We start from the raw sequence: 72,089 nt of genomic DNA, 5'->3' as shown, positions 1-72,089 counted from the left end.
GTGGACTTGTTGTATTGGACCACACTGCTTTCGGATGTCTGCTTGATGAACACTTAACCTTGATATATGAGTCTCACTTAGACATGTGTTTCTGTGCCCCTGTTTCAATACGAGACCCAGAGTCACAAAGAGGATACCTAGCAGTGGGTCAATGGAAAAACTCATCTTAAGATGGAGAGTAGCTATTTGTTTGAATTTGTCCTCATGGTAATTCTTCTTCCTTGTCTATCCAGAGGTCAGACCAAGCCACCCTTTACTCGGTTGTTTTCTGGGGAAATTATGGGAAGTGGTGAAAATGAACGTTTGTAAGCCCACTTGCTTTGAGCCACCAAAATGGGGTGATCTTTAGCTGGGTTTAGACCACCTCTGGGAAGACAGCTATGCAGTGAAATTGATGCCCACCAGTGCTTTCCTGTACTCTGGAACCTTAAGTCTTTGCCAGAAGTTAAAAAAAAAATCTGGGAGTAGGGAGAAAACATCTCCCTGGGACTGTGTGTTAAAGAGAGCCTGTGAGCAGGCTGAATTGCTTCCTGGGTGTCCACGTGGAACTACATGTGGTGTGGAGGTCAGAGAACTGCAGCAATAAAAGGACTGCTTGCATATGGGCACGGATACCTGTGGATTTGGTTTACCTGAAAAGGAGAACACGAGGGTGACTCGAGTAAAGTTCACCACGTTGCATCAGGAGCCCAACTTGTTGAATAGTGGCGAGAACCCATGGTCTACAAGCAAGGTGACCGTTGGATACCCCGTGAAGGCTGAGCGAGGTAGTTGGCACGGGGCGACACGAAGCCCACCAGAGGTCGATATTGGAGACTGTGAACTGGTGCCTAAGAGTGCTGAGTTTATGCACGGCCTGTCCGGCTTTGATTTTGCCGATGGACACAGACTTTGAATGGTTCCTATTGGAATGAAGATTTCTTCATGGCGAGCAATGATTGTTTCCTCTGAGCACTGTTTTTATATTAGTGGGACATAGATAAAGTGAATAGCTAAAATTTGGCGTATAATGGCACAGAGTAATTGGCTTACAAACTTTCTGAGTGGGGGAACATTCCATAAGTTTTAGAATTAAGGTCCTGATGTTACTTAATTCCATGTTGGATTTAAAGAATTTTCAGGGGGGCCAAGTTCTCAAATGTGGATTTAGTATGTGGATTGTGCCAACCTGGGCGATACACATGTGCGGTTAAATGAAGGGCGGAGTGATCAATGGCTCCTTGAGCATTGCCATTCTAGTTGGGTCTCTTCATTTCTGAACTTGGGAGCAGGGTGCAGCTGCCTCACCTTGTTCCCTGCTTTAGCTGTCAAGGCTCCTTTCCTGCAATACGTCCCTGAGTCGAAGACACATGGACATACCCAGAGGAAGCTCGGGCTGTTGGAGTAGCCGTGCAGAGTTATGCTGACATATCCACTCCCCACGCTGCTCTGCTTACACATTCATTGCCTCTGCACTCCTCCTTCATCCAGCAACATGTCGTCTGTTTTGAAAGATGGAGGAGGACACTGCAATTGGTGTTACACATGTGGGTAAATGGGTTAATGTTGGACTTGTGGTTTTGGACCATACTGCTTTCGGATGTCTGCTTGATGAACACTTAACATTGATATATGAGTCTCACTTAGACATGAGTTTCTGTGCCCCTGTTTGTCTACGAGAGTCAGAGACACAAAGAGGATACCTAGCAGTGGGGCAATGGAAAAACTCATCTTAAGATGGAGAGTAGCTATTTGTTTGACCTTGTCCTCATGGTAATTCTTCTTCCTTGTCTATCCAGAGGTCAGACCAAGCCACCCTTTACTCGGTTGTTTTCTGGGGAAACTATGGGAAGTGGTGAAAATGAAAGTTTGTAAGCCCACTTGCTTTGAGCCACCAAATTGGGGTGATCTTTAGCTGGGTTTAGACCACCTCTGGGAAGAGAGCTATGCAGTGAAATTGATGCCCACCAGTGCTTTCATGTACTCAGGAACCATAAGTCTTTGCCAGAAGTTAAAAAAAAATCTGGGAGTAGGGAGAAAACATCTCCCTGGGACTGTGTGTTAAAGAGAGCCTGTGAGCAGGCTGAATTGCTTCCTGGGTGTCCACGTGGAACTACATGTGGTGTGGAGGTCGGAGAAATGCAGCAATAAAAGGACTGCTTGCATATGGGCACGGATACCTGTGGATTTGGTTTACCTGAAAAGGAGAACACGAGGGTGACTCGAGTAAAGTTCACCACGTCGCATCAGGAGCCCAACTTGTTGAATAGTGGCGAGGGCCCATGGTCTACAAGCAAGGTGACCGGTGGATACCCCGCGAAGGCTGAGCGAGGTAGCTGGCACGGGTCGACCCGAAGCCCACCAGAAGACGATATTGGGGACTGTGAACTGGTGCCTAAAAGTGCTGAGTTTATGCACGGCCTGTCCGGCTTTGATTTTGCCGATGGACACAGACTTTGAATGGTTCCTATTGGAATGAAGATTTCTTCATGGCGAGCAATGATTGTTTCCTCTGAGCACTGTTTTTATATTAGTGGGCCATAGATAAAGTGAATAGCTAAAATTTGGCGTATAATGGCACAGAGTAGTTGGCTTACAAACTTTCTGAGTGGGGGCACATTCCATAAGTTTTAGAATTAAGGTCCTGATGTTACTTAATTCCATGTTGGGTTTAAAGAATTTTGAAGGGGGGCCAGGTTCGCAAATATGGATTTAGTATGTGGATTGTGCCAACCTGGGCGATACGCATGTGCGGTTAAATAAAGGGCAGAGTGATCAATGGCTCCTTGAGCATTGCCATTCTAGTTGGGTCTCTTCATTTCTGAACTTGGGAGCAGGGTGCACCTGCCTCACCTTGTTCCCTGCGTTAGCTGTCAAGGCACCTTTCCTGCAATACGTCCCTAAGCCGAAGACACATGGACATACCGAGAGGAAGCCCGGGCTGTTTGAGAAGCCGTGCAGAGATATACTGACATATCCACTGCCCACGCTGCTCTGCTTACACATTCACTGCCTCGGCTCTCCTCCTTCAGCCAGCAACATGTCGTCTGTTGTGAAAGATGGAGAAGGACATTGCAATTGGTGTTAGACATGTGGGTTAATAGGTTAATGTTGGACTTGTTGTATTGGACCACACTGCTTTCGGATATCTGCTTGATGAACACTTAACCTTGATATATGAGTCTCACTTAGACATGTGTTTCTGTGCCCCTGTTTCTCTATGAGAGCCAGAGTCACAAAGAGGATACCTAGCAGTGGGGCAATGGAAAAACTCATCTTAAGATGGAGAGTAGCTATTTGTTTGAATTTGTCCTCATGGTAATTCTTCTTCCTTGTCTATCCAGAGGTCAGACCAAGCCACCCTTTACTCGGTTGTTTTCTGGGGAAATTATGGGAAGTGGTGAAAATGAACGTTTGTAAGCCCACTTGCTTTGAGCCACCAAAATGGGGTGATCTTTAGCTGGGTTTAGACCACCTCTGGGAAGACAGCTATGCAGTGAAATTGATGCCCACCAGTGCTTTCGTGTACTCAGGAACCATAAGTCTTTGCCAGAAGTTAAAAAAAAATCTGGGAGTAGGGAGAAAACATCTCCCTGTGACTCTGTGTTAAAGAGAGCCTGTGAGCAGGCTGAATTGCTTCCTGGGTGTCCACGTGGAACTACATGTGGTGTGGAGGTCGGAGAAATGCAGCAATAAAAGGACTGCTTCCATATGGGCACGGATACCTGTGGATTTGGTTTACCTGAAAAGGAGAACACGAGTGTGACTCGAGTAAAGTTCACCACGTCGCATCAGGAGCTCAACTTGTTGAATAGTGGCGAGAGCCCATGGTCTACAAGCAAGGTGACCGGTGGACACCCCGTGAAGGCTGAGTGTGGTAGCCTGCACGGGTCGACACGAAGCCCACCAGAGGGCAATATTGGGGACTGTGAACTGGTGCCTAAGAGTGCTGACTGTATGCACGTCCTGTCCGGCTTTGATTTTGCCCATAGGCACAGACTTTGAAATGTTCCTATTGCAATGATGATTTCTTCATAGCGAGCAATGATTGATTCCTCTGAGCACTGGTTTTATATTAGTGGGTTACAGATAAATTGGATTGGTAAAATTTGGGGTATAAATGCACAGAGTAGTTGGCTTACAAACATACTGACTCGGGGAATATTCCATAAGTTTTAGAATTAAGGTCCTAATGTTACTTAATTCCATGTTTTGGTTAAAGATTTTTGAACGGTTTCCTGTTTCGCAAATGTGGATTCAGTTCGTGGATTGTGGCAACCTGGGCGATAAGCACGTGCGGTTAAATGAAGGGCGGAGTGATCAATGGCTCCTTGAGCATTGCCATTCTAGTTGAGTCTTTTCATTTCTGAACTTGGGAGCAGGGTGCAGCTGCCTCAGCTTGATCCCTGCGTTAGCTGTCAAGGCTCCTTTCCTGCAATACGTCCCTAAGCCGAAGACACATGGACATACCCAGAGGAAGCCCGGGCTGTTGGAGTAGCCGTGCAGAGTTATGCTGACATATCCACTGCCCACGCTGCTCTGCTTACACATTCACTGCCTCGGCTCTCCTCCTTCAGCCAGCAACATGACGTGTGTTTTGAATGATGGAGGAGGACATTTCAATTGGTGTTAGACATGTGGGTTAATGTGTTAGTGTCGGACATGTGGGTTTGAACCACACTGCTTTCGGATGTCTGCTTGATGGCGAGAGCCCATGGTCTACAAGCAAGGTGACCGGTTGACACCCCATGAAGGCTGAGCGAGTTAGCCAGCACGGGTCAACCCAAAGCCCACCAGAGGACGATATTGGAGACTGTGAACTGGTGCCTAAGAGTGCTGAATTTATGCATGGCCTGTCCGGCTTTGATTTTGCCGATGGACACAGACTTTGAATGGTTCCTATTGGAATGAAGATTTCTTCATGGCGAGCAATGATTGTTTCCTCTGAGCACTGTTTTTATATTAGTGGGCCATAGATAAAGTGAATAGCTAAAATTTGGCGTATAAAGGCACAGAGTAGTTGGCTTACAAACTTTCTGAGTGGGGGAACAATCCATAAGTTTTAGAATTAAGGTCCTGATGTTACTTAATTCCATGTTGTGGTTAAAGAATTTTGAACGGGTGCCAGGTTCGCAAATGTGGTTTTAGTTCGTGGATTGTGCCAACTAGGGCGATACACACGTACGGTTAAATGAAGGTTGGAGTGATCAATGGCTCCTTGAGCATTACCATTCTAGTTGGGTCTCTTCATTTCTGAACTGGGAGCATGGTGCAGCTGCCTCAGCTTGTTCCCTGCGTTAGCTGTAATGGCTCCTTTCCTGCAATACGTCCCTAAGCCGAAGACACATGGACCTACCCAGAGGAAGCTCGGGCTGTTGGAGTAGCCGTGCAGAGATATGCTGACATATTCACTGCCCACACTGCTCTGCTTACACATTCACTGCCTCGGCTCTCCTCCTTCAGCCGGCAACATGTCGTCTGTTTTGAAAGATGGAGGAGGACATTGCAATTGGTGTTAGACATGTGGGTTAATGCGTTAATGTCGGACTTGTGGGTTTGGACCACACTGCTTTCGGATGTCTGCTTGATGAACACTTAACCTTTATATATGAGTCTCACTTAGACATGAGTTTCTGTGCCCCTGTGTCTCTACGAGAGCCACAGTCACTAATAGGATACCTAGCAGTGGGGCAATGGAAAAACTCATCTTAAGATGGACAGTAGCTATTTGTTTGACCTTGCCCTCATGGTAATTCTTCTTCCTTGTCTATTAGGGGTCAGACCAAGCCACCCTTTGCTCGGTTGTTTACTGGGGTAACTATGGGAAGGGGGAAAATGAAAGTTTGTAAGCCCAAATGCTTAGAGCCACCAAAATTGGGTGATCTTTAGCTGGGTTTAGACCACCTCTGGGAAGACAGCTGTTCAGTGAATTAGATGCCCACCAGTGCTTTCGTGTACTAAGGAACCATAAGCCTTTGCCAGAAGTTAAAATAAAATCTGAGAGTAGGGAGAAAACATCTCCCTGGACTGTGTGTTAAAGAGAGCCTGTGAGCAGGCTGAATTGCTTGCTGGGTGACCACGTGGATCTTCATATGGAGTGGAGGTCGGAGAAATGCAGCAATAAAAGGACTGCTTGTGTATGGGCCCAGATACCTGTGGATTTGGTTTACCTGAAAAGAGAAAAAGAGGGTGATTCGACTAAAGTTCACCACGTCGCATCAGGAGCCCAGGCTTGTTGAACATTGGCGTGAGCACATGGTCTACAAGCAAGAAGACGAGTGGACACCCCGTGGAGGCTGAGTGAGGTAACTGGCACGGGTCGACCCGAAGCCCATATAGGGCGATATTGGAGACTGTGAACTGGTGCCTAAGAGTGCTGATTTTATGCACGGCCTGTCCGGCTTTGATTTTGCCGATGGACACAGACTTTGAATGGTTCCTATTGGAATGAAGATTTCTTCATAGCGAACAATGATTGTTTCCTCTGAACACTGGTTTTATATTAGTGGGCCATAGATAAAGTGGATAGCTAAAATTTGGCATATAAAGGCACAGAGTAGTTGGCTTACAAACTTTCTGAGTGGGGAAACATTCAATAAGTTTTAGAATTAAGGTCTGATGTAACTTAATTCCATGTTGGGGTTAAAGAATTTTGAACGGGTGCCTGGTTCGCAAATGTGGATTTAGTTCGTGGATTGTGCCAACCTGCGTGATACACAAGTGCAGTTAAATGAAGGGTGGAGGGATCAAAGGCTCCTTGAGCATTGCAATTCTAGTTGGGTCTCTTCATTTCTGAACGTGGGAGCAGGGTGCAGCTGCCTCAGCTTGTTCCCTGCTTTAGCTGTCAAGGCTACTTTCCGGCAAGACCTTCCTGAGCCGAAGACACGTGGACCTACCCAGAGGAATCCCGGGTTGTTGGAGTAGCCGTGCAGAGTTATGCTGACATATGCACTGCCCATGTTGCTCTGCTTACACATTCTCTGTCTTGGCTCTCCTCCTTCAGCCAGAAACATGTCGTGTGTTTTGAAAGATGGAGGAGGATAATGCAATTGGTTTTGGACATGTGGGTTAATGGGTTATTGTCGGACTTGTGGGTTTGAACCACACTGCTCTCGGATGTCTGCTTGATGAACACTTAACCTTTATATATGAGTCTCACTTAGACATGAGTTTCTGTGCCCCAGTTTCTCTATGAGAGCCAGAGTTACAAATAGGATACTTTGCAGTGGGGCAATGGAAAAACTCATCTTAAGATGGAGAGTAGCTATTTGTTTGACCTTGCCCTTGTGGTAATTCTTCTTCCTTGTCTATCCAGAGGTCAGACAAAGCCACCCTTTACTCGGTTGTTTTCTGGGGAAACTATGGGTAGTAGGAAAAATGAAATATTTTGAGCCCACTTGCTTTGAGCCACCAAAATGGGGTTATCTTTAGCTGGGTTTAGACCACCACTTGGAAGACAGCTGTGCTGTGAAATAGATGCACATCAGTGCTTTCGTGAACTCAGGAACCATAAGTCTTTGCCAAAAGTTAAAAAAAAATCTGGGAGTAGGGAGAAAACATCTCCCAGGGACTGTGTGTTAAAGAGAGACTGTGAGCCGGCTGAATTGCTTTCTGGGTGACCAGGGAGATCTACATATGGAGTGGAAGTCAGAGAAATGCAGCAATAAAAGGACTGCTTCCGTATGGGCACGGATACCTGTGGATTTGGTTTACCTGAAAAGAACACGAGTGTGACTCGAGTAAAGTTCACCATGTGCATCAGGAGCCCATTTGTTGAATAGTGGCGAGAGCCCATTGTCTACAAGCAAGGTGACCAGTGGATAACCCATGAAGGCTGAGCGAGGTAGCTGGCACGGGTCGACCCAAAGCCCAACAGAGGGCTATATTGGGGACTTTGAACTGGTGCCTAGAGTGCTGACTTTATGCACAACCTGTCTGGCTTTGATTTTGCCGATGGACACAGACTTTGAAAGGTTCCTATTGAAATGAAATTTTCTTCATGGCGAGCAATAATTGTTTCCTCTGAGCACTTGTTTTATATTTTGGGCCATAGATAAAGTGAATAGCTAAAATTTGGCGTAAAAAGACAAAGAATAGTTGGCTTACAAACTTTCCGAGTGGGGGAACATTCCATAAGGTTTAGAATTAAGGTCCTGATGTTGCTTAATTCCATGTTGGGGTTAAAGAATTTTGAACGGCTGCCAGATTCACAAATGTGGATTGTGCCAACCTGGGCGATACACACGTGCGGTAAAATGAAGGGCGGAGTGATCAATGGCTTCTTGAACATTGCCATTCTAGTTGGGTCTCTTCTTTTCTGAACTTGGGAGCAGGGTGCAGCTGCCTCAGCTTGTTCTCTACTTTAGCTGTCAAGGTTCCTCTTTGGCAAGATGTCCCTGAGCCAAAGACACATGTGCTTACCCAAAGGAAGCCCGGGTTGTTGGAGTAGCCGTGCAGAGATATGCTGACATATCCACTGCCTACGCTGCTCTGCTTAAACATTCACTGCCTCTGCTCACCTCCTTCAGCCAGCAACATGTCGTCTGTTTTGAAAGAAGGAGGAAGACATTGCAATTGGAGATGGACTTGTGGGTTTGGACCACACTGCTTTCGGATGTCTGCTTGAGGAACACTTAACCTTGATATATGAGTCTCACTTAGACATGAGTTTCTGTGTCCCTGTTTCTCTATGAGAGCCAGAGTCACAAATAGGATACCTAGCGGTGGGGCAATGGAAAAACTCATCTTAAGATGGAGAGTAGCTATTTGTTTGACCTTGCCCTCATGGTAATTCTTTTTCCCTGTCTATCCAGGCGTCAGACAAAGATACCCTTTACTCAGTTGTTTTCTGGGGAAACTATGGGAAGTGGGAAAAATGAAAGTTTGTAAGCCCACTTGCCTTGAGCCACCAAAATGGGGTGATCTTTAGCTGGGTTTTGACCACCTTTGGGAAGACAGGTATGCAGTGAAATAGATGCCCACCAGTGCTTTGGTGTACTCAGGAACCATAAGCCTTGGCCAGAAGTTAAAAAAAATCTGGGATTAGGGAGAAAACATCTCCCTGAGACTGTGTGTTAAAGAGAGCCTGTGAGCAGGCTGAATTGCTTCCTGGGTGTCCACGTGGATCTACATATGGTGTGGACGTTGGAGAAATGCAGCAATAAAAGGACTGCTTGCATATGGGTACGGATACCTGTGGATTTGGTTTACCTGAAAAGGAGAACACAAGGGTGATTCGAGTAAAGTTCACAACGTCGCATCAGGAGCCCAACATGTTAAATAGTGGCGAGAGCCCATGGACTAAAAGTAAGGTGACCAGTGGACACCCTGTGAAGGCTGAGCGAGGTAGCCAGAACGGGTCGACCAGAAGCCCACCATAGGGCTATATTGCGAACTGTGAACTAGTGCCCAAGAATGCTGATTTTATGCACAGCCTGTCTGGCTTTGATTTTGCCAATGGACACAGACATTGAATGGTTCCTATTGGAATGAAGATTTCTTCATAGCGAGCAATGATTGTTTCCTCTGAGCACCGGCTTTATATTAGTGGGCCATAGATAAAGTGAATAGCTAAAATATGGCTTATAAAGGCACAGTGTAGTTGGCTTACAAACTTTCCGAGTGGGGGAACATTACATAAGGTTTAGAATTAAGGTCCTGATGTTACTTAATTCCATGTTGGGTTTAAAGAATTTTGAAGGGGGGCCAGGTTCGCAAATGTGGATTTAGTATGTGGATTGTGCCAACCTGGGCGTTACACATGTGCGGTTAAATGAAAGGCGGAGTGATCAATGGCTCCTTGAGCATTGCCATTCTAGTTGGGTCTCTTCATTTCTGACCTTGGGAGCAGGGTGCAGCTGCCTCACCTTGTTCCCTGCTTTAGCTGTCAAAGCTCCTTTCCTGCAATACGTCCCTAAGCCGAAGACACATGGACATACCCAGAGGAAGCCCGGGCTGTTGGAGTAGCTGTGCAGAGATATACTGACATATCCACTGCCAACGCTGCTCTGCTTACACATTCACTGCCTCTGCTCTCCTCCTTCAGCCAGCAACATGTCATCTGTTTTGAAAGATGGAGGAGGAAACTGCAATTGGTGTTAGACATGTGGGTTAATGGGTTAATGTTGGACTTGTGGTTTTGGACCACACTGCTTTCAGATGTCTGCTTGATGAACACTTAACCTTGATATATGAGTCTCACTTAGACATGAGTTTCTGTGCCCCTGTTTGTCTATGAGAGCCAGAGTCACAAATAGGATACCTAGCAGTGGGGCAATGGAAAAACTCATCTTAAGATGGAGAGTAGCTATTTGTTTGACCTTGCCCTCATGGTAATTCTTCTTCCTTGTCTATCCAGATGTCAGACAAAGCCACCCTTTACTCGGTTGTTTTCTGGAGAAACTATGGGAAGTGGGAAAGTTGAAAGTTTGCAAGCCCACTTGCTTTGAGCCACCAAAATGGCGTGATCTTTAGCTGGGTTTAGACCACCTCTGGGAAGACAGCTATGCAGTGAAATTGATGCCCACCAGTGTTTTCCTGTACTCTGGAACCATAAGTCTTTGCCAGAAGTTAAAAAAAATCTGGGAGTAGGGAGAAAACATCTCCCAGGGACTGTGTGTTAAAGAGAGCCTGTGAGCAGGCTGAATTGCTTCCTGGGTGTCCACGTGGATCTACATATGGTGTGGAGGTCGGAGAAATGCAGCAATAAAAGGACTGCTTGCATATGGGCACGGATACCTGTGGATTTAGTTTACCTGAAAAGGAGAACACAAGGGTGACTCGAGTACAGTTATCCACGTCGCATCTGGAGCCCAACTTGTTGAATAGTGGCGAGAGCCCATGGTCTACAAGCAAGGTGACCGGTGGACACCCCATGAAGGCTGAGTGAGGTAGGCTGCACGGGTCGAACCGAAGCCCACCAGAGGGCAATATTGGGGACTGTGAACTGGTGCCTAAGAGTGCTGACTGTATGCACGGCCTGTCCGGCTTTGATTTTGCCCATGGGCACAGACTTTGAAATGTTCCTATTGCAATGAAGATTTCTTCATAGCGAGCTATGATTGTTTCCTCTGAGCACTGGTTTTATATTAGTGGGTCACAGATAAATTGGATAGGTAAAATTTGGGGTATAAATGCACGGAGTAGTTGGCTTACAAACTTTCTGAGTGGGGGAACATTCCATAAGTTTTAGAATTAAGGTCCTGGTGTTACTTAATTCCATGTTTGGGTTAAAGAATTTTGAACGGGTGCCAGGTTTGCAAATGTGGATTCAGTTCGTGTATTGTGGCAACCTGGGCGATACACACGTGCGTTTAAATGAAGGGCGGAGTGATCAATGGATCCTTGAGCATTGCCATTCTAGTTGAGTCTCTTCATTTCTGAACTTGGGAGCAGGGTGCAGCTGCCTCAGCTTGATCCCTGCTTTAGCTATCAAGGATCCTTTCCTGCAATACGTCCCTAAGCCGAAGACACATGGACCTACCCAGAGGAAGCTCCGGCTGTTGGAGTAGCCGTGCAGAGTTATGCTGACATACCCACTGCCCACGCTGCTATGTTACACATTCACTCCCACGGCTCTCCTCCTTCAGCCAGCAACATGTCGTCTGTTTTGAAAGATGGAGGAGGACATTGCAATTGGTGTTAGACATGTGGGTTAATGGGTTAATGTCGGAATTGTGGGTTTGAACCACACTGCTTTCGGATGTCTGCTTGATGAATAATTAACCTTTATATATGAGTCTCACTTAGACATGAATTTCTGTGCCCCTGTTTCTCTATGAGGGCCAGAGTCACAAATAGGATACCTAGCAGTGGGGCAATGGAAAAACTCATCTTAAGATGGAGAATAGCTATTTGTTTAACTTTGCACTCATGGTAATTCTTCTTTCTTGTCTATCCAGAGGTCAGACAAAGCCACCCTTTACTCGGTTGTTTTCTGGGGAAACTACGGGCAGGGGGAATAATGAAAGTTTGTAAGCCCATTTGCTTTGACCACCAAAATGGGGTGATCTTTAGCTGGGTTTGACCACCTCTGGGAAGACAGCTATGCAGTGAAATTGTTGCCCACCATTGCTTTCCTGTACTCCGGAACCATAAGTCTTTGCCAGAAGTTAAAAAAAAAATCTGGGAGTAGGGAGAAAACATCTCCCTGGGACTGTGTGTTAAAGAGAGCCTGTGAGCAGGCTGAATTGCTTCCTGGGTGTCCACGTGGAACTACATGTGGTGTGGAGGTCGGAGAAATGCAGCAATAAAAGGACTGCTTGCATATGGGCACGGATACCTGTGGATTTGGTTTACCTGAAAAGGAGAACATGAGGGTGACCGGAGTAAAGTTCACCATGTCGCATCAGGAGCCCAACTTGTTGAATAGTGGCGAGAACCCATGGTCTACAAGCAAGGTGACCGGTGGATACCCCGTGAAGGCTGAGCGAGGTAGCTGGCACGGGTCGACACGAAGCCCACCAGAGGACGATATTGGAGACTGTGAATTGGTGCCTAAGAGTGCTGAGTTTATGCACGGCCTGTCCGGTTTTGATTTTGCCGATGGACACAGATTTTGAATGGTTCCTATTGGAATGAAGATTTCTTCATGGCGAGCAATGATTTTTACCTCTGAGCACTGTTTTTATATTAGTGGGCCATAGATAAAGTGAATAGCTAAAATTTGTCTTATAATGGCACAGAGTAGTTGGCTTACAAACTTTCTGAGTGGTGGAACATTCCATAAGTTTTAGAATTAAGGTCCTGATGTTACTTAATTCCTTGTTGGGTTTAAAGAATTTTGAAGGGGGGCCAGGTTCGCAAATGTGGATTTAGTATGTGGATTGTGCCAACCTGGGCGATACACATGTGCGGTTAAATGAAGGGCGGAGTGATTAATGGGTCCTTGAGCATTGCCATTCTAGTTGGGTCTCTTCATTTCTGAACTTGGGAGCAGGGTGCAGCTGCCTCACCTTGTTCCCTGCTTTAGCTGTCAAGGCTCCGTTCCTGCAATACGTTCCTAAGCCGAAGACACATGGACATACCCAGAGGAAGCTCGGGCTGTTGGAGTAGCCGTGCAGAGTTATGCTGACAAATCCACTGCCCACGCTGCTCTGCTTACACATTCATTGCCTCTGCACTCCTCCTTCAGCCAGCAACATGTCGTCTGTTTTGAAAGATGGAGGAGGACACTGCAATTGGTGTTACACATGTGGGTAAATGGGTTAATGTTGGACTTGTGGTTTTGGACCACACTGCTTTCGGATGTCTGCTTGATAAACACTTAACCTTGATATATGAGTCTCACTTAGACATGAGTTTCTGTGCCCCTGTTTGTCTAAGAGAGCCAGAGTCACAAATAGGTTACCTAGCAGTGGGGCAATGGAAAAACTCATCTCAAGATGGAGAGTAGCTATTTGTTTGACCTAGCCCTCATGGTAATTCTTCTTCCTTGTCTATCCCGAGGTCAGACAAAGCCACCCTTTACTCGGTTGCTTTCTGGGGAAACTATGGGAAGTGGTGAAAATGAAAGTTTGTAAGCCCACTTGCTTTGAGCCACCAAAATGGGGTGATCTTTAGCTGGGTTTAGACCACCTCTGGGAAGACAGCTATGCAGTGAAATTGATGCCCACCAGTGCTTTCCTGTACTCTGGAACCTTAAGTCTTTGCCAGAAGTTAAAAAAAAAAAATCTGGGAGTAGGGAGAAAACATCTCCCTGGGACTGTGTGTTAAAGAGAGCCTGTGAGCAGGCTGAATTGCTTCCTGGGTGTCCACGTGGAACTACATGTGGTGTGGAGGTCAGAGAACTGCAGCAATAAAAGGACTGCTTGCATATGGGCACGGATACCTGTGGATTTGGTTTACCTGAAAAGGAGAACACGAGGGGGACTCGAGTAAAGTTCACCATGTCGCATCAGGAGCCCAACTTGTTGAATAGTGGCGAGAACCCATGGTCTACAAGCAAGGTGACCGGTGGATACCCCGTGAAGGCTGAGCGTGGTAGATGGCACGGGTCGACACGAAGCCCACCAGAGGGCAATATTGGGGACTGTGAACTGGTGCCTAAGAGTGCTGAGTTTATGCACGGCCTGTCCGGCTTTGATTTTGCCGATGGACACAGACTTTGAATGGTTCCTATTGGAAAGAAGATTTCTTCATGGCGAGCAATGATTGTTTCCTCTGAGCACTGTTTTTATATTAGTGGGCCATATAAAGTGAATAGCTAAAATTTGGCGTATAATGGCACAGAGTAGTTGGCTTACAAACTTTCTGAGTGGGGGAACATTCCATAAGTTTTAGAATTAAGGTCCTGATGTTACTTAATTCCATGTTGGGTTTAAAGAATTTTGAAGGGGGGCCAGGTTCGCAAATGTGGATTTAGTATGTGGATTGTGCCAACCTGGGCGTTACACATGTGCGGTTAAATGAAAGGCGGAGTGATCAATGGCTCCTTGAGCATTGCCATTCTAGTTGGGTCTCTTCATTCCTGACCTTGGGAGCAGGGTGCAGCTGCCTCACCTTGTTCCCTGCTTTAGCTGTCAAGGCTCCTTTCCTGCAATACGTCCCTAAGCCGAAGACACATGGACATACCCAGAGGAAGCCCGGGCTGTTGGAGTAGCTGTGCAGAGATATACTGACATATCCACTGCCCACGCTGCTCTGCTTACACATTCACTGCCTCTGCTCTCCTCCTTCAGCCAGCAACATGTCATCTGTTTTGAAAGATGGAGGAGGAAACTGCAATTGGTGTTAGACATGTGGGTTAATGGGTTAATGTTGGACTTGTGGTTTTGGACCACACTGCTTTCAGATGTCTGCTTGATGAACACTTAACCTTGATATATGAGTCTCACTTAGACATGAGTTTCTGTGCCCCTGTTTGTCTATGAGAGCCAGAGTCACAAATAGGATACCTAGCAGTGGGGCAATGGAAAAACTCATCTTAAGATGGAGAGTAGCTATTTGTTTGACCTTGCCCTCATGGTAATTCTTCTTCCTTGTCTATCCAGATGTCAGACAAAGCCACCCTTTACTCGGTTGTTTTCTGGAGAAACTATGGGAAGTGGGAAAGTTGAAAGTTTGCAAGCCCACTTGCTTTGAGCCACCAAAATGGCGTGATCTTTAGCTGGGTTTAGACCACCTCTGGGAAGACAGCTATGCAGTGAAATTGATGCCCACCAGTGTTTTCCTGTACTCTGGAACCATAAGTCTTTGCCAGAAGTTAAAAAAAATCTGGGAGTAGGGAGAAAACATCTCCCAGGGACTGTGTGTTAAAGAGAGCCTGTGAGCAGGCTGAATTGCTTCCTGGGTGTCCACGTGGATCTACATATGGTGTGGAGGTCGGAGAAATGCAGCAATAAAAGGACTGCTTGCATATGGGCACGGATACCTGTGGATTTAGTTTACCTGAAAAGGAGAACACAAGGATGACTCGAGTAAATTTATCCACGTCGCATCTGGAGCCCAACTTGTTGAATAGTGGCGAGAGCCCATGGTCTACAAGCAAGGTGACCGGTGGACACCCCATGAAGGCTGAGTGAGGTAGGCTGCACGGGTCGAACCGAAGCCCACCAGAGGGCAATATTGGGGACTGTGAACTGGTGCCTAAGAGTGCTGACTGTATGCACGGCCTGTCCGGCTTTGATTTTGCCCATGGGCACAGACTTTGAAATGTTCCTATTGCAATGAAGATTTCTTCATAGCGAGCAATGATTGTTTCCTCTGAGCACTGGTTTTATATTAGTGGGTCACAGATAAATTGGATAGGTAAAATTTGGGGTATAAATGCACGGAGTAGTTGGCTTACAAACTTTCTGAGTGGGGGAACATTCCATAAGTTTTAGAATTAAGGTCCTGGTGTTACTTAATTCCATGTTGTGGTTAAAGAATTTTGAACGGGTGCCAGGTTCGCAAATGTGGATTCAGTTCGTGTAATATGGCAACCTGGGCGATACACACGTGCGTTTAAATGAAGGGCGGAGTGATCAATGGATCCTTGAGCATTGCCATTCTAGTTGAGTCTCTTCATTTCTGAACTTGGGAGCAGGGTGAGCTGCCTCAGCTTGATCCCTGCTTTAGCTATCAAGGATCCTTTCCTGCAATACGTCCCTAAGCCGAAGACACATGGACCTACCCAGAGGAAGCTCCGGCTGTTGGAGTAGCCGTGCAGAGTTATGCTGACATACCCACTGCCCACGCTGCTCTGTTACACATTCACTGTCACGGCTCTCCTCCTTCAGCCAGCAACATGTCGTCTGTTTTGAAAGATGGAGGAGGACATTGCAATTGGTGTTAGACATGTGGGTTAATGGGTTAATGTCGGACTTGTGGGTTTGAACCACACTGCTTTCGGATGTCTGCTTGATGAACACTTAACCTTTATATATGAGTCTCACTTAGACACGAATTTCTGTGCCCCTGTTTCTCTATGAGGGCCAGAGTCACAAATAGGATACCTAGCAGTGGGGCAATGGAAAAACTCATCTTAAGATGGAGAATAGCTATTTGTTTGACTTTGCACTCATGGTAATTCTTCTTTCTTGTCTATCCAGAGGTCAGACAAAGCCACCCTTTACTCGGTTGTTTTCTGGGGAAACTACGGGCAGGGGGAATAATGAAAGTTTGTAAGCCCATTTGCTTTGACCACCAAAATGGGGTGATCTTTAGCTGGGTTTGACCACCTCTGGGAAGACAGGTATGCAGTGAAATTGTTGCCCACCATTGCTTTCCTGTACTCCGGAACCATAAGTCTTTGCCAGAAGTTAAAAAAAAATCTGGGAGTAGGGAGAAAACATCTCCCTGGGACTGTGTGTTAAAGAGAGCCTGTGAGCAGGCTGAATTGCTTCCTGGGTGTCCACGTGGAACTACATGTGGTGTGGAGGTCGGAGAAATGCAGCAATAAAAGGACTGCTTACATATGGGCACGGATACCTGTGGATTTGGTTTACCTGAAAAGGAGAACACGAGGGTGACTCGAGTAAAGTTCACCACGTCGCATCAGGAGCCCAACTTGTTGAATAGTGGTGAGAGCCCATGGTCTACAAGCATGGTGACCGGTGGACACCCCGTGAAGGCTGAGCGAGGTAGCTGGCACGGGTCGACACGAAGCCCAACAGAGGGCGATATTGGAGACTGTGAACTGGTGCCTAAGAGTGCTGAGTTTATGCACGGCCTGTCCGGCTTTGATTTTGCCGATGGACACAGACTTTGAATGGTTCCTATTGGAATGAAGATTTCTTCATGGCGAGCAATGATTGTTTCCTCTGAGCACTGTTTTTATATTAGTGGGCCATAGATAAAGTGAATAGCTAAAATTTGGCGTATAAAGGCACAGAGTAGTTGGCTTACAAACTTTCTGATTAGGGGAACATTCCATAAGTTTTAGAATTAAGGTCCTCAGTTACTTAATTCCATGTTGGGTTTAAAGAATTTTGAAGGGGGGCCAGGTTCGCAAATGTGGATTTAGTATGTGGATTGTGCCAACCTGGGCGATACACATGTGCGGGTAAATGAAGGGCGGAGTGATCAATGGCTCCTTGAGCATTGCCATTCTAGTTGGGTCTCTTCATTTCTGAACTTGGGAGCAGGGTGCAGCTGCCTCACCTTGTTCCCTGCTTTAGCTGTCAAGGCTCCTTTCCTGCAATACGTCCCTAAGCCGAAGACACATGGACATACCCAGAGGAAGCCCGGGCTATTGGAGTAGCCGTGCAGAGATATACTGACATATCCACTGCCCACGCTGCTCTGCTTACACATTCACTGCCTCTGCTCTCCTCCTTCAGCCAGCAACATGTCTTCTGTTTTGAAACATGGAGGAGGACACTGCAATTGGTGTTAGACATGTGGGTTAATGGGTTAATGTTGGACTTGTGGTTTTGGACCACACTGCTTTCAGATGTCTGCTTGATGAACACTTAACCTTGATATATGAGTCTCACTTAGACATGAGTTTTTGTGCCCCTGTTTGTCTATGAGAGCCAGAGTCACAATTTAGGATAACTAGCAGTGGGGCAATGGAAAAACTCATCTTAAGATGGAGAGTAGCTATTTGTTTGACCTTGCCCTCATGGTAATTCTTCTTCCTTGTCTATCCAGATGTCAGACAAAGCCACCCTTTACTCGGTTGTTTTCTGGAGAAACTATGGGAAGTCGGAAAGTTGAAAGTTTGTAAGCCCACTTGCTTTGAGCCACCAAAATGGCGTGATCTTTAGCTGGGTTTAGACCACCTCTGGGAAGACAGCTATGCAGTGAAATTGATGCCCACCAGTGTTTTCCTGTACTCTGGAACCATAAGTCTTTGCCAGAAGTTAAAAAAAACCTGGGAGTAGGGAGAAAACATCTCCCAGGGACTGTGTGTTAAAGAGAGCCTGTGAGCAGGCTGAATTGCTTGCTGGGTGTCCACGTGGATCTACATATGGTGTGGAGGCCCGAGAAATGCAGCAATAAAAGGACTGCTGGCATATGGGCACGGATACCTGTGGATTTGGTTTACCTGAAAAGGAGAACACAAGGGTGACTCGAGTAAAGTTAACCACGTCGCATCAGGAGCCCAACTTGTTGAATAGTGGCGAGAGCCCATGGTCTACAAGCAAGGTGACCGGTGGACACCCCATGAAGGCTGAGTGAGGTAGCCTGCACGGGTCGAACCGAAGCCCACCAGAGGGCAATATTGGGTACTGTGAACTGGTGCCTAAGAGTGCTGACTGTATGCACGGCTTGTCCGGCTTTGATTTTGTCCATGGGCACAGACTTTGAAATGTTCCTATTGCAATGAAGTTTCGTCATAGCGAGCAATGATTGTTTCCTCTGAGCACTGGTTTTATATTAGTGGGTCACAGATAAATTGGATAGGTAAAATTTGGGGTATAAATGCACAGAGTAGTTGGCTTACAAACATACCGAGTCGGGGAATATTCCATAAGTTTTATTATTAAGGTCCTGATGTTACTTAATTCCATGTTTGGGTTAAAGAATTTTGAACGGGTTCCAGGTTCGTAAATGTGGATTCAGTTCGTGGATTGTGGCAACCTGGGCGATACACACGTGCGTTTAAATGAAGGGCGGAGTGATCAATGGATCCTTGAGCATTGCCATTCTAGTTGAGTCTCTTCATTTCTGAACTTGGGAGCAGGGTGCAGCTGCCTCAGCTTGATCCCTGCTTTAGCTATCAAGGATCCTTTCCTGCAATACGTCCCTAAGCCGAAGACACATGGACCTACCCAGAGGAAGCTCCGGCTGTTGGAGTAGCCGTGCAGAGTTATACTGACATACCCACTGCCCACGCTGCTCTGTTACACATTCACTGCCCCGGCTCTCCTCCTTCAGCCAGCAACATGTCGTCTGTTTTGAAGGATGGAGGAGGACATTGCAATTGGTGTTAGACATGTGGGTTAATGGGTTAATGTCGGACTTGTGGTTTTGAACCACACTGCTTTCGGATGTCTGCTTGATGAACACTTAACCTTATATATGAGTCTCACTTAGACATGAGTTTCTGTGGCCCTATTTCTCTACGAGAGCCAGAGTCACAAATAGGATACCTAGCAGTGGGGCAATGGAAAAACTCATCTTAAGATGGAGAGTAGCTATTTGTTTGACTTTGCACTCATGGTAATTCTTCTTTCTTGTCTATCCAGAGGTCAGACAAAGCCACCCTTTATTCGGTTGTTTTCTGGGGAAACTATGGGAAGTGGTGAAAATGAAAGTTTGTAAGCCCACTTGCTTAGAGCCACCAAAATGGGGTGATCTTTAGCTGGGTTTAGACCACCTCTGGGAAGACAGCTATGCAGTGAAATTGATGCCCACCAGTGCTTTCGTGTACTCAGGAACCATAAGTCTTTGCCAGAAGTTAAAAAAAAATCTGGGAGTAGGGAGAAAACATCTCCCTGGGACTGTGTGTTAAAGAGAGCCCGTGAGCAGGCTGAATTGCTTGCTGGGTGTCCACGTGGATCTACATATGGTGTGGAGGCCAGAGAAATGCAGCAATAAAATGACTGCTTGCGTATGGGAACGGATACCTGTGGATTTGGTTTACCTGAAAAGGTGAAACGAGGGTGATTCGAGTAAAGTTCACCACGTCGCATCAGTATCCCAGGCTTGTTGAATAGTGGCGAGAGCCCATGGTCTACAGCAAAGTGAACGGTGGATACCCCGTGAAGGCTGAGCGAGGTCCCCGGCACGGGTCGACCCGAAGAACACCAGGGGATGATATTGGAGACTACGAACTGGCGCCTAACAGTGCTGACTTTATGCACGGCATGTCCGGCTTTGATTTTGCCGATTGACACAGACATTGAAAGGTTCCTATTGGAATGAAGGTTTCTTCATGGCGAGCAATGATTGTTTCCTCTGAGCACTGTTTTTATATTAGTGGGCCATAGATAAAGTGAATAGCTAAAATTTGGCGTATAATGGCACAGAGTAGTTGGCTTACAAACTTTCTGAGTGGGGGAACATTCCATAAGTTTTAGAATTAAGGTCCTGATGTTACTTAATTCCATGTTGGGGTTAAAGAATTTTGAACGGGTGCCAGGTTCGCAAATGTAGTTTTAATTTGTGGATTGTGCCAACCTGGGCGATACACAAGTGCGGTTAAATGAAGGGCGGAGTGATCAATGGCTCCTTGAGCATTGCCATTCTAGTTGGGTCTCTTCATTTCTGAACTTGGGAGCAGGGTGCAGCTGCCTCAGCTTGATCCCTGCGTTAGCTGTCAAGGCTCCTTTCCTGCAATACGTCCCTAAGCCGAAGACACATGGACCTACGCAGAGGAAGCTCCGGCTGTTGGAGTAGCCGTGCAGAGTTATGCTGACATATCCACTGCCCACGCTGCTCTGCTTACACATTCACTGCCTCGGCTCTCCTCCTTCAGCCAACAAAATGTCGTCTGTTTAGAAAGATGGAGGAGGACATTGCAATTGGTGTTAGACATGTGGGTTAATGGGTTAATGTCGGCCTTGTGGTTTTGAACCACACTGCTTTCGGATGTCTGCTTGATGAACACTTAACCTTTATATATGAGTCTCACTTAGACATGAGTTTCTGTGCCGCTGTTTCTCTATGAGAGTCAGAGTCACAAATAGGATACCTAGCAGTGGGGCAATGGAAAAACTCATCTTAAGATGGAGAGTAGCTATTTGTTTGACCTTGCCCTCATGGTAATTCTTCTTCCTTGTCTATCCAGAGGTCAGACAAAGCCACCCTTTACTCGTTTGTTTTCTGGGGAAATTATGGGAAGTGGGAAAGTTGAAAGTTTGTAAGCCCACTTGCTCTGACCACCAAAATGCGGTGATCTTTAGCTGGGTTTAGACCACCTCTTGGAAGACAGCTATGCAGTGAAATTGATGCCCACCAGTGCTTTCCTGTACTCTGGAACCATAAGTCTTTGCCAGAAGTTAAAAAAAAACCTGGGAGTAGGGAGAAAACATCTCCCTGGGACTGTGTGTTAAAGAGAGCCTGTGAGCAGTCTGAATTGCTTCCTGGGTGTCCACGTGGAACTACATGTGGTGTGGAGGTCGGAGAAATGCAGCAATAAAAGGACTGCTTGCATATGGGCACGGATACCTGTGGATTTGGTTTACCTGAAAAGGAGAACACGAGGGTGACTCGAGTAAAGTTAACCACGTCGCATCAGGATCCCAACTTGTTGAATAGTCGCGAGAGCCCATGGTCTACAAGCAAGGTGACCGGTGGACACCCCGTGAAGGCTGAGTGAGGTAGCCTGCACGGGTCGACCCGAAGCCCACCAGAGGGCAATATTGGGGACTGTGAACTGGTGCAAAAAGAGTGCTGAATGTATGCACGGCCTGTCCGGCTTTGATTTTGCCCATGGGCACAGATTTTGAAATGTTCCTATTGCAATGAAGATTTCTTCATAGCGAGCAATGATTGTTTCCTCTGAGCACTGGTTTTATATTAGTGGGTCACAGATAAATTGGATAGGTAAAATTTGGGGTATAAATGCACAGAGTAGTTGGCTTACAAACATACTGACTTGGGGAATATTCCGTAAGTTTTAGAATTAAGGTCCTGATGTTACTTAATTCCATGTTTGGGTTAAAGAATTTTGAACGGGTTCCAGTTTCGTAAATGTGGATTCAGTTCGTGGATTGTGGCAACCTGGGCGATACGCACGTGCGGTAAAATGAAGGGCGGAGTGATCAATGGCTCCTTGAGCATTGCCATTCCAGTTGAGTCTTTTCATTTCTGAACTTGGGAGCAGGGTGCAGCTGCCTCAGCTTGATCCCTGCGTTAGCTGTCAAGGCTCCTTTCCTGCAATACGTCCCTAAGCCAAAGACACATGGACCTACCCAGAGGAAGCTCGGGCTGTTGGAGTAGCCGTGCAGAGTTATGCTGACATATCCACTGCCCACGCTGCTCTGCTTACACATTCACTGCCTTGGCTCTCCTCCTTCAGCCAGCAAAATGTCGTCTGTTTTGAAAGATGGAGGAGGACATTGCAATTGGTGTTAGACATGTGGGTTAATGGGTTAATGTCGGACTTGTGGTTTTGAACCACACTGCTTTCGGATGTCTGCTTGATGAACACTTAACCTTTATATATGAGTCTCACTTAGACATGAATTTCTGTGCCCCTGTTTCTCTATGAGGGCCAGAGTCACAAATAGGATACCTAGCAGTGGGGCAATGGAAAAACTCATCTTAAGATGGAGAGTAGCTATATGTTTGACCTTGCCCTCATGGTAATTCTTCTTTCTTGTCTATCCAGAGGTCAGACAAAGCCACCCTTTATTCGGTTGTTTTCTGGGGAAACTATGGGAAGGTTAAAAAATGAACGTTGTAAGCCCATTGCTTTGAGCCATCAAAATGGGGTGATCTTTAGATGGGTTTAGATCACCTCTGGGAAGAAAGCTATGCAGTGAAATAGATGCCCACCAGTGCTTTCCTGTACTCTAGAACCATAAGTCTTTGCCAGAAGTTAAAAAAAATCTGGGAGTAGGGAGAAAACATCTCCCTGGGACTGTGTGTTAAAGAGAGCCTGTGAGCAGGCTGAATTGCTTGCTGGGTGTCCACGTGGATCTACATATGGTGTGGAGGTCGGCGAAATGCAGCAATAAAAGGACTGCTTGCGTATGTGCACGGATACCTATGGATTTGGTTTACCAGAAAAGGAGAAACGAGGGTGATTCGAGTAAAGTTCACCACGTCGCATCAGTACCCCAGGCTTTTTGAATAGTGGCGAGAGCCCATGGCCTTCAGCAAGGTGACCGGTGGATACCACGTGAAGGCTGAGCGAGGTCCCCGGCACGGGTCGACCCGAAGAACACCAGGGGACGATATTGGAGACTACGTACTGGCGCTTAAGAGTGCTGACTTCATGCATGGCATGTCCGGCTTTGATATTGCGGATTGACACAGACATTGAAAGGTTCCTATTGGAATGAAGATTTCTTCATGGCGAGCAATGATTGTTTCCTCTTAGCACTGTTTTTATATTAGTGGGCCATAGATAAAGTGAATAGCTAAAATTTGGCGTATAATGGCACAGAGTAGTTGGCTTACAAACTTTCTGAGTGGGGGAACAATCCATAAGTTTTAGAATTAAGGTCCTGATGTTACTTAATTCCATGTTGTGGTTAAAGAATTTTGAACGGGTGCCAGTTTCGCTAATGTAGTTTTAGTTCGTGGATTGTGCCAACCTGGGCGATACACAAGTGCGGTTAAATTAAGGGCGGAGTGATCAATGGCTCCTTGAGCTTGCCATTCTAGTTGGGTCTCTTTATTTCTGAACTTGGGAGCTGGGTGCAGCTGCCTCAGCTTGTTCCCTGCGCTAGCTGTCAAGGCTCCTTTCCTGCAATACGTCCCTAAGCCGAAGACACATGGACCTACCCAGAGGAAGCCTGGGCTGTTGGAGTAGCCGTGCAGAGATATGCTGACATATTCACTGCCCACACTGCTCTGCTTACACATTCACTGCCTCGGCTCTCCTCCTTCAGCCGGCAACATGTCGTCTGTTTTGAAAGGAGGAGGAGGACATTGCAATTGGTGTTAGACATGTGGGTTAATGGGTTAATGTCGGACTTGTGGGTTTGAACCACACTTCTTTCAGATGTCTGCTTGATGAACACTTAACCTTTATATATGAGTCTCACTTAGACATGAGTTTCTGTGCCCCTGTTTCTCTACGAGAGCCAGAGTGACAAATAGGATACCTAGCAGTGGGGCTATGGAAAAACTCATCGTAAGATGGAGAGTAACTATTTGTTTGACCTTGCCCTCATGGTAATTCTTCTTCCTTGTCTATCCAGAGGTCAGACCAAGCCACCCTTTACTCGGTTGTTTTCTGGGGAAACTATGGGCAGTGGGAATAATGAAAGTTTGTAAGCCCACTTGCTCTGACCACCAAAATGGGGTGATCTTTAGCTGGGTTTAGACCACCTCTGGGAAGACAGCTATGCAGTAAAATGGATGCCCACCAGTGCTTTCGTGTACTCAGGAACCATAAGTTATGCCAGAAGTTAAAAAAAAATCTGGGAGTAGGGAGAAAACATCTCCCTGGGACTCTGTGTTAAAGAGAGCCTGTGAGCAGGCTGAATTGCTTCCTGGGTGTCCACGTGGAACTACATGTGGTGTGGAGGTCGGAGAAATGCAGCAATAAAAGGACTACTTGCTTATGGGCACGGATACCTGTGGATTTGGTTTACCTGAAAAGGAGAACACGAGGGTGACTCGAGTAAATTCACCTGGTCGCTTCAGGAGCCCAACTTGTTGAATAATGGCGAGAGCCCATGGTATACAAGCAAGGTGACCAGTTGACACCCCATGAAAGCTGAGCGAGGTACCCAGCACGGGTCGACCCGAAGCCCACCAGAGGAAGATATTGGAGACTGTGAACTGGTGCCTAAGAGTGCTGACGTTATGCACGGACTGTCCGGCTTTGATTTTGCCGAAGGTCACAGACTTTGAATGGTTCCTATTGGAATGAAGATTTCTTCATGGCGAGCAATGATTGTTTCCTCTGAGCACTGTTTTTATATTAGTGGGCCATAGATAAAGTGAATATCTAAAATTTGGCGTATAATGGCACAGAGTAGTTGGCTTACAAACTTTCTGAGTGGTGGAACAATCCATAAGTTTTAGAATTAAGGTCCTGATGTTACTTAATTCCATGTTGTGGTTAAAGAATTTTGAACGGGTGCCAGGTTCGCTAATGTAGTTTTAGTTCGTGGATTGTGCCAACCTGGGCGATACACAAGTGCGGTTAAATGAAGGGCGGAGTGATCAATGGCTCCTTGAGCATTGCCATTCTAGTTGGGTCTCTTCATTTCTGAACTGGGAGCATGGTGCAGCTGCCTCAGCTTGTTCCCTGCGTTAGCTGTCAAGGCTCCTTTCCTGCAATACGTCCCTAATCCGAAGACACATGGACCTACCCAGAGGAAGCCCGGGCTGTTGGAGTAGCCGTGCAGAGATATGCTGTCATATCCACTGCCCACGCTGCTCTGCTTACACATTCACTGCCTCGGCTCTCCTTCTTCAGCCAGCAACATGTCGTCTGTTTTGAAAGGAGGAGGAGGACATTGCAATTGGTGTTAGACATGTGGGTTAATGCGTTAATGTCGGACTTGTGGGTTTGGACCACACTGCTTTCGGATGTCTGCTTGATGAACACTTAACCTTTATATATGAGTTTCACTTAGACATGAGTTTCTGTGCCCCTGTGTCTCTACGAGAGCCACAGTCACTAATAGGATACCTAGCAGTGGGGCAATGGAAAAACTCATCTTAAGATGGAGAGTAGCTATTTGTTTGACCTTGCCCTCATGGTAATTCTTCTTCCTTGTCTATCCAGGGGTCAGACCAAGCCACCCTTTGCTCGGTTGTTTACTGGGGTAACTATGGGAAGGGGGAAAAATGAAAGTTTGTAAGCCCACTTGCTTTGAGCCACCAAAATGGGGTGATCTTTAGCTGGGTTTAGACCACCTCTGGGAAGAAAGCTTTGCAGTGAAATAGATGCCCACCAGTGCTTTCGTGTACTCTGGAACCATAAGCTTTTGCCAGAAGTTAAAAAAAATCTTGGAGTAGGGAGAAAACATCTCCCTGGGACTGTGTGTTAAAGAGAGCCTGTGAGCAGGCTGAATTGCTTGCTGGTTGTCCACGTGGATCTACATATGGTGTGGAGGTCGGAGAAATGCAGCAATAAAAGGACTGCTTGCGTATGGGCATGGATACCTGTGGATTTGGTTTACCTGAAAAGGAGAACACGAGGGTGACTCAAGTAAAGTTCATCACGTCGTACCAGGAGCCCAACTTGTTGAATAGTGGCGAGAGCCCATGGTCTACAAGCAAGGTGACCGGTGGATATCCCGTGAATGCTGAGCGAGGTAGCCGGCACTGGTCGACTCCAAGCCCACAAGAGGATGATATTGAAGACTGTGAACTGGTGCCTAAGAGTGCTGAGTTTATGCACGGCCTGTCCGGCTTTGATTTTGCCAATGGACACAGACTTTGAATGGTTCATATTGGAATGAAGATTTATTTCTTCATGGCGAGCAATGATTGTTTCCTCTGAGCACTGTTTTTATATTAGTTGGCCATAAAGTGAATATCTAAAATTTGGCGTATAATGGCACAGAGTAGTTGCCTTACAAACTTTCTGAGTGGGGGAACATTCCATAAGTTTTAGAAATAAGGTCCTGATGTTACTTAATTCCATGTTGTGGTTAAAGAATTTTGAACGGGTGCCAGGTTCGCAAATGTGATTTTAATTCGTGGATTGTGCCAACCTGGGCGATACACACGTGCGGTTAAATGAAGGGCGGAGTGATCAATGGCTCCTTGAGCATTGCCATTCTAGTTGGGTCTCTTCATTTCTGAACATGGGTGCATGATGCAGCTTCCTCAGCTTGTTCCCTGCTTTAGCTGTCAAGGCTCCTTTCCGGCAAGACGTCCTGAGCCGAAGACACATGGACCTACCCAGAGGAAACCCGGGCTGTTGGAGTAGCCGTGTAGAGATATGATGACATATCCACTGCCCACGCTGTTCGCTTACACATTCACTGCCTCTGCTCTCCTCCTTCAGCCAGCATCTTGTCGTCTGTTTTGAAAGATGGAGGAGGACATTGGAATGTGTGTTACACTTGTGGGTTAATGGGTTAATGTCGGACTTGTGGGTTTGGACCACAGTGCTTTCGGATGTCTGCTTAATGAACACTTAACCTTTTTATATGAGTCTCACTTAGACATGAGTTTCTGTGCCCCTGTTTCTCTACGAGAGCCAGAGTCACAAATAGGATACCTAGCAGTGGGGTAATTGAAAAACTCATCTTAAGATGGAGAGTAGCTATTTGTTTGACCTTGCCCTCATGGTAATTCTTCTTCCTTGTCTATCCAGAGGTCAGACAAAGCCACCCTTTTCTCGGTTGTTTTCTGGGGAAACTATGGAAAGTGGGAAAAATGAAAGTTTGTAAGCCCACTTGCTTTGAGCCACCAAAATGGGGTGATCTTACTAGGGTCCAGATCACCTCTGGGAAGACAGCTGTGCTGTGAAATAGATGCGCATCAGTGCTTTCGTGTATTCAGGAACCATAAGTCTTTGCCAGAAGTTAAAAAAAATTGGGATCTTGATAGTGAGGGGAGAGGAAGCATTGAGGAGCTAGAGGAAAGTTGTGTTTCACCGTAGCTGTCTAGTACCCTGTGTAGGTTTGCCTCTTCCCCAAGACCTTACTTAAGGGAATATCCAGTGTACTGCAAATGGGCCTTGGCTCTACCCAGCATTCCCTGCTCATTCACAATGAGATTTTTTTTGTGCTGGTGATGCCTGATCCCTTTGATACCTCGTGATCGCACAGGCTGGTATGCTTATTCCATGTGGGCTCTGTTGTTTCTGAGCTACATGGCCGCTTGCTTACCCTTCAGGCCTTTAAGACCTCAGACGCCATATGTTTTGATTACAGGGCACCATCAGCTTTCTTGACCACATTTGCTTATGCAACCGCTTAGACTTCAGGGAACGTGTCGGGAAGGTGAGCATCATAGAATGCCAATGTAATAGAACAATGTATTCTTGCAATGAGAGAGTCCTTGAGTGGAGGCCCAAAGGCCATCTGCTACCTTAATAGGACACCTATAAAGATATGGACATAGGTGTATTTCCCCATGCTCACAGATAAATATATTTACATCTGTGCGTGCCTTTCTTTAGACTTCTATAACTGGCCCGTGCTTCCTAGGTTGCTCTGCTATTCCCTTTCATTTCCCTCTTGTGCCCACTGCCATGCTCAGTCTTCATTTGGGTTTCAGTAAATCCTCTTGGTTCCTTCACCCTTGATCACGCCCTACCAGGATTCCTACATCGCCCTCACCACGGATTTGCATCCACTTGTTGTTCCGTTGTCTCTGGGTTTCTTGACATCACTCCCTTTCCCCCCAACTCCCTCTTTCCTGTGGCCCTCCCGCAAAGTGTTGTTCCCCTTTTTCTCTCCTGCAGATTGTGCATCCAGCATCTCTTTTTAGACATACAGTAGAGGTAATAACATGCACAAACACAAGACAGAGTGAAAGCAAGCACCAAAAGAAAGAAAACAGCCAAAATCCAATGACCATCAAAGAAAACACAACTCCTCAAGAAAGGAAACCTCGTAGTTAGTTCACGGACTGTTTGTTGGCCCTTAGCAGTGTTTTCCAGTCCAGTCTGTGCGGGCACCAAGTCCTGTCCCCAAAGTCCTTTGGCATTCCCTGGGGACCTTGTTGCTCCACTTCCTTGCTCTTCTGCTGCACCCCCTTAGTGCTATGCCTCGGTGTGATGGGATCCGTTCCCGCACTGTGTCTCCAGTGTTGTCCCTTCTAGGGCTATGGGTCTTTGAAGGACGTCGTGTCTCATCTTGGGCTGGCCATGTGGTCTTCTGTGTGGACTGTCTTCTCTGAGTGGGAACATCATCCTCAAGGCAGGATCCCGGAGCCCACTGAGTGACTTTCTCTCCAGCAGCTTCTAGGTAGGCTGTGCCCCATGAGGGGCCCTGAGGTGCCTGTTTAAACCTGAGTCTGCTGGATGTTAGAATAGCAGTCCACAGATGTGTTTGTGCTTGGGGGAAACAGTGGGTGTTGTCAGCAATACTCGGAGAAAAACAATTAAGTTCTGTAGAGCCTTAATTTTGAGGGATATTCCGTCTTTCTGTGTGTACATCTTTTCAGGATATGCTCGGGGAGGGCTTTTTTTTTTCTCTTATGACTGATGAATCCACGGCCCCCTCCCCACTATTTTAACAGCAGTTGGTGTTGTAAGTATCACTTGGTATGGGCCAGTCCACCTAGGTTCTAAGGTGTCAGATTGGTGCTTCTTTACCCATGTCCAGTTTCCTGGTTGCACGTTGTTGGCTGCCTGTTCCCTTTCCCTTGGTTAGGCCCAAAAATGAAGGTGTCAGGGCAGATGATTTGTCTCTCACCTGTTGCACAGCCTGCAGGCACTCGATGAGGGAATGATTAGTGACTTCCATTATTTCTACTTCCTTCAATCTTGGGAGGATTTGGGGAAGGTCTGCCAAACATAAATTCAAAAGGGGTCATGCTTTTCACATAGGGAGTGCATCGGACTTGAAGTAGGGCAAAAGGTAAAGTAAGGATCAACCCAGTTCTCGCCAGGTCCTAAATGCAACTTAACGAACAAGTCCTTTAGGGTTCTGTTTATTTTTTCTACTTGCCCTGAAGAGCTTCCAGTTAATATTTAGAAGCATTGCTAAGACTTTAGTAATTTGAGCAATAAATGTTGGGCCATTGTTGGACCCCAAGGTGGTGGGAAGGCCAAATCTAGGGACAATTTTAGTTACTAAAAATTTACACACAGTGGCAGCAGTTTCCTTCTTTGTTGGGAAGGCTTCCACCCATCCAGAATAGGTGTCTACGAACACCAGCAAATATCGGTAGTCATACTTTCTAAGTTTGATATCCATAAAGTCCACCTCCCAGAATTCTTCAGGACTACTACCTCGAGCTCGTGGTTGGGGTTGCTCCTTTTCTATCTGGGGTTGTTTACCCGAGCACAGTGCAATCAACGGTGGGTGACATCTGCCACCCAGTGTCCAAGCCTGGGTATGTAAAAGTGCCTGAGAATCAACTGAGACAGTTTAGAGAGGATCCCAAATGCATACCTTCATGTAGTCCTTGAATCAGATCTCTCCCAGAGCTTCTGGCATGAATCTTCTTCCATCAGAGTGGAGCAGCCACCCTGGATGCTCCCAGTCTTTTTGGCAGGCCAGCTCTTGGCTTATCTTTAGATCATTTTCTGAGTATGTAGGTTGTGGCTGTAACACTGGGGATGGCATGGTCACAGCCACTACCTTGGGGATTTGTGGTATAGTCCTGGCATTCGAGATCCACTGGTCCGGGGGACTGGTTAGGAGTTGTTCAACCATAGGTCCCCCTACCACAGCAATATCCTGTCCCAGTGTAAGCTTCCTAGCTTCTATAACATCTCTTAGCCCTTTTGGCAACACCGTGTATCAGGGCTGAGAAGGGGCACTGAGTAAGCCCTGACACATGATGGTGGAGGGACTCAGCCAAAATAAAGCATACAAGGGTAATGACCATGGCATTCTCTCCAGTGTGGGCCTCAGAGCAGCTCTGGTTCTAGAAAATCCCACAGAAATAATTTTACCAACCTGGGCCTTCAGCCCTCATGCCAAACTTAACACGTTTCTAATCCACAATGTTTACAGCTTTGGGTTCTCATCCCTCTCCTTCTTCCAAGAGACCAAGGAGAATGGAGTGTTTGAGCAATATCCAGGCCACATGACCATCTTTCTCAGTTCTTAACTCACCTTTTCCTCTCTCAAGCACAACTTTAATGTTTCCATGAGTGTCCGTGGCTATGATAAAGAATACGTGTTATGGGAGGTAATCAGGGCCTGCGTCTTCCATAAACCAGTTGCCAAAGACTCTTCACAGATAGGTAATGGTAGACCCATAAGTTTTACTTACCTATTGCTGCTTAGTGACTTTCAATCCCACTCGGTGTATTATTTGCTCATAATTTTGTAATTTGAGGAAAGTTTGGCTGGGGCAGCACATCTCCACTCCACGTGGCATTGGCCAAACCAGCTCAAGCAGCGAGACCCGGCAAGATGGGTTTGCTTTGGTTCATAGGTCTAGGGCCTGGGTTCTTGCTGTTGCATTGGCTCCCCAATTTCCCTCCATGTGATCGTATCATGTGCTTGCCTTTAGCTTCCTCACAGCAGGGTGATTTTCAAGATAGATTTTTTGTCAGGATAGTTGGGCTGTAGGCCCAGTGACAAAATTCCTTAAAGGGATTAAATTGAATGCACAATTTAATACGTGACTGCCAAATATCCCCCAGAGCACACAAGTTGAAACCACAAGACTTCTCCCTAAGAGAGGTTCCTTGTAGCTTTTGATTGTCTTCTAAGTCCCTTTTCTTTTTCCACAATAATGTCTGGGTTGCTTTATCAATCATCTTCTTTCTTTTTATGTAGCACTATCTCTGGCTGTTTAGTCCAAGCCAATGCAGTTCCTTCCCAAAGTTACTGGGTTTCCCTTGCACTGGATTACATGATGCATTCAATTTTATGAAAGCCATGTCCCCACATCTCTCTGAAATGGGTCCCTCTCTGTTTTAGGCTGCAATTCAGCCTATTTAGGCTGTAGCACAGCCTTCTGGAGACTCTTAGAAAACCTTTTGTGTACACGAGACTGTCTACAAGGCACTGGATTACATTCTTTTGTGATCTTAGTACAGGGCATGAAAGCTATCTTCTTGATCTGATCCAACACAGAAGCCCTGCTCATGCCATTCCTATTATGGGACATTATTTTTTTGGCAAGAAAGACTTGGGGTTGAAAAATAGGTTTTGTTAGGCAGATAGGCAGGAATGAGATGTCCATTGACGCATGCCCAGGAGAACCAAGCATAGAACAAAAGCCTAGGTTTTCCCGCTGGTGGGTACGGATGGGCGTTAAACCTGGATCAGCCCACCTGGGCCAGGTGATTGCAATTCAGCCAATGGGATCGACCTGGGGTCATTCACCATGCCTCCCCCCAGGAATCCTTGAAAAGGCAGGAGCGAGGGGGAGAAAGGAAAAACTGGGGACAGGAACTGGGGAGAGATCTTGAGAAAGAACATGAGACAGGTCTTTTTTTGGAGGAAAACTTAGAGAGAGATCTTTGCGTGACCTCGAGCAGTCTCTGCCAGGCTGCATGGTGGGGAGGAATCCTAGAGGTGGTGCGTAAAACCTGAAACTTCTTTTAACTTTCATTAAACTCACTTGGATCACGAGCCAGGCTTTGGCGTGAATTCTTTCTCATGCAGAGCCAAGAACTGAGATGTAACTCTAGCCCCGAGAGAGATCTTACAGTTCATATTTAAGTCCAGCAAGTCCCTGCTCCTTTATAGTTCATATTTTCTGCTAAAAAAAGCACACAACTAAACCCCAAACAGAAGTAACTTCTTTAGCTTTTCTTTACCCTTCTGTAGTTTATAATTATTTCTCTGTTGCCTCCATTGTTAATGACGCTGAGAGTTCAGATTCTAGATAAAGCTGAAGAATGTCACTGCCACCCAAAATAGTTGTTCTTAGTGTTAGTTGGTGCCCAATCAATCACTGCCCATCCACTCACTTGCTGCCATTGAGTCAATTCTGACTCATGGCAGCAGAGTATACTTGCCCTGGTAGGTTTCTGAGACTATACATATGTACAGTAGAAAGCTTCAGCTTTCTCTCTCAGAGCAGCTGGTAGTATTGAACTGCTGACCTTATGGCTAGCAGGACAATATGTTACCAGGGATCCTTTTCAAGACTGTGCCCTTTCAGAAACAGATCACCAGTCCTGCTTTCCTAGGAACCTGTGGGTGGGTTTGAAGCATCAACCTTTTGGTTAATAAGCAAGTGCTTAACAAATGGGCTTTATCCTGGTTTGGAAAACCTAAGTCACTGGTCTTTTGCCTAAAGAGTCACTTTCAATGACCCTGGCTTGTTTCATGGGAAGGGCCAGTTCAGGGGCTCCCGGACAGATGGTGGGGTAGGATCCTTATTTAGTAGGGCCATATTGGGTGGGGTGGCAGGGAAGTGTGTGTGTGCTGTATGCGTGTGTAATCTGCATCTTTAACAAATGCCCCCCCCCCCACTCAAATGAGAAACACTGGCCCCAATTGTCCTCTGCCTCTCTTGTTGCTGCCTTTTTTGGGATTTTTCTGGCTTTTAGCAGCCCTGGAGGCCCCTCCTATCTAGGCAGGAAAAGGAGCCAATAAATAAGTTCACACTAAGGTGCTAGAGAGTGATAACAGCTAATCCCTTCCAAGGGCAATTGCTCTCAGAAAGAAAGTAAAAAAAAGAGAGAGAGAGCACTCAGGGGGTTGGGGGGAGCAATTTAACTCCAATGAAGAGTGTCTCCTGGAAGAGTCCTACACTTTGTCGCTGCAATGGGAGTCATATATGAACATGTGTGTGTGTGAAACCCCTCGCATCAGTCTCTTCTTCTGCTTTTGTGTAAATTGGACTTTAAACACATTCTCTAGGAAGTGTTTGAATGCCTCTGTTTATGGAAGCTTCTTGACAGAAGGGGGATTTTTGTCTCTTTTGTTCAGTGAGAGAGCCCCAAGGTCTGGCATTTAATAAGTAAGTAGCAAGCTGGTTGAATGAATGAGTGAATGAGTGAGTGAGGTAAAGAAGCATTCAGCAGCCTTCCAGGTCGAGACTGGCCCCCTCAGAAGCCTGGCTCTTGTCTAAAGTGAGGTACACCTCTCCCCCTTCCCATTTCATGCTTCCCCGTGGTCTGCCTGGGATTGAGCTGAAAAATGATTTTTCATGCATGTCATCCTCATTATATCATTATCCCTCACAGCAAAGCTCTCTGACCACCCTGAAGACCTGCACTTAATGTGTGGAAAGGTGATTTAATGGAGTGGAGAGCGCAGCATAAAACAGACAACCCTTTCAGAATAGCAGAGCAGGCTGTCCCTCCAAGGGGAAAGGGACAAAAAGGGAAAAGAAAAGAAAAATGGCGAGGGAGGGGGGGGCAACTCTCACTCTCCTAATAGGCTGAAATAAGAAGTCATTTTGGTCAACTGCATCAGAAGACAAACCTGAAAGGGGCCCCTTGCCCTCCCCGCCAGCGCATAACTGACTTACCATGCATTTTACCGTGGAGCTGATTATGCGCTGAGTTGTGGCAGACGGGGAGAGTTTATTGACATATGGTCTCCCTTCACACCTTTTGTTACAGCCAGACATCAGGGACTGAGCTGCAGGATATTAAAGGATTTGGAAGCGTTTTCAAGGAATGGTACATATTTATCAAAACCAGGGTGATATTACAAAGCTGGGTTGCTGCTACACCTGGGTGTGTTATGTGATTAAAAATAATGACAATGCATCCTCTTGATGGATTTTGCACCTGGGCGAATACTGAGCAGGTCTGCTGGACCACCCTTGGTCTAGAATTCACACCTAACAACCCCTTTGGTCTCAGAAGAAAATTGTGGCTGCTAGCTCACACTTGGAATCCAGGTAGGGCAATGTTTAAGCACTTCACTGTTAACCGAAAGAGCAACACTTGGAATTCATGAGCAATTCCGAGTGAGAAAGATGTGACCATGTGCTACCACAAAGATTACAGCCTTGGAAACCTTCCGGGAAGTTCTTTCCTGGCCTACAGGGTTGCTCGCCATATCCTGTGGGGTCGAGGCTATTGTGCCTGCTGTGTATTTTGTCCTAAGGACTTGCAGTGTTGTTCTTTATACAGTGTTGTTGTTATTAGCTGCTTTTCGGTCCATTTTGACTCATAGCGACCCCCATGCATTTCAGAGTAGAACTGTCCCATAGGGTTTTTAAGACTGTGACCTTTTGGAAGCAGATTTTCAGGCCTACCTTCCTTAGGCACCTCTTGGATTCTGGGTGGGATTTAACTGCCGACCTCCTGGGTGCTAGTCAAACACTACCACTGAATAGTGTGAGTGTATTCCCACTGAATAGTGTGAGTCCTCCCACTGAATAGTGTGAGTGTATTCCCACCTAGGGTGCTCCTCTTCCAGTACTTGTTTGGACGGTATTCTCTTTTGATCCATAGGGTTCCATGGACTCATTTTCAGTAGTACATCATCAGGTCTTTCTTCCCAGTGTGTCCTAGCTTGGATGCTCTGGTGAAGCGTGTCCAGAGTGGCTTGCTCTGGTTATAATCGTAGCTGGTGACACCGCTTACAGCAATCACAGCTATAGACAAATGACAACATGATGACAAACTGACAGATGGGTGGAAGCCTAGGGAAGGAATGATCAACACAACACAACCTGAGTGGAAATCGAGCTATGGCGTCTCTGAGAGTCCAGGCTCTTCGTCCTGGCACAGCCTGGGGCAGGGCCTGGAGCCAGGAACTGTGGCTGCTGGGGTGAGGACCCCCAGCTTCCCCACTTGGCATTCCCTCTCCAAACACAGCTGGCAGCCTGTGGGAATTGTCTTTCCCCTTGCACATGACGGCACTGACGAGCATAACGCAACCCTGCTGGAGGTTAATGACTGGTGACATTATGAGGCCGCTGCCCACCTTTGCTTGAGGGAATTTGCCAATGCTCGGAAGTTGTTGGGCTCTAACGAAATGCAACCCCTGCAAACAAGCACTGAGTCAAGTGCACGAGGTGTGGGGCACTCTGACATCCCCGCGTGACCGTGAAAAGCAGGCTGCGGAGCAGTGGTGGCTGCTGAGGCTCCTTTCTCCTGGCAATACTGGCTTGCTGAAATGGCGGGCTGAATTGCCATGGGAAGCAGGGTTTCATGGGAACTTGAGGATTAAGAATCCACATGCCTGCAATCAATATTGTATGTTCATCGTATAATTTACTTTGAAAGGGAGGCGACACAGTTATCTGAATTTTTGGGTGAAGTAAACCACTTTTCCAAAGGAGTAAGTGGATTTCTGTGTGTATAAATCATGCCCACCACTTGGGAGTGCAGAGGAGGATATGGGAGGATGGTAAAGAAGAGCAGCAGGAGAGGACCTGAAGACCTCATGTTTCCTCAGGGTCAGGGGCCAGGCAAAACCATTGTCCCTGGAACACCACTGTCTCTCTGGAATGGTATTAGCACAGCTTGTTACTTGCATATTGTACTGAGTTCATTCTGACTCTCAGCGCCCTTATAGGGAAGAATAAACATGCCCCAATGGGTCTCTGAGACTATAATTCTTTACTCAAATAGAAAGCCTCATCTTTTTTCCATGGAGGAACTGGTGGATTCAGAACTGCTGACCTGGTGGTTAGCAGGCCAACACCGAACCTACTATACCACCAGGACATTTCTGTTTAGCCTAGAGACTTTCAAATGGATAGAACAAGACCCATCCCAACCCTGTTCACAGCTATCAACCCCCCTTTCTGTGAAGTCCCCACTACGTTCTGTGAAGTTCACCACTTTCTCCGTGTGTGTGTGTGTGTGTGTGTGTGTGTGTGTGTGTGTGTGTGAGAGAGAGAGAGAGAGTTATAAAAACAGGAACTTTGACCTCTTTTTAGAACTCTTGCAATTCCAGGGCTTGCTCAACAAAGCACGAATCCCCAGTGTCTTCAACCTGACTTGTCCCATGTGGAAATACACATTGGGGTTCCAGACACACTGAGCTAATGAGTGAGTGGACACTACTGTGCTATCTAAACAAACCCTGTGTGACAGGGCTGCACCTGCATTACTTAATTGAATAACCAGAACCGTTTCTTAAATAGGTAATATAAACTAAATCTCCCTGCCATCGAGTCACTGCTGATGCATAGCGACCTTGTAGGACAGGGGAGAATTGCCCCCATGAGTTTCTGAGCCTGTAACTCTTGACAGGAGTAGAAAGCCTCATCTTTCCCTCACTGAGTGCTGCTGTTTTCGAAATGCTGAGTTTAAGGTTAGGGACACAATGTGTAACCCACTACACCACCAGGAGATGCTTGTGTCAACTTTCTATATACGAAAATGAAATGTCGCCAGGTCCGATGCCATCTTCATGGTCACTGCTATATGTGAGTCCAAAGTTGTGGGCCAATACATCTCAAGGAGGATCGCCTGCATATCCAATGACACATCCCCGCACCAAACCCGATTTCCTTTTCTACTAATCAGCCTTGCTTAATGACTTGGCCAAAGTGAGCAAGCATAAATCCTCCCAGCCTCCCTTGCCAGGCACAGTGTGGTTTCTGAGAGCAGTGTTTCTTCTACAATGGGAGTGCTCATGCTTTTGCCACACTCGGCAGATTCTATGAATATTTTGACTTTTTTTTAAACTTATTTGATCATAGAGCATGTTTCCCTTTTCCCTTTGTTTGAGATGACAAAATTTCACTCACTTCCTAGTCATCCAAGGAAAGAGTAAACTTCCCTGCCCTGCCAGCGAAGGGCTTGGCCAATAGAATAAAAGTGGAAGGAGTTGTGTGCCACTCTCGATCAGAGGTTTTAAGAGAAATGGTCCTTTTGTTGCTTACCTATCCTTCAAGAGGAAGGAACCCTGGTAATATAGTGGTTATGCGTTGGGCTCTTAACCTCATGAGTCACATGCAAGTCTTTCAATTTCAAAGCCTGATTGTTCCCCTGCACAAAGCTAACAGAGATAAGCAACAACTGCTTGTAGGCTGGAAAGATTGCCCGAACACAGTGTACTTTGGGGATTTCTTACTGCCAGGAGAAATACAGGCGATGTGGCAGGTGACGGTCCTAGTATCTCTCAGCTGCCAATCAGAGGCAGGTTCTGAGCCTTCAGTCAGGGCCACTGGAGGAAGTGGCTCATGGTGCTGCTGCCAGGTCAAGCCCTCTGAGGTGCTGGGTTACAGAGTTTTGGATTGGCACTCAGTGAGGGCTACTTCAAAGCTCCTTCCTTTCTTAAACTTGCTCCTGTAACCACATTCTTTCTGAAGGTCCTTGTCAGTAAGCCGAAATCCCAACCAATTTGCTAAGTCAGGACAAAATGCAAAATTGATGGTACCGAGAGACATTAAACCACCTACAACGTTTTAGACCATGTCAACAGATCATCTGTAGCCTCAACTGCAGAAACATTTCACTAAATCCTCTCTGTTTCTCCACAAAGATTAGGAATGCCCTTCTATCTTTTAAAAACAGATATTGGTCTGGCACCACTTCAGTTCCAGCTGAGGTAGTGGATTCACCTGAGCTAAGCTCTAGAGAGGATCACTTAATCTTCATTCAAGATATATGTCATGAGGACTGTAGATCATGCAGGGACTGCACAATCCCTCTGTGTCGGCAGCGGCTGCATCACGGCCTAGCCCATTGGGAAGAGAGACGGACCCATGGCAATTATAAGGCAAGAAGCTGAGGGTGCTGGGGTGGTCTAGGGATACAGGAAAGGAACTATTGGGCATGGAGGCAATTATGAAGGGTTCTTTTTTCCCATGGACCAAACCCATGCCAGTTGCCATGAAGTTAACTCTGATTCATAGGGACTCCTTTGGGCCAGAGTAGAACGACATTCTGTTGTTGTTTTCTATAACTGATTTTGTTGTTGTTGTTGAAATGCAGCACCAGGCCTTTCTTCAGAGACACTTCTGGCTGGGCTTGAAGCTCCAACCTATGAGTTAGTAGCCCAGTATGTTAGCCAACTGCACCACCCAGGGACTCCTCCATGTGACTAAAGAATGACTTAAGGACTTCCCCCACAGACCCAAACCAAAACCAAATCCACGGCCATGGGATTGACCTCATATATGGCACAATAGACTGGCTCTGCTGATTTTCAGAACTGCACATCTTTACTGGAGCAGAAAACCCTCATCTTTCTCCCAAGGAGTAGCTGGTGGGTTTGAACCATTAACTTTGCCATTAGCAGCAGCCCAACTCTTAACCCATTATACCACCAAGAGTGGTTCAATTTGGAAAAATAGTATGTGATCACCTATCTATGAAGGGAAACCCCTCTCATAGAGTGCACTTACACAAATGAGAAAGAAATGAGTCCCCAAATACCCATCTTAATCAACAATCTGGTGAAGGGTGTTCTGGGAAGCAGCTTTCAAATGTGCCTGGAGATTTCAAAATTAATCAACCTAATCCCTGTTTTAAAGAGCCCTGGTGGTACAATGGCTAAGGACTGGGTGGCTAAACAAAAGGCTGGTAGTTTGAACCTACCCATGGGCTCTAAAGGGGAAAAGACCTGACTAGCTGGTCCCATAACGATCTCAGCCTAGGACACCTTTGGGGGCAGTTCTACTCTGTCCTGAAGGGTCACTATGAGCTGACATCAACTTAAAGACACACAGCACGTTTGACTCTGCGTTATTTGTTGATAGAGTTTGTGCAGAGCATTCTGAGTAGAAAACAGACTCGGGCATCTGACATCAACCAGCAACAGTCTCTTTCCTTGAGAAAGACTGTGGAAAGGGATGAGGAGGGAGCTTCCAAAAGCGTGTGCAAAAATGATACGAAAAAATAATGGAATTTTGCCATGAGCTTTTTGAAGCTCTCTTCATGAGAGCTAGTCCTCCATGGAGGTTTCTAGAAAAGTGAAACACGAAGGAAGAGGCTGGTAAGTCCCACTGAACAATTCCAGGGGAGATTGGGTCTTGACCCAGAGTACTTGAGCATTCTGGCTTATTCTTCCAAATAGCAAATCAGACTAGACCAGGTTCTGAGACTCAGGGAAGGCAAATAAGACACACCAGACCCATGATTCAGACTTATGGGGAAAGTCACACTGGAGAGGGAAGGCCTCTTTACCTTGTGTGCCTGACAAGTGTCTCATTTGCCTCATCTAAAACCCAGCCCTGGAAAAAAGGCTAACAGTACCAGCTTCAAACTTGTGTTTGAATCTTGTCTCTGTCACTTATTAACTTAGTCACCTTAAATCCCTTCCTCTAGTTTTCCATCTGTAAATGAGGCACAGTTCCAATCATAGGGCCTTCAGTAAATGGCTATTATTAGCTAGGCATGCACTCCTGTGTTCTAGGCGAGAGTTCTCAGCCAGGTTTTTGTGGGAGCTTGTTCTTCAGGGTATTGTCATAGATGAGTGTGTCACCCAGATTCCTCTCAGGGCCAAGAGACTGATTTCCCCAGCTGCTGAGAGAGCCACTGATAGAAAAGGTCCCAGCTGTCTGGCCCCTATCAGGATTGCCTCAGCTGATGAGAGCTCATCCATGGTCTGCTCCTTCCCCAAACTAACCTTCATCCAACGACTTGTCAATGTAGGGGTATAAATGGCATAGTGGAGGCATTTGACCCCCCTGTAACTTCACAAAAGGCAATGGAGGAAAATCAAGATAAACAGCCCAAGGCTGATTCCTATGAGACAGAGATCAAAATGCCTCCACCCTCCTTTCTTTTCACAGTTTCTGACACCAACCATCCCTACCATGATACTCTCTTCTTCTCTGCTGGGTTTGATAATCCTTAAGTGGCAATGGCCACACAGAACTCGCAAACAATACTTATGTTTCTGGGGTTAATTGGGGACCTAGCAGGTGACAATTCAGGATCAGAAATGACTGGGGATATAGTTCTTCAGTCAGGACAGTCTCTTCCCAGTGGTGTCCAGAGGCAGAACTTTTTCTGGTCCTTGGCCTCTGCCCTGCAGCTCCTTGACCTCTGCTCTGCTTGGGACCATGTGCAAAGTTCTTTCAGCTCTGCTGATAAGTGCGTTGAGGCAGCCCGCTTTGTCTGGAAGCCTTGGCCCAAAGACACTCAGCTTTCTCATTCTGTGTGCTGTCGAGCTCCCTGTTCTGGGGTCTTGGTGCTGCTGCCTCTGCTTCCATGAGCTATTTATCTGCCACTGTTTTTCAGTGTCTCCTGATGCATCCAGTGTCAGGGATCTCTGTTTCCTGGACAGAGGTGGTGCTCAGAGTAATAATCCTGGGTCCAAAGAGCACACTCCACTGCTGGCTCGTCTTTCTCGGTGCTCTTGAAACTCCACTTTCTGTTTCTGAGTTAACTCACCCAGGATGACCATACCGACCAATCCCCACATTAGGGGTCTACAGGTCTCATTTGAATGGTCTCACCTCTTCGAGGATGCCATGCACTTTACTGATATTATTAGTAGCATGCTATCTACTTCCCTCGGTGGCATAGTTCCACCCTGTCATTGGTAGGCTTTACAAAGACTATAGGTAGAGGAGAACTAGTAAGCAATTCGCTGCAACGCATTAGGCTACAAAGTCCCAGGCTACTGGTCAACACTTGGCCAGGTCCCAGTTACAGAGCTCCCTGTGATGGCTCCTTTTGCATATCAATGTGGCGAGGCTATGGTGCCCAGTTTTTTGGTCAAACAAGCATTCATCTATTTGCGCTTGTTTTTAAAACATTTTATTAGGGGCTCATACCACTCTTATCACAATCCATACATATACATACATCAATTTTATAAAGCACATCTGTACATTCTTTGCCCTAATCACTCTCAAAGCATTTGCTCTCCACTTAAGCCCTCCGCATCAGGTCCTCTTTTTTTGTCCCGCTCCCCCTCCCTCATGAGCTCTTGATAATCCACAGATTGATATTTTGTCACCTCTTGCCCTTTCCGGAGTCTCCCTTCCCCCCTTCTCTGCCGTCAATCTCCCAGGGAGGAGGTCACATGTGGATCCTTGTAATCAGTTCCCCCTTTCCAACCCACTCACCCTATACTCTCCCAGTATCACCCCTCACACCCATGGTCCTGAAGGTATCATCCACCCTGGATTCCCTGTGCCTCCAGCTTCCATATGCACCAGTGTACAGCCTCTGCCCTATCCAGTCCTGCAAGGTAGAATTTGGATCCTAGTAGTTGGGGAGAGGAAGCATCCATGATCTGGGGGAAAGCTGTGTTCTTCATCGGTACTACATCGCACCCTGACTGACCCATCTCCTCTCCTAAAGCCCTCTATGAGGGGATCTCCAGTGGTCGACATTTGGGCCTCTGGTCTCCACTCTGCACTTCCCCCTGTGCTTCTTCCAGGTGGGCTTTATTGCTTCTGAGCTAGATGGCCGCTTGTTCACCTCATCTATTTGCTCTTATGAAGGAGTTGGTCTCAAGCAAAATAGAATACCTTCCATAATGTGGGAAGGGGTAAACCTATCAGCCAAAGGCCTTCAGCGCAGAAAAGGAATTTCCCTAGGGTGTGTTCTGACCATTCTTATTCTTGTCTTTTCCCATCACCTAACCTATGGATTTTAGGATGAACATCTACAGAGCTCTTTAGGCTGTTGCCTGACCTATGAATTTGGAACTTGCCATTCCCCTATGTAAGCCAATTCCTAGAAATAAGCCTCACTCTCTGGGGCTCTGGTGTCGTAGTGGGTGGCCCATTGGGCATCCAACAGCAAGGACATCTGTTTGAAAACACCAAGGGCTCCTTGAGGGAAAGATGAAGCTTCGTAATCTCCTGAAGAGTTACAGTCTCCAACGCCCAAAAGGTCAGTTCTATACTGTTTTACACAGTCACTTTGAGTCCACCTTGATGGCAATGAGTGGCCGGTGCAGTGGTTAACCATAGGAGCCCTGGTGGATATATCGATATCTCCAGTTACAGCTATATAACTGGTTTGGTTTCTCTAGGGAACACTGACTATGACACTCTCCATAGGCAGGGCTGAGACCTCTGTTGAGATTTCCCTCTTGTGCCCTTCCTTGATTCCCCCCACAGGTGCTTATTCCCTGAGCATTCCTCAATAAATGTCAGGAATCCAGAGCTAATTCCATCACAGTGTCTCCTTCTTCCAGGGAGTCTGAATGGCTTCCGGGGAGTATGAACTGCAGAGTCCATCCAACTTCCTCCTTCTATTTCTATGATCTGGATCTTATTTGGGGCTCAATTGGTTGTAAACAGGCAAAGAGACCAATACTTGGAAGAGAGAATCCTAGGAAAATGGAAAGGTGGGGAGAACAAGAGGACAGCTGGCTCTGTCGACGGTTCCTGACCACCACTGGCATGTTCCTGTGTTCTTTGTGTCTGTCTCTCAGGGCACATGCTGTAATCTCACAACATAGACCGCCTCCTCCACATGGCGGGACATGTGCTTCTGAATTATGCTTCTTAGATGCCAGGCCACTTGCAAAAGCGGGACTATCTTTTTCATTTTTTGTTTGGAAATGCTCCAGAAAAAGCGTCTAGTTGACCCATCTTATGTAAGTGTCTCCACTGGGCCAATGAAAACAGCCTTGTGACCATATTGAAATGTGGTGTCTTCCCCAGGGAACTGATGTTTCAGCCAGTGAGGTAGTTCACAGGGACAGATAAGAAAGGGGGTTGGGACAGATTAAAATAATAATAATGTCTATTTGCAAAGAATAGGGCCTTATTATTTTTCGGATGCCCCCATCTGAACACCCTACCACTGAATATAGGCAGGAGGTAGGGCCCACCTGTCACTCAAGCAGCTAAAAATGTACAGCACTTGCTGTAGCAGCTTCTAATGTGCCCATGTATTAGCACTTGGCACCCACCACTCCCATAAATGCCAATGGTCTCACAGGAAGCACATGTAACTCCCCACACAGGGAACAGTCATTGAGCAGACAGGGGAGTTGACATCCTCCAGGACTTAATGCCACTTTAACCAATGACACATGGGGATAGGTGGAGCCACACTCCAGTTCCCTCAGCCTTTGGGTGGGACAACTACAAGAGGATTTATACTGTCCTGGGAACCTACTCAATGACATTTCTTTATCGGCCCCTTCCCTTTGCTCTATCAGTATTACCCTTCTCTACTGGTCCTTCCTGGAGGCACCTCCCAAGGAAACAATAGTCTAGCTGCCATTCCAATTCTAGTGGATTCCAATTCTTGTGACTACATTCATGTGAGTCAATCAGAAATGTGCTTTCTGCAGATTCTTTCTCTCACCTTTTTAAGAGTAGTTTTAAGGACACTGTGAAAGCTTCCCACCATCCAGTTCCAGAACATTTTCATTGACCCTGCAGCCATTAAGCAGTCATTCCCCATTGCCCCTCCAACCCCACCCTGGGAAACCACCAATCTACTCTATGGCTCTACGGGATTTACCTGTCCAGCATTTTTGCTCTAAATGGACTCACAATACATGGCATTTGGTGTTTGGCGTCTTTCACTTCATGTCTTGCGTTCACCTGTGTTACAGAGTCTGTCCGAATCAAAGGCCTTAGTTTTCTTGTGGCAGACTATATGTATATCCCACTCTGTGTAGATAATATTTTCTCTATTCTTCTATTGATGGGTATTGTTGGCTTATTGTTTACCTTTTGCCCATAGTGATTAGTGCAGCATCCATCTGGGTACTCGTCTTTCATTCTTTTAGATATGCACTTGGGAATGGACTCCCTGGATCAGCTGGCAAGGGTTCATGACCAAGTGGGTCATGTTGGGCTGCTAACCGTAAGGCCAGCATTTTGGACCCTTTAGCTACTGAGAGATAGAAATGCTCTCATAATGATCCACAGCCCACCAGACCCAACAACCGCAGTTCTACTCTGTCCTTTCGGGTTGCTGTGAGTCAGAATCGACTCAATGGCAGTGGTAGTGATGAAGCCAGCGATTTGAGAGTGGAACCAGGGACCGTGGAGAATTCTGGCAGTAGCCATGGTGTCCTCACTACCCAGATGCCAGCAGCCACCAGTGAACAAAGGAGGCACAAGCAAAGTTCTCGCTGACTTCATGCTGGCGACCCGGCTGCCCCTGCTTCCTCAAATGCCATTTCCTCAGCTTTACTGGCAAGGGGGTGTACTCCCTATTATCATGTCACCAACTCTTTCAATGGTCCACCTAGCCAGGTGTGATTCCAGACACTCACTGTGCAGCCACCATCAGCGAAGGTGGCTGCCCACCTCATTTGTACACATGCAAAGAATGTGATCATTCTTGGCACTGGTGTCCTTAGTCATCCTGGTTGGTATATTTACATCCTTGGGGAGCTGGGTCAGTGAGCAAGCGCTTCTCAAGGTGCCCATATGATCTGTTTACTGAGAGTGCCAGCCCAAGGATCTGACTTGCCACCCACAGTGAACGCACCTCTGAGGCAAAGGGGAAGGCTTCTTTCTAACTGGGAGACCAGCAGGTCTTCTGCAGACATCACTCCCCTGCAGCACTGTGATCCGAGGCCTTTCATATTCCAAAGGGCAGCATTAAGATTCCCATCTGTCACCCAGTCAGACTCACATGTGCGAATTCTCTTTTCAGAGCAAGACAGCCAATGCAGTGAGCTGGGTAAAGGGGCAGTCTCACTCTGAGGAGACTCAGCCAGGAGTGTAGGGACAGGGAGTGAAATGTGCAGCATCCAGCTGCCACCCAAGCCTCCTTAGTGCAGTGGCATGAGAGCAAAGAGATAGTCCTTTGTGACTCTTTGACCTCCTTCCTGGCCTTGGTGGAATTAACACTGCTCAGTGCTAGTCTCTTCTGAATATATGGAAAAGATAGCTCAGAAAAGAATAGAGTTAAATAAGAGCAGGACAGAGTAAGGTGGCTTCATGGTGTTGCATTTGTGTGTCTCAGAGCCCATCTTGGCTCACAGTGACCCTCTGTGACAGAGAAGAATTGTTCCACAGATTTTTCTAGGCAGAATTTTAAGGAAATGTACCTAGCAGCACAGTGGTTGCATGTGCGGCTGTAACAGAGAGACTGGCAGTTTGAACTCACTGATCCCCATCGAGAGAGTGAAGACGTGACTACCTGCTCCCATGAAGACTCCTATCCTGTTGTTGTCTGTCCATTAGTGGTGCTGTGGTGAGTTGTGTGTTACTGTGATGCTGGAAGCCACGTGACTGGTATTTCAAATGCCAGCAGGGTTACCTCAAGTGAAGAGGTGTCAGGGAAACTTCCAGGCTATGAACAGAATACAAAGAAGGGTTCCACTGCCCACTTCAGAGGAAGTAGCCGCTGAAAACCCTTACACTATAGCACAGTGTGCCTTTCCTTTCCGTCACAGGGAGTCAGAATCGCCTCAATGGCACATAACAACCAACAACACCTTTGAGGAGGGAAATCTCCTTCAGTAGGGCTGGGTGAGTTTAACCTGGGTGGCTTCTTGGTTAGCACTTGAGCTCTGAATCATCTCACCACCAGGGCTACCATCTTCATGATGCAGGCAAATAAAACCATCTTGGTCCTGCTCGGTATTGCCAGCGTCAGCATGCTCTTCTCCCATAAGCACATGTCTGGTGGTTGGACCACAGCAAACCCGGTTGACACTATTTCCTCATCACCCCGTGTGTGTCAGAGTAGAAGTGAACCATGAAGTTTTCTTTGATTAAAAACATTTTTATTGTGATTTGGGTGAAGGTTAAAGAGCAGCTCAGCTGTCCATTGAGCAACGCATACACATTTTGTTTCATGTCATTGATAGCAATTCCCACAATGTACCATCACTTCCCCCACATCTTCTTGTTTCTTGTCTCCAAGCTTCCTTCATTCTCAACTTTTTTGAAGTTCATTCTTGGGGGAATGCTGTCTTTTGATCTCATGTGATCTATTATTCTACGGTATTTGTATGTCTCTAATGTTATTGTTCACATTATAGACCTGTCTATTGTTTGGTTGAACATCAAGCCATGATGAGTTCAGTTCCAGACCTGCAGGGTAACTAAGTACCATAGTCTTGCAATTTCACCAGCCTTTATCCAAACAGTAAACTTGGTGTTTTATCATGATTTTGAGTTTTGCCCCACATTTCCCTTCTACTCTAATCAAGCCCTTCTAATGTGATCTCTTTCATAGCAGTCGATAGTGAGAGCTAGGCACCATCTAGTTCTTCTGGTCTCCAGTGGTGGAGGGTGATCGTTGCTTGAGTCACTAGTCATTGATTCATTGTGCCCAATCAGTTCTCCTCTTCTGCTGTCCACTGGATGGGGAGAGACCAACTGTTGCCCCTTTCCTGATTGCTCAGGAACTTTGAAAATCCCAGAGATGATGGTCCTGATCCCCCAGCCTCAACAACTCATTCCCTCACAGTTTTTGCATCTGTCTCAGAGATTTTTTCCACCCCCACCCCGTTTTATGACATTGGTCCCTGTATGCTCCACCATATACCTGGATCTATTTAACAACCTAGGTCAATACATTCTATAAACTTTTCAATGGCCGAGGATTCTGAAGAAGATTGCCAGGCTTCTCTTTCACAGCTCCTCTAAGTGGGTTGGGAATGACAACTTTTCCCTTAATAGCAGAGCTCATTAACTGTTTACACCCCTAGATACTTCTTACTCTTAGAAAACTCACTGCCATCAAATCCATGCTGACTCACAGCCAACTTATAGGGCAGCGTAGAACTGCCCCTGTGAGTGTCTGAGACTCGAACTCTTTATGGGAGCAGAATGCCTTATCTTTCTCCCACAAAGCAGCTGGTACTTTCAAACTGCTGATATAGCAATTAGCAGCCCAACTTGTAGCCACTAGGCCACAAAGGCTCTTTTTCTTCTTCGCAAAGAGAGGGAAAATAAGCAAATGGAACATTCCCCTGGTGCTTCCCGTGGATGCTGCGATGGGAGCTGGATCCTGAAGGCCCGGGTTGGCTGAAGCTCCATTTACACAGGAACACATGCCTCCCTTGTTAGTATTTGCATTGGGCAAGCCATTTCCTGCGCTGACATTTTGCATCTAGTTAAATGCCAGCAACTCCAGAGAGATGTAGCTTTTACCTGTGGCTCTGCCCTTCTGGACAAGCCTTTGGTGCTCGATGGGGCTACTTTCAGTCTATGATCTTGCATGTCCTTTTGGATCCCTTCGTCTCTTGTTTTTGTTTTGATTAACACAAACTGGATGAACAGCTTCAGGATTAATATAATCGCTGCTGAATATTTCATTGGGAAATGTTGTTAAGAAGGCAGTTGGCATCCATGATCTAAGTGTATGCATAGAGATTTCTTTTCAGATGGTAATGTGGCTTTGAATAATTATTGTTATTATTAGTGAATTAAAGACAAATGTGCCTCAAAATGTGAACATTAGGTGTGTGTGTGTGTGTGTGTGTGTGTGTGTGTGCATGTTTTAAAGAGCACATGGCTTGGTGATAGAGAGGGCGAAGCACTGGTGAGGAGCACATGACAGTGTTCAGAGAGATGACAAAGGGTAGTGATGAAACAAAACAGATTCCAACCTCACATCCTCTGCTCCCTGCCTCAGAGGGAGGTCGCAACAAGGAGCAGAAAAGCCAAGGGCATTTCCTGCCCTCTCACAGCTGGCAAGCGCCACAGAAGGCACGGGGTTTTAATGCCGAGGCTTTGCTGCTGTGAGGCAGGGAGGGGGGCTTGCCATAGTTTCCACACGCTGACATCACAAACATACCGCAAGTGGGTGCCTTTAACACACCAAAGTCAATGTTCTCACAGCACCGGAGGCTGACAGCATCATGCCAGTGCACCAGCTTGATGGGCAGGCTCTCTTTGTCCATCCCTGGGGGCTGAGGGCTGGTGGGCGGTATTCTTGTTTTGGCTTCAATAACCTCCATGGTTGGTGGTCCTTGGAGCTCTCTGCATGGCAGCTGCCTTCTTCCCTTGGAGTTGGTTTGCTTCAGTGTTGAATTGAATCCTTTTGTATCAGCCAAGTGATTGGAGTAAGGTACAGCCTCTTTAATGTCACAAAGAAAATCTCTGCCCAGGTGGGATTACATCCACAGTAAAAAATCCCACTCCTGTAGAGCTCACTCCAGCTCATCATGGCCCTCTCCAGGGGGGTTCTATGGCTAGGCATCTTTATGGAAGCACACAGCCACAGTTTTTCTCCAGAGAAACAGCTAGTGGGTTCTGAACTACTGACCTTGTTGTGAATAGCCCCCTTCTTAACGTGTGCGCCAGAAGCCCTGCTCTGCGGTTTGATGAGCAGCCCTTCTGGCCATTGCTAAGGGCTACATGGCAAAGCCATTTGGTACAAGCAACGTTGTCATCAGCAAAGAATGAGTTTAGCTGGCCTCAGTAGGATACTCAGCAGGGAAGTGATAAACTGCTTAGCTTGGGTTTTATGCAGGAGAACCATGGGAGTTGAGATGTGCAGTCTCTTGATTTGAACCCAGACACTCTATCTCCCAGCCTGAACTCTCACCATCATACTCAACTTTTGGGGGTCAAATGTTTGACTCACCTGAGAGATGTGCAGGTGAAAGCGTGCCCCAGAAACATCTCCCTCCCATCCCTGTCATCTCGGAGAGTTCTCCAGATAAGGATTGGTGGTTCATGTGAAGGGACATATTGTAGCATTTCCCTTGCACTCCTCAAAGGCAAGAAAATGACCCACAGCACCTCGAGTTGCCAGCAGTGTCAAAGGGGATGTGCTCCTTGAGACTCAAGCTGAGTCCCCAGGAGACGAGCTCTCAACTGTGGAATTAGCACTTTTGAAACGGGGCAAATCTTCCAGCAGTTCTTTCTTCAGAGGCCTGGCCGTACGCTCTGCAGACTTGTGGGCACGCTCACTCTGGTGAACCCAAATTCTTGGGAGAGGCTGATCTGTCCCTAGAAAACTGGCCACATGCAAAAGCATAGAGACCAATATCTGCCTCCTGCTGGAAGGATCTGGAAGGAGAAGGGTGGCTGGAGTCCTCTAGGAGGGAAGTTGAGAGCCAGGAGAGGCAGCAAAGCCACAGTTCCAGCAGGTGGTGTCCTAAGGCTAAGGGAGCTTGCCAAGGATCAAGTGAGTCCTGGAGGTGTCTGCAGCCCATCTTGCTGAGGGCCTCCATTTATTTCATATATCTATGGATAATGGGAAGGGCCCCCAAGGCCCGCTGGCTGACCTCATATGATACACCGTGAACTATCCACCTTGGCATCCACCAAAGTCTCTGAAAGCTGCAGCCGCTCCCACCCACTGGCAGCCTTCTTGGACAGGATCTCCTCCACACTGCTGCAACCATGGGCTCACACACAAGGACCATTGTGAGGACGGTGCAGGACCAGGTGGTGCTTCAATCTCTTGTGTGTACTTTTGCTATGAGTCAGGAGCTCACTCAATGATATCTAACAAGTTATTGTGAGATGACATAAGAGGACTTCGTGGAGGCCCTTCCAAGAGAGGCTTGGAACATAGCATGGTAAGAGGCCTGGTCAGGAATGTGCTAATTGTTTCCATCCCCTTTCCCGGGAGCCAATGCTCTAGGGAGGAAAGGCAGGCCCAGAGACAGGGAAGGGCTAGGGAAGAGGGAGCGATAGGAGAGCAATAGAAAAGACAGGTTACTCTCCCTCATTCCCAGTATAGCTCCTCAAACCTCAGGTAAAGCCTCTGATTCTGAGGCTGAGGCTTATAATAGGATCAGACTGAACATTTAATCCCTCAAGCTGCCTGGAAAGTGTGGGAGCTGATTAAGATGGCAAGAGATGAAGAAGGAAGGAATCTACTGGTTACAGATGTGAAAGCACCTGTTAGTGAAGCCTTCTCAGTTTCTTATTGCCTTATCAATGTCATCAGTCCACTTAATGTACTCACTTTCCAAACGCCTATTAACCAATTGTACATACCTTGAGTTCTTTCTAGGAGGCAATAATAATATTCTCATTTCCGAGTTGAGGCCACAGAAGTTTGGACAACTTCTGGTTGTTGTTGTTGCTGGCAGGTGCTCATCAAGTTGGTTCCAACTCATAGCAACCCCTGTGCATACCGGAAGGGAGCATGGCCCCGTCCTGTGTCCCCCTCTCTGAAGGGGACTTGCCTCAAATCTTTAAATTCAAAGCTTCTTGTTTTGTCAAATGAAATCATTTCTTCAGTCAATCTCAGAAATCTTTATGTAAAAACGTTGGAAACGCCTTTCACTCAAGGTCTAGGGAGGCTGAGTAAGGTGGGAGGGGCTCCAGGACAGATGGTGGGAATCACTCCTGCAGGTGGGTGGTAGGTTGGCGAGGCCAGTCTGACTTGCCTCCCTGGTGACTGACCTCAACCAGCAATGGGCAGCTGGACACATGGCATGAAGTGACCTCTGGTCTTCGTGGCGGTGGATGCCAGTAGACCGTCAGGTATGGGAGACCCATGAGAAAATAGGTTACTTTTCTCTTTCTCTCCAAGTTTCTCTGTGATCTTTTTATGCTGCCTGAGCCCGCATGCATACTGACAAAGGCAGACATGTGCACACACATGGCAAAGTAAATAGAGACGCCCACATTCACAGACGTATTCATCCACGTGCAAATAGGCACATATGTGCACATGCATGCCAAAGCAGACACAGACATCCATGAATGCACATGTATTCGTGAAAGCTGATTTTCATGGGGAAAAAGATCAAATCTATCACTGTCAAGTCCACTCCAACTCAAAGCAACTGTAGAACACAGAGGAGAACTGCCCCATTGGGTTTCCAAAGCTGTCATCTTGTCAGACACAGTCAGCCACCACTTTCTCCTGCAGAGCAGCTGGGGTTTTCCAACTGCCGACCTTTCACTTAGCAGCCGAGCACTTGCTGATTTTCATAGGAGTCTGGAAATCAATTTCATTGCCTGCTAGTCACACCTCCTCTGTGGTTAGCACAGCCTGGTAAGCTTGGAAGGAGAAAAATCTTCCTTCCCGAGGTAGTTGAGTGGTTTTCCCCTGAGGAAATGGTTCAGAAAAAGATTTCCTTCAAGAAATCAGAACACTCTTGAAGAGAAATTTCCTGCCAAAACATTTGTTTGCTTGACACTGAGACAAGTGAAGCAGCCCCCTGACTTCCCCCTTGGGTCCTCTTTCTCATCATGACTGCTCTGCTCAGCTACAAGGCTCCAGGTGCTGGGAGCAAGGGTGCCCTTCTATTTGGAACCTCACAGGGCTCCACTGTGAGTCAGGGAAAGACCTGGAAACTTGAGCATCCTGAAACGAGGCGTGCATAGCAATATCATCTGTCATCAGGCTCATCATTTCTCTCATTTTTTGTAAGATCATTGAGCCCTTGGAGCCCTGAGAAGTTCTCTCAGAGGAAGCCATCCTCCTCCCATGAATCCAAGAGGGACTGCTTAAAGATTGTTGTCTTCTACTTACAGGAATACCAGCAACCAATTGCCATTGAGTCAACTCGGACTCATGGAGAGCCCAAGTGTGTTAGAGAAGTCCGGTCCCTAGAATTTTCCATGGCTGGGGTGGGTTTTTTTCCAGAGGCATATCACCAGGTCCTTCTTGGAAGGCACCTCTGGGTGAACTCAAACCTTTAACCCGTAGTTCGCAGCCTAGCTCATGAACAATACCATCCAAGGACGGTACAGTTACTTGCTAATGGTCACCTGCAGTAGATGAACCGAGGTCAAGTAACTGCCTGAGAAACATCAACCAGAGGAAAGCAGAGTGAACCCTAGGGTTCTTGGGAAGAGGGCCAGAGAGAGAAAAAGGAGAAAACAGCTTTCTCGGGACATCAGAAAGGAAAGGACTCCACTTTGTGGATGCCATAGAACAATCCCAAGCCAAGCATGGCTGAGAAACAGACCCCACCCAAACCCAGCGGGCTGGATTCTGTCGCCAAGTGTTGAACACCAGACATGGATATGACAGAGCCGCTAGTCGTCCGTGGAAAGAAACTGTTTGCCCATTGTCTGGTAGTTTTGTAGCATTTGAACAACCAGGCCTCTGCTGCCTCTTCTGGCCTGAAATATAATTGCAGCCATAACCACCCAGCGTTTCAATGGGTAGAACTCCCTGGGGAGGGCTAACTACCCAAATCATTTGGGAGATCATTTTAGGATTGTCCAGGAGATCTTTGGCTGTGTCTATAATATGAACGATGGTGTCTTTGTTTTAAAAAAAGAAACTTTTTATTGTAAGGTGGGTTAAGATTTACAGAGAAAATCAGCTTTGCACGTAACAATTTATACACGTTTGGTTATGTGACATTGATGACAATCTCCTGCAATGTAATATCACTCATGCCATTGAAACTCTGCTTCCTGTTTTCATTCACCCTTCTCCCCTAACCTTGCCTGCCTTTTGAATTTGGCCTTGGGCAAATACTGCTTATTTGCTTTTGAATGGTTGATGGTTCTGAGGAATGTGTGCTCCTCAGTGCTATGATTCATTTTGGTGTAGTTGTTCTTATCAGGTGCCATTGAGCCAGTTGCAACCCACATTGACCCTATGCCAAACATTCAGAAACACTACCTAGCCCTGAATAATTCTCCTAATTGTTCCCAAGCTTGAGCCCCTTGTTTCAGTCACTGTCAATCCATCTCCTTAAGGGGCTTCCTCTCTTTCACTGTCCCTCTACTTCACCTGGCATGATGTCCTTCTCCAGGGACTAGTCTCTCTTAATAACATGACCAAAGTATGTGAGAGGAAGTCTCACCATCCTTGCCTTTAAGGAGCCCTCTGACCATACTTCTTCTAAGACAGATCTGTTTGTTCCCTTGGCAGTCCATGTTACTTTCAATATTCTTCACCAGCACCACAATTCAGACATATCAATTCTTCTTCAGCCTTCCTCATTCAATGTCTGACTTTCACATACTTATGAGGCAATTTAAATTACTATGGCTTGGGTAAGGTGCACATTAGTCCTCAAAGTAACATCCTTGCTTTTTAGCACTCTACAGACGTATTGTGCACCAAATGTATCCATATGGAATGCGTCATTTGATCTCATGATTGCAGCTTCCAAGAGCATTGATTATAGACCTCATCAAGACAAAAAAATCCGTGACAACTTCAACAAATAACAACAAGTAAAAAAAACAACAAACTTCTCCATTTATCATGGTACCTATTGATCAAGTTGTGAGGATGTGTGTCTTCTTGACATTGAGTTGTAATCCATACTGAGGGCTGCAATCTTTTCTCATAAGGTTCACTTTATAAACCTGTGTATTTTTCAGGGGGTTGAATTCAGTTCCAGACCTGAAGGGTGATGAAGGACCATAGTAGTGGGGATCTCACTACTCTATCTAACCAATAAACCTCATCTTTTATCATTATTATTATTACTATTGGTAGTAGTAGTAGTATGACTTTCAGTTTTCTTACACATTACTCCCCACTCTATCTAGGATCATGTACCATGATCCCTTTCAGAGCAGCTGTTTGTGATAGGCGGGCACCATTTAGTTCTTCTGACCTTAGCATCATAGAGGCTGAGGTACGCATAGTCCATTACTGATTTGGACTAATTGTTGCCAGGCATCTTGAGCTTCTTCAATGTTATTTGCTCCAGACAGGGTGCAATAGTTTATTGTGCCAGCCTGGCCGATAAACACAAGTAGGATTAATCGAAGGGCAGAGGGATAAATGGCTTTGTGAGCCTCGCCTTGCTTGTTCTGTGCCTCAATTTAAAAGGGTACGCTACCTGTGGGATGCCTAGCTTGTGGACTGTGTCGCTGTAAGTTGAGGTCCATTTAATCCCACAGGATTGGAATGTCCATCTCTGGAGCTGGGGACCGACAGTTGGTGACTTGCCTTGCTGTTTGCTGCCTGGGTATATATACCCCAGCTCTCTCTACAGAAAGGGACTGGCAACTGGCGGCTCTCAAGCCTTAAAGTACTGCTAGTGTCTCACTGTTTTATAATTTAACTGTTAGTTTCTTGTGTTATCTATCTGTATATAATTTAGTGGTTCATTTCTTGTGTTGCATATCTAGCTTTATAAATATATTTATATATAATTACTAGCAATATGGTTTTCTCTCTCTAGAGAACCCTGTCCAACACATAGGGTGAGACCAAGAACCTACTTTTAGTTTGCTACTCACTAGCTTTTGAAGACCCCAGTCACTTCCCTGATGGATACAGAACATTGTCTTTGTGAGCTAGTTTCTACCAATTGATCTTGAGGTCTCTCAGAGCTATGTTCCTGATCCCCAATATTTAGGACACGCTCCCTCAAGGGGTTTTGTTCTAGCTAAGACATTTTTATAACTATGCCTCCTGGATGCACTATTATATTCATGGTCATATTTGTAGTATATGCTAATATGTATATAGAACTATTCTCTGGCAAACCTATATTTATTCATGGGGCTAGTCCCATTCTCCTGCCCACAACTGCTCAGATTTTGTGGTTTTTCTATCTATCTATTTATCTCTCTAGCTATCCTTGTATGTTATTGTTATTATTGGAGTATTTATCTCTGTTGCCTTTAATGCTTGTAGTCTACTGAGAAAGGATAGTGTTTTGATGTTCCAAATGTTTCCCCATTTTCTGGGTTACATGACACAAACCAATAGAAGAAGAGAAAAGAAAAAAATTTAACACAAGTAATAACACCAATTTAGTCTTTTGGTTAAGAATTAGTCAGACTTTCCCACTCCTAGGCTAACCCTTGAAAGAAAACGAATGAGATAAAAGACCATAGGGAGGAAGGAAGGAGAGTGGGAGGCAAGGGAATAAAGAAAGAAGGTGGCAGGGTTGTGTGAACAATTAATGTGGACCTTCTTTGATGTGTATTAAAAATAATATTGACTGGTTTTTTCAATACACACCAAAAATTATTTACATCAATCAAGAAAACCTCACTACCCTGGAATCAATTCTGACATATAGCAACTCTTTGGACAGAGTATAGAACTGCCCCTGTGGGTTTCCAAGGCTGTAAATCTTTACAGGAGTAGAAAATCTCATCTTTCTCTTGTGGAGTGGGGTTGGGGGGAGTTTCGAACTTCTGATCTTGCAGTTAGAAGTCCAACTCATAATCTACCTCACCAACAGGGCTCCTCCTTTCATCATTAATCTAGACTGTTTGACCTTCTTGGCTTACTGGGTTTGGTTTTCTCGCTTTGGAATACATGGTACCAAAATACACACCATTTCCTAGCCCCCCAAAAAAATCAAAAGTAAGCAAAACAAAACAGGAAAAACTAGCAACCCAATCCAAACCAACTAACCTATTTAGCCATATAGATAAAGGATACTTGTAGCCAACCTCTGTGTTGGGGGCAATAGGGATGGATGGGGACTGTGGTTAACAGGCACGTGTCAGCTCATCCACAGGGGACATTCAAATTCTAGCTCCAGACTGTTGTTGCCTTGGGGAAATGCAAGGATTTTAAGGCCTGATTTTCTGTTTGTAACTGAGATGCTGAGAATATAAAATTCGATGTGAAATCGTCAACTTTTCAAATATTGGATCACATTAGTTAAAACCACTTTTCAGGCTGCTCATCATCATACTAGCACATCATTAGGCTAAAATCATATCAAAGACGTCTGGTTTGTCCCCTGTGCCCTTTAAGGACAACTGAAACATAAGGACGGGAATGTGACATTCATTCTTCCTCTAGACCCTCACCCTTTGCCTCCATCGGCTGGCGTTCATAGAAGAGGCAGACGGTTTTGTTCAACTTCAGCATAATCAGAGTCCTGAGAGTTAAACACAATACATATATAATTTCATACTAGTCGTTTTAATATTAGCCCAAACAAAACCAACAAAAACCCAACCCGTTGCTGTTATGTTGGTTCTGGCTCCCGAGGACCACCTGGGTGCCAGGGAGAAACTACACATCACAGGATTCTCAAGCCTGTGGGCTTCTAGAAGCAGGCCATTAGTTATTTCTTCTGAGGGGTGCAACTGCCCACCTCTTGATACGTTGAGTCCTTAACCATTTGTGCCACCCAGGGTCTCCCAGTCTTCGTATGTGACCCCCAAATTCCTTGACAGGCTACCTATAGGAAGGTAGAGTCTATGCCATTTGCCCTTAAATTGGGATGTTTCATGACCTCTGTGACCAATAGATTATGGAGAAGATGACACTGTGACATCTAGTTTGGTCAACCCCCTTCCCTCCCACAAAGTGCTTCACAGCTTCTGAAAAATCCCTTCAAAGACTTCTTCTTGAGTGCTCACCCTTAGAATGTCCAGCCTCGACGTGCTACCTCTCAGGACACTTCTCAGCACCCGGACACTATGCTGAAAGAAGCCTGAGCCGCCTGGAAAGGCCACGTGGAGACACTCCAACCAACAACCCAGCAAAGCACCCAGCTAACGGCCAGCTTCAGCTGCCAGCCCTCTGAGTGCACGTGTAGTCACTGGAGTCACCAGAGGCCCCTGCCCCAGCTCCCATGTGACTGCCAACTCATGGGAGACTCCAAGCACGACCCAGTGGCGTCCCAGCAACCACACGATGATGGTCCTTGTTTGAAGCCACTGCGTTTGGGGAGGAGGCGTTTCTTGCCCAGCCACAGGGATGAGAACCTGCATCTCAACAACATGCAGGTGGGTGAGGGGGCCGTCTCTCGAGCAAGGCAGCCTCCCTTTATGTCAACTCCTGGGGATTTTTGTTGTTCTTGCCACTGCTGCCCCAATTCCCCAGGAGCTAGAGGAAGGCAGGCAGCAGGCCTCAGGTGGCCAGGAGGCAGGAGCCTCTGTGGGATGCAGTTACAATGGGAGACATAACCTTAAAGGCAGGAGCCTGACTTTACCTTTGCCTCCTGGAGATTTGGGATGCAGTACACCTGTCAAATCCCATCTTCTGTCCAACCCTGATCATATGTCTGTCTTAAGTTTGCACACAGGACGCAGACTTGTGAACACCCAAAGAACAGGGTCTGGTGCCAAGAAACCAGCGCCACAAGGAACTGATGTTTCTCCAGCAATGGGGAGGGGTGGGATGAGAGGAAGAAAGGAGTACCAATCACTGGATCAAAACAAGGTCGGGAAAGGAAGGAGCAAAGGGAGAGAGTGAAGGAGGGAGACTGGGAGGCTGAAGGGAAAAGGCAGGGAAGGAAAGGAGAAAGGTGGCGGTGGGGAGAGAGGAGCGAAGAAGAAATGGAGGAGTGTGGGAGGGAAGATGGAAGGTGAAGGCAGGCAGGAAGACGTGAGCAAAGGGAGGGAAGGAAGAAAAGAGAAAGAGAAGGGCAAGAAGAAGAAAGGAAGGTAGGGAAGAAAGGAAGAAAATGAGAAACCTAATGTCAATGGCACCCTCTATGTTTTAATTTCCTGTTTTTCTGAGGTAGCCTCTTCAGCAGAAGCAAATGGGCTGAATCGCCTCAAACTCCACCTAGGTAGTAAGCACGGGTTTCATTTCGCCAGGGCCTGTGAAAATGTTTGAACTGAGCAGCATTAACACGGAGACAGCGATTACCCCACGTGGCTGTTGCGCTCTGATGATACCAAGGCAACGGGAATGGGGGGCTCATTATTTCACCAGGTGACAAAAAAATAGTATTTTGACGTTTAACCCTGAACGTGGGGAAGGGGTGCGTGGGGGAGGAATCAGGGGCTCTTTGTGGAGTCTCCTCTTGCCATTGTGATGCCCCTTGGCCTGCCAACAACCTGAGGTCCTGCACGCTGCCAGTGAGGGGCTTGGCTGCAGGCCCTAGCCCAGCATTTCTTATCAGATTTACTGTGACAAGTGATGGGAGAAAAGCAAGATGCTGTTAACAGCGCATCCGTTCAGACCCTGCTATTTAGAAATTTGGATTTATATTTTGTCAGAGAGAAGTAGCACTGATGTTAATCTTTGCACTACCCTTGGAAAAAAATCATTCATAATCTTATAACAATAATCCATAGCATTTGTGGAGCTCTGAGAACCAAGGGATGGTCAGAAGCATTTTTAGACAGATGTCTCATTTCATCTTCAAAGCAACCCAGTGAGGAATAAGAAAAGTTGGCTTATGACTTCCCTTTTGGAAAGTGAATCTTTGGAAGTACAGAGAGGTCCAGGTTTGCCCAAGGTCACATAGTCAATAAGTTAGAGAGCCTGGATTTGAACCTGAGCGGTCTGCTGCCAGAGGTACATTTTTTGCTCGTGTTTATTAAGGCAACTTGGAGCTATGGCAAGGATTCAGATAGAATTGAGGATCATTTTTCTAACAATTTATTAGGGGCTCATACAACTCTTATCACAGTTCATACATATACATACATCAATTGTATAAAGCACATCTGTACAGTCTTTGCCCTAATCATTTTTTTCTCCTCTTTTCTTTTTTTACATTTTATTAGGGACTCATACAACTCTTATCACAATCCATACATATTCATACATCAATTGTATAAAGCACATCCATACATTCCCTACCCCAATCATTCTCAAAGCATTTGCTCTCCACTTAAGCCCTTTGCATCAGGTCCTCTTTTATTTCCCCCTCCCTCCCCTTCCCCCCCTCCCTTTGTGCCCTTGGTAATTTATACATCGTTATTTTGTCATATCTTGCCCTATCCGGAGTCTCCCTTTCCCGTTTCTCTGCTGTCCCTCTCCCAGGGAAGAGGTCACATGTGGATCCTTGTAATCAGTTCCCCCTTTCCAACCCACTCACCCTCCACTCTCCCAGCATCGCCCCTCACACCCTTGGTCCTGAAGGTATCGTCCACCCTGGATTCCCTGTACCTCCAGCCCTCATATGTACCAGTGTACAGCCTCTGCCCTATCCAGCCCTAACAGTGCTTCTCTCTATCCTTGTGGAGCCCTGGTGATGGGCTGGGCTGCTAAGTAGTAGCTTAAAGAGGCTTTCCCCTCCTGTGAAAAGTTACACTCTCGGGAAACTCACGGGTGCCAGTTCTACCCTGTCCTCCAGGGTTGTTCTGAATCAAGGTCAACTCAATGGCAGTGAGTTTGGCTTTTTAATGTCTCTCCCTGTTGTTGTTGTTGTTGTTGTTGTTGTTGTTGTTAGTTTGCCATCCAGTTGGTTCTGGTCCATGGCAAACCTATTCACAGCAGAATGTAACAATAACAGCTCCTCCTCCATCCACCCAAGTGTTCCTATGCTCAGTCCTCTTGTTGTAGTCACTGTGTCAATCCAGCTCTTCAAGGGCCTTCAACCTTTTTTCACAGCCCTTCCATTTTTCTAAGCCTGATGCCTCTCCAGGGACTGGTCTCCACTGACAACATGTCCAAAGTCTCACCATCCTTACTTCTAATGGGAATTCTGGCCGTACTTCCAAGACAGATTTTGTTTGTTCTTTTGGCAGTCCATGGTACTGTCAATATTCTTTGCCAGTACCATGGTTCAAATTCATACAGTTTACCTGGGTCTTCTTCACTCAATGGCAAGCTTTTCACATGCAGATGAGGCAAATGAAAACACCATGGTTTGGATCAGGTGTACTTCCTGCTTCAAGTAACATCCTAACTTTTCAACATTCTAAAGAGCTCTTATGCAGCAGATCTACCCAGTGCAATGTATCTTTTCATCTCTTGACTGCTGCTTCCAGGAGCATTGCTTGTGGATCCAGACAAGACAAAATCCTTGACAACTTCAGGTTTTTCTCGATTTATCATCATGTTACCTATTGGTTCAGTTGTGAGGATTTTGGTTTTCTTTGTGTTGAGCCGTATCCCACATTGAAGGCTGCAATCCTTGATCTTCACCAGAAAGTGCTTCAAGTCCCCCATCCTTGTCAGCAAGCCAAACTGTGTCGTCTGCATATAGCAGGTTGTTAATAATATTTCCTCCATATCTGATTCTGTGTTCTTCTTCATATAATTGGCTTCTCTGATTATTTGCTCACCATACAGATTGAAAAAGTATAATAAGTGGGTGCAACCTGGATGCACACCTTTCTTGATTCTTAAACCATGTAATCTACCCTTGTTCTATTTGTGCTACTGCTTCTTAAACCATGTACAAGTTTCACATGAGCAAGACAAAGTGTTCTGGAATTCCCTTCTCAAAACTATCCATGTTTTCTTATGATCCACACAGTCAGATAGCTTGGGTGTTAATAAAACATAAGTAAACATCTTTGGGGTATTCACTGCTTTCAGGCAAGATCCATCTGATATCCTTTGTTCCACATCCTCTTCTGAATCTGGCTTAAATCTCTGGGAAACCAAACTCACTGCCTTGTAGTTGATGACAACTCATCCTGACCCTATATTATAGGGTAGAACTAACTGCCCCTGTGAGTTTCTGAGACTGTAACTCATTATGGGAGTAGAAAACCTTGCCTTTCTCCCACGGAGTGACTGGTGGTTTTGAACTGCTGACCTTGGGGTTTGCAATCCAACCTGTAACCACTGTGCCACGATGGCTCTTGAATGCTGAATATGGTAATTTTCTGTCAATGAATTAATGCAACTGTTGTTGTATTAGCTTCAGTACAATTTGACTCACATGTGATGCCAATGATAGTGTTACATAATTTGACCATTCCGTTGGTCTCCCTTCTTTGGTATGTATACACATATGGATCTCTTCCAGTCTGTTAGCCAAGTAGCTATATTCCAAATTTCCTGACATAAATGAGTGAGTGCTGCCAGTGCTTTATCAGCTTGTGGAAACATTTCAATAGATATTCCAGCAATTCCTGGCATCTTGTTTTGGGCTAGTGCTTTCCATGCATCTTGAATTTCTTCTTTCCTGACCATTGGTTCTTGCTCATATGTTACCTCCTGAAATGGTTGAATGTTGGTGTATTCTTTTTGATACAGTGACTCCATATTGTTTCCATCGTCCTCAGATGTTTCCTTCATCATTCAATATTTTGCCCATTGAATTTTTTAATATTGCACCTCGAGAATTGACATTTTTCTTCAGTTCTTTCAGTTTAAGATATGCTGAATATGTTCTGTTTTGGTTTTCTAACTCTAGGCCTTTGCACATTTTGTGATAATATTTTACTTTGTATTCTCGAGTTGTCCTTTGAAATTTTCTATTTAGCTCTTTACTTCATCATTTCTTCCATTTGCCTTAGCTACTCTCTGATTAAGAGTAAGTTTCAGAGTCTCTTCTGACATGCACTTGTATCTTTTCTTTATTTCCATTTTTTTAAATGACACTGTGCTTTATTCAGAGATGTTCTCAAAATTTGGTGGGTTATTATCAAGGTTGTATATTGACTCTCGTGTACTTGTTTGCATTTTCTTGAACTTCAACTTGAGCTCACATATGAACAATTGCTGATCTGTTCCACAATCAGTCCCTGGACTGGTTTCAGTTGCTGATATTGAGCTTCTTTTATTGTCTCTTCCCACAGGTGTAGTCAATTTGATTTCCGTGTATTCCATCTGGAGAAGTCCACATTTATGGTCACCTTTTTTGTTGTTGATCAAATGTTTGAAGAAATCATTAATCATGCAAAATTCTAACATACAATCAAGATAAATTGGTAATTATTGGTGATTGGAGTGCAAATGTTGGAACCAAAGAGGAAAGAACAGAAGTTGGAAAATATAGTATATGCTATCAGCAATTTATTGGTCTTGCAAACTCTGTCATGCGATCTCCAGCTTGGTTTCTATCACCAAGACCATATTTTTCAACTACTGATCCTTCCTCTTTGTTTTCAACTTTTGCATTCCAATAGCATTTTGATAGCAAGTCTGACAAATTTGGGACTGAATATGGTGGTAGAATTATTCAATTTCTGCATCACCAGCTTTGGGTGGTTGGTGCATAAATTTGAACAATAGTTGTATTGATTGGTTCTCCTTGAATGGGGCTAGATAGCATCCTATCAAAGATAGTATTGTACATTAAAATAGATCTTAAAATGTCCTTTTGATGATGAATGCAATGTTGTTTCTCTTGATTGTGTCATTTCCAGCAGAGTAAACCATAAGATTTTCTGTTTCAAAATGGTCAATATCAGTCCATTTCAGCTAACTAATGCTTACAATATCAATCTTTATGTATTCCATTTCATTTTTAATGACTTCCAATGTCCCTAGATTCATATTTCATACATCCCAAGTTTCAATTATTAATGACGATTTGAACTGTTTCTCCTCATTTTGAGTTGTGCCCCATCAGCAAATGAAGGTCCTGATGGCTATACTCGATTTGCATCATTATGGTCGACTTGCCTATGAAAAGGCAGCTCTTCCTCTTCCTCAGCCGTATTTTGAGTACTTTCCAAGTTGAAGAGCTCATCTTCTGGCACACGTTCTGACAATGTTCTTCTGTTGTTCATGGGGGGTCTAGTAACTGACAGTGTTGCTGCTATCCATAGGGTTTTCAATGGCTCATTCTTCCCATGCAGGCAGCCAATTCCTTCTTCATTGTCTGTTCTTTGTCTGGAAGCTCTTTGGGTGACCCTGCTGGTATATGAAATGCCAATCACATAGCTCCCAGTATCTCACAAAACAAAAGTCACCACAGTACCACAAAATGCCAGACAAGTGATGGACCTCTATTCTTAGTGAGGCGTGGCCTGGTGGGAGGAGTGGGCCCTTAGGTGGTTCTGATCCACTTACTGGAACAAATACTGTTAGTTCTTATTTCATAAATGTGAAATGCATAAAAGAGACCCCCCAAAATATCCTCCAATTCAGACTTTCTGCCTTTTAAAAGAGGATAACCCACTCTGATTCAAAATCATTTAGGTGTTTTGTTTTCCCCTCCCTCTGAGGCTACAGAGACTAGACTAATCACAGCTGAGGTGGAGCGACTGAAATGACTTAAAGCACCAGCTAGACTGGCTGTCAGAAGCAGCTACAGTCAATAGCTACAGACTGACAGAGCTGCTCAGCCAAGAGCTGAGGGTTCTCAACTCCCACTTCTACTGATGGGCACAGCCAGTGGCCTCTGGGAGTTGACTGGAACCCAGCAGCCAGCTGTGAGGAGCAAGCTAATTCATCTCAGCCTGGCCCAGGTCATCAAGTCACTGAAGGAGTATCGGGAAAGAGGGAAGAAATTTGGGGTCCCACATTTGGCCACAGACAAAAGTTGTTCTGTGTTTAGACAGTAGTTCTGGGCCTGAGTTTGGGGCAGGTGTGATGAAGGAAAGTCGGCTCCCTCCCTGCATCTGGGAACAGATGGTGGGGCTGCCCTGGAAACAGCAGGCCAGTCAGCTGGAGCAAAAAAGGCTTGGCCTCTAAATCCCTGGCAGGGCAGACTGAAGCTACCTGGACTGTTTTTTCTTAACCCAATGGCTCCTGCTACCCTCACCACCCCCAACTAGGTACAAGGGAAGAAAGATGCATTTTCTTTACAGAGGCAACTTTCTAGAAAGGAGACCAGCCCACCAGCTGTGAAAGGTCCCCTTAAACCATTTTACTTTGAGCAGGAGGAAGAAATGTTGAGATTCCCAGAGCCACGTGGAATTGTGGATCCTCTAGTTTAGGTTCCAGTGATGCCAGATTGATTTTTCTAGAGAAAGTCAAAATTCCTGTTTTCTTAAAAACCTCCTGATTTTTTCAAAGGCGATTCAATAACATTGGATAGAAGCCAAGTAGGCCAAAGAGCCCTGATGGCACAGTGTGTTATGTGTTGGGCAGCTAACTAGAAGGTCAGTAGTTTGAAACCACCAGTCACACTGGGGGAGCGGGGGGTGGGGGATAGGGTGGGGGGCTGTGCAGAGATGAGACCTTCTAGTCCATATAGAATTTCAGCCTCAGAAACCCACAGGGGCAGTTCCGCTCGGTCTTACAGGGTCACTGTGAGTTGGAATCTTCTAGATGGCAGTGAATAAGCAGGCCAACCAGAGTCCACACAGGTCCTCATTTGGCCATGGGAGTCCCCAGTCTGTGACCCTCACAGAATCGACCTTTGTGTATCGATGTTAAAAGTGAGATCCAGAGAGGGGAGCGCCTGTCCCCTTGAGGAGCACCGAGTTGACTTTCTAGGCTCCAATCTGTAGCAGACATTCCCGGTGCTCATTCTCTTCATTCCCAAATTCCTGATTCCGTGTACTCGCCTCAGTCACCAAGGGCCAGCTCTGAAGGTCCCTTTGCTGGTGCCGGCTGAATGTGCTGAGGAACATATGCCCCTGGGAACAGCCCTGACCAGGCCCCTCACTCCTTGGATGGCAAAACTCTGAGAGGCGTGTGCTACACCTACCCCTGGAGACTTCCTAAGTGATTAAGCAGCAGGTTCCCAGGTTTGTAATTGGATTCACAATCTATTTGTTATCGGTGGCTTTCCCTCCACTGGCTCACAATGCCACATCATTACCTACATGCTCAGAGTTTCCTAAATAAGCTCATTGCCTTTAAGTCTTTGGCCAGGGTCTGCTTCAGTGAGAACCCAAACTAAGCCCAGGTCTGAATCGTTATGTGTCCTTCCTGCCATCCAGTTGATGCCGACTCATGGCGAATATATAGCATAGGGTAGAACTGCACCTGTGAGTTTCTCTGACTGGAACTCTTTTTTTTTTAACATTTTATTAGGGGCTCATACAACTCTTATTACAATCCATACATATACATACATCAATTGTATAAAGCATATCCGTACATTCTTTACCCTAATCACTCTCAAAGCATTTGCTCTCCACTTAAGCCCTTTGCATCAGGTCCTCTTTTTTTTTTACCCTCCCTCCCGCTCCCCACTCCCTCATGAGCCCTTGATAATCCACAGATTGTTATTTTGTCATATCTTGCCCTATCCGGAGTCTCCCTCCCCCCCTTCTCTGCCGTCTATCTCCCAGGGAGGAGGTTACATGTGGATCCTTGTAATCTGTTCCCCGTTTCCAACCCACTCACCCTCTACTCTCCCAGTATCGCCCCTCACACTCCTGGTCCTGAAGGTATCATCCACCCTGGATTCCCTGTGCCTCCAGCTCCTATATGTACCAGTGTACAACCTCTGCCCTATCCAGTCCTGCAAGGTAGAATACGGAGCATGGTAGTTGTGGGGAGGAAGCATCCAGGATCTGGGGGAAAGCTGTGTTTTTCATCGGTACTACATTCCACACTGACTGACCCATCTCCTCTCCTAAACCCCTCTGTGAGGGGATCTCCAGTGGCCAGCAAATGGGCTTTGGGTCTCCACTCTGCACTTCCCCCTTCATTCACTATTATGTGTATATATATATATATATATATATATATATATATATATATATATATATATATATATCATATATATCATATATATACCATATATATACCATATATGGTATATATATATATATTTTGCATAATGCCTTATACCTGGTCCCTTTGGCACCTTGTGATCGCACAGGCTGGTGTGCTTCTTCCATGTGGGCTTTTTTGCTTCTGAGCTAGATGACCTCTTGTTTATCTTCCATTCTTTAAGATTCCATACACTATCTCTTTTGATAGCCGGGCACCATCAGCATTCTTCACCACATTTGCTTATGCACAAGTTTGTCTTCGGCTATCGTATCATGGAGGTGTGCAGCCAATGCTGTGATTTCTTTTGTTTTTTGATGCCTGATAACTGATCCCTTCGGGACCTCGTGATCACACAGGCTGGTGTGCTCTTCCATGTGGGCTTTGTTGCTTCTGAGCTAGATGGCCTCTTGTTTATCTTCCATTCTTTAAGATCCCATACACTATCTCTTTTGATAGCCGGGCACCATCAGCTTTCTTCACCACATTTACTCGTTCTCCACCTTTGGCTTCAGCAGTTGTGTCTGGAGGATGAGCATTGTAGAGTGCCAATTTAATAAAAGAATGTATTCATGCATTGAGGGAGTGCTTGAGTTAAGGCCCAAGGTCCTGCCGCCACCTTAATACTAAACCTATAAATATAGACACATAGATCTATTTCCTCATCCATATATATATATATATATATATATATATATATATATATATATATATATATATATATATATATTTGCATGCACATGTCTTTGTCTAGACCTCTATAAATGCACTTTGACTCCTAGCTCTTTCCTCCATCTCCCTTGACTTTCCTCCTGTTCCACTACCATGCTCCGTCCCCACCCGGGTTACAGCTATACCTCTTCTTTACGTAACCTTACCCTTGATCATTCCCTACCAGGCCTGCCACTTCCCCCTCACTACCATATTGAGTCCCATGTTGTTCCTTTGTCCCTGTGTTTGTTAACACCACTTCCTTACCCCCCACACCTCCCCCTATCCCAAGTGCCCCCGGAACTGTCGGTCCTGTTGTTTTTCCTCCAGATAGTTCATCCAGCCTCTCTTATTTAGATAGACCTGTGGAGACACTAACATGCACGAAAACAAGACAGAGGAAAACAAAGCAACAGTATACAACCAGACAACAAAACAACAAAAACAAACCACTGACAAAGAACAAAACAAAACACATCAAGAAAGAAGAGCTTGTAGTTAGTTCAAGGATCATTTGTTGGACCTTAGGAGTGTTTTCCAATCCAGTCTGTTGAGGCACCACAACCTGGCCCCAAAGTCCACTTTCAGCATTCCCTGGGGACCTTGCCACTCCATTCCCTTGCTGTTCCACTGCACTCCACCACACTTTGCCTGGGTGTGGTGGAATCAGGTTAGATGCAATTCGCACACTGTGTCTCCAGTGCTGTCCCCTGTATCACCCTTGGTCACTGAGGGGCATCGTGTCTCATAATGGGGCCAGCCATGTTGTTCTCTTTGTGGACTGGCTGATCTGAGACTGGAACTCTTTAGGGGAGTAGAAAGCCTCATCTTTCTCCCTTGGAGTGGCTGGGGATTTCAAATTTGCCATTTCAGACATTGCGTTTAGCAGCCCATCACATAACCCCTATACGCCACCATAGCTACAGAAAACAATAAAGAAACAAAATCCAACAACACTCATTGCCATTGGGTGCATAACAATCCTATCGAGAGAAAATACTGCGGCCTCCTGGGTTTCCAAGGCTATAACTCTTTGTAAAAATAAAATTGTGTTATGTTTTCAGTGAAAGTTTACATAACCGATTAGATTTTCATTTAACAAATTCTCTACTTGTTTAGTGACATTAGTTAATTTTTCAATAAAAAGGAAAGCAGAAAATTAAAAAAAGAACAAATGAAAAACGTGTTAAGAGTAAAGACAAATGATAAGATGTTAACTTTTAACCTAATCATATCTGCAACAATACACTTTCTGATGTACTGACGGTGAGCAGGGTTTAATCCCATCCCTGGTGAATGGTCCCAGGGGATTTAATGGAGGCTTATTCTCTGTGGAATCTCTGCCAATGCATTTTGAGTTTTTATACTCATCTAAGGCTATAACTCTTTATGGGAGAAGAAAGCCTCATCTTTCTCCAAAGGAGCGACTGGTGAATTCCAACTGCTGACCTTGCAGTTAATAGCCCAACACATAACCCATTATGCCACCAGAAGAGAGATTTGTCTCTGGGTGCCTTCCAATTCAAGCACTACAATTATGCAAGGAGGATATTTTTTTCTGTACTGGAGCCAGGTCAAGTCAGAACCAGTGTGTCCATGGTTTGCAGCGAAGTCAGAGGAAGAAGAGGGTAGACTGTCTATAACTTCTCATAGCCCAGGGAAATGCTAGGCCTGGAAGGGGGCATGTGGCTCAACCATATTCAGAAAATCTGCACACTAACCTTCCCCGGCTCAAATAATTACCAGCACCGTGTCTCTGAATATCACCTGAAAGCAAAATAGTGAAAGCACCATTTCCATTTCATAATACTTTTATTAAAAGTAAAGTTCAATTCAGTGATGTGAAGAAGCTGGGAAAATTATCTTTTCATTTCTTTCTTTTTCTTTCCCTCCCTTTCCCCTTCTTCTCCACAGAACTGAGAGGCAGAAGGAATAAAGGCAGCATGGCACCAGCTGGAGGACACCGTGGGGTCAGGGTCACCATTTAACTCATGCTTCTCCAGTTTGGAGGGGCAACTGGATGTCCTCATTTGTGAATTTGCTTATTAATCTTTTTGAGTTAACAAGGTCATGGTAAAAAATGATTGTTGGCGTTTTTGTTAGGAACCTTCTAGTCCAGTCCAACTCATAGTGACTCAATGCATCAGTGCCGAGCTCTCTAGACCAATGGTTCTCAACCTGTGGGACCCTTGCACAGGGTGACTGTAACAAAATTACAGTTATGAAGCAGCAATGAGAATATTTTTATGGTTGTGGAGGTCACCACAACATGAGGAACTGTATGAAAGGGTTGTGGCATTAGGAAGTTTGAGAACCACTGCTCTAGGCTTTTCTATGCTGTAATCGTTACAAGAATGAGTTGCCTGGTTTTTCTTCCAAGAACAGAGCCACTGGTGGGTTCAAACCTTCAACCTTTTGGATAGCAGCTGAGCACTTAACCATTGTGCCTCCAGGGCTCTTTGATAAACTCTATTAGAGGGTCTTAACCATTGCAACCCCATGGATCCTTTTGGCACTTAGGCAAGGCTATGGAACACCTACCCACTCCCCAGAATAATATTTCCAAATACCTCCAATGAAATACAGAATCACAAAGGCACAAATTGTATTGAAATGCAGTGATAAAAATAAAAGACATTGGATTTGTGGCAAATATACATGTTAATAAATACATTAAATATGATCTGATGGTGGGTCTAATAAACCAAACCCACAGCATTGAGTTGATCCTGACTCACTGTGACCCTATATAAAATTCCTCAGGCTAAATCTTGACAGGAGCAGATCATCTCACCTTCCTCTCAGAGAACAACTGGTGACTTTGAACTGCCAACCTTGAGGTTACCTGCCCAATGGCTCACCCACAGCGTCACCGTGAGTTCTAGATAGTGATGAGCATGAACTGTACTCAACGATGGTGCAACGACTAGCATGGGGTGTGAAAGCATGTAGAATTTCTCTCGGTGGTAATCGCATGGCTATTCTGAACACAGCTGTGGACATGCTAAACTGCCCTACGAGCTTAGGGGAACTAACTCAACCAGGATTGTCCCTCATCCAATTTGACATTGCTCCCCAGCCTGCTGGGGCTCAGTGGTTCAGTGTTAGGGTCCCTTGTCTAGATACCAGGGCTGGCATGGAGAAAGTCATTCCTCTGCAGCCTTCTAGTGTGTGTGGGAAGATATTAGTGTTAAGCCTTGGCAGGAAATTGCTGGATTTTCCTGGCAGCCACATTCTTAATAACCATTTACTGGATACTTATTATATTCTGAGGGTAAATTGGTGGTTCCGTTGTAGAATTCTCCTTTTCCATGTGGGAGATCTGGGGTTGAGTCCAAGACAATGCAACTCATGTGCATCCAACACTCATTTGTCGGGGGGATGCTTGGTTATTGCTGTGGTACTGAACTGATTTCTGTGTTGCTATGATACTGAAATGGGGAAGCTTGGTTGGGTGCGGCTATGAGACTGAACCTGTTTCTGTGATGTGTCCAGACTAAGATGAGCGTTGAAGAAGAGCCTGGTATTCTACTTCTGAAAACCAATTAACGAAAACCCCTGTGAATCACAATCTGATGCACAACCAAAGAGATGGTGCAGGACCAGGGAGAATATTGCCCATGGAGTCACTGGGAGCTGGTTGTCACAGTGAGTTGGACTGGAGGCTGACTCAACAGCAGCTAACAAGCATTGTGTTCCAGGCACTCGATTTGCTTTAAAAATCTAGCTCAGCCTTCTGGTACAGGGAAGTGATTAATCATGCCTACTTTATAGCACACCGTGAACCCTGATCAATGTCAGGCCCTGCTTGTGTTTTGTCCCTCCTTTTCCACATTCACATCATTTCCATTCCCCTCTTCAGACTAGTACCCCCTGCTGGGTGCTTGGTGTGGGTGTGTCCTTATAGGCATTCAGTCATGTGCACTAGACCATGCTGCCATGTGCACTAGACCATGCTGCTTGGTGAATGAGCTTTCAACTTCCATGAATGGTACTGCAATATAAATCTCATTCAGTTTCTGACCTTTTCAACTCCTTGCAATGTCATTAAGAGTTATTGCCATGCTGCATATCAATTGCATGTGCTGCTGCGTGCCACTTGGTCATGAGCAATCATCATCTTTCTTTTTTTTCCTTCTTCAGTTGTCTGTTGATTGGCATCCAATTCGGCTCCAACTCTTCTCTACTGCAGGTATCAGCGTGGTGACCATTCTTGTAAAAATGCCCCAAGGGCCCTGTGAATTGGATAAATAGCTTGGCCTATATACCCAGGAATTATGAGTTGGGCTGCTAACCCCAAGGTGAGCAGTTCCAACCCACCAGCTATTCCATGGAGCAAAGAGAGGCTGTCTGCTGTCGTAAGAATTTAGTTTTGTAAACCTATAGCAGCAATTCTACTGTGCCTTGTAGGGTTGCTAATGAGGAAGAATCAACTGGGGTTTTGTTTGTTTTTATACATCCAGGAGAGAGCTTTGATGGGGGAGATGTTAAGTGCTTGGCTGCTAACCCAAAGGTCAGTAGTTTGAAGCCGTCTTCCACACACTGTGGGATAAAGGCATGGCTTTCTACTTCCCAATAGAAGCCTTGAAAACATCATGGGACCATTCAGCTTTGTTTGATAGGTTCATGAGGAATGAAAGTCAACTCAGTGATTGCGCTTCTTTGGTTGTACGCCCAGGAGGGGCTCACTAGGTCCTAGGGTCCATTCAATGGGCTTTCACTAAGCAATGCCAGATTGCTGTGCAGCAAACCTGCATCATTAGCAGTGTTTCTCTGCTTTCCCCGGATCTCCAATGACACTTGGTATGTTTGTCTTTCTAACTGTTGCCCATTTGATGGTTTTAAAAGGTCAAGCACAATAAACTCATCTATCCCAGGCACTTTATGGTTCTGTAGCAGATTCGTAGGTTTGCTATGCCACATTCCTTTGACCCATCTCTGACACCATCTCACTGCCTTCCAGTCAATACCGACTCATAGTGATCCTGTGGGGCAGTGTACAATTGCCCCCTGCGAGTTTCAAACACTACAACTCTTTATTGGAGTAGAAAACCCCATCATTCTTCCTTGGATCTAGTAGTTTTGAACTGCTGACCTTGAAGTTAGCAAACCAACTTGTAACCACTGCACTTCCAGGGCTCCTCCTGATATCCATCATAGCAGTGGCGAACGGCTCTATGTAAGTGCAGGCTCCTGCTGAAATGGTGTCTTATCACAACTGTGCAGCACGCAGCTCTCCATGTCCTTCTGCCTCGAAGCCTTTTCAAAGGCATGGAAAGCCAAACCCAGGAAGGTAGGAGAGGTCACCTTACTAGGAGGAATGCTCAACACCACTACAGGCGAAGAAGAGCCCAGCCTCCTGTTTCTGGTAGATAATTCTATGACAGAACCCGTGTTCCTCAGAAGTCCTGGGGGAATCAAGCCCCTGTATCCTACATTAAAAGCCTCAACACCCCATTCCCATTGTGATTGCTTCTCCCCCTAACTCAGTCTTGCGTCTGCTTTCCTATTCCCACTCCCTGCCATCAGATCTCAAATAGACTCCCTGCACCCAGGACTGAGGAATAAGCTCGGCATGCAAGGGCACTCAATCCAAGACACACACATTACTCTGAATCTCCAAAACAACCCTGTGGGCTACGTGTGTAATCCCCAGTTCACAGATGAGAAATGGATTGAAAAACAGTGACACACCCAAGATCACACAGGCCAGGGTTCAAGTCTGTGTCTATCAGTTATTCTTTTATTCAAGTATGCCAGAGAAGACTGGGTCTTAACACTTGAGCAATCTTCTTGGAAGAATAAGGCAAACTACAGAAAACACAAAATGAATATCGCTTTTGTTCGTTTATCCATTTGCAAAAGACATAATACCTATAGTGCTAAGAATAGTATTCAAAGTATCTATTACTACCCCCTCAAA

This window comes from Tenrec ecaudatus, chromosome 12 (assembly GCF_050624435.1).
Source record: "Tenrec ecaudatus isolate mTenEca1 chromosome 12, mTenEca1.hap1, whole genome shotgun sequence".
In the NCBI taxonomy this organism is placed as follows: Eukaryota; Metazoa; Chordata; class Mammalia; order Afrosoricida; family Tenrecidae; genus Tenrec; species Tenrec ecaudatus.
Note: the sequence above shows the minus strand (reverse complement) of the source record.